We start from the raw sequence: 72,089 nt of genomic DNA on the forward strand, positions 1-72,089 counted from the left end.
AGAGATCCATCTAATCCATTGTTTATTAAGTACAGGGTACTTAAATTTCGTGATTTGGTCGATTTGAAAATATTACAAACAATGTACCAAGCAAATAAAAATACTTTACCAACAAACATTCAAAATATGTTTGAGAAAAGAGTAAGTAGTTATAAACTGAAAGGAATAGAAGTCTTTAGAAAACCAAGATACAGAACCAGAGTAAAAGAACGGAGTATTGCAGTAAATGGTGTAAAATTATGGAACAATCTCAACAAAGAAATTAAAGAATTAAGGTTGCTTAAATTATTTAAAAAACGTATTAAACTAGATGTATTAAGTAAGTATGAAACTATAAAATAAGTTAGTGGGCTGTAAGGAAGTTAAAAAAAAATGTAATTTGTTAATAATGTATAAAATGTTTTAAGTTTAAAAATGTAACCTGTCAGAGATGTAATCTATTTAATAATGGTCATAATTATGAAATAAGTCAGTGGTATGTGACAAGTTAAAGAAATACAATCTGTTAAATAATGTTGAAAATGACGCTGGATATTGAAAGATTGTATTGTAAAAAGGGGCAGAAAATATAAGACTTGTTCTTCTCTCTGCTCCTTTTCATTCTGGTAATGGAGATGCTTTATTTCTGCTTTTCTGTTTTTTGTTTTTTCTTTTAAATGAATGAAAAAAAAACTAAGAAAATGATAAGAAAACATCAAGAAATAAAAATCAAGAACAAAAGCAAAATGAAATACGGATGAATTGAGGTTATCGGCGGTATTCATTCAAATTTTTCATCAGTTTAAAAGTTCTGATGAAACACCAGCTGCAGGAACGAAGGTGGATGAAGGTTAAATGATGCATCCGAAATCAATGAAAGTCCAGATTTCTTGTTTCATTTGGGCTTTGTTGTCCTTTGTTAGTGCCCTGTGACCGGGGCTTTGCAGTCAGTAACTTGAGGTATACCTCACTAGTATTGAGTTGGACCAACTTTTGTCTTAATGATGGCCTTAAATTCCATAATTCTTCATGGCATTAATTCAACAAAGTGCTGGAAACTTTAATAATCGGTTTTAGTTCATAATGACATACATCAGGCAGTTGCCACATCACAACACCACTGCCACAGGTCTGAATTGTTGCTAGGTAGGATAGATCCATGCCTCCATATTATTTACATCAAATTCTGACCTTACCAATGTGTATCTCAAAGCACAAATCAGGGCTCATCAGACCAGGAAGCATTTTTTTTTTTTCATATGTGGCTATAACACAGTCTCACTCCAAGTCATCACATCTTTACACTTGGTCCATGACCCTTTCCATCAGGCTGGGTTGCATCATTTAGTAATGGATGGGGAGATGTGTTTGTTTGCTTGTTTTTGACAGCTGCATAATTTCTCTCTGACAGCGCATGGAACTATCTGCTTCACTTCCTCTTCATCAGGGAATGTTCATCGGTGATTTGGTTAGGGTTGTGGTCAAGGTTGGGTAGGATTACTTTGAAAGAATACATGTGGATTACATGTATGTATGTACATATATTTGGATTACTTGTAATCTGATTACTTTTGGATTACATTTCAAAGTAATCCTACCCAACCTTGGTCGTGGTTAAGGGTAAGGTTCTGGTTAGCGTTTCTCACACATCACACAGCGACACAGCAGGTGTACCCGACTCATCACATATTGATGTTCGGGCAAAAAAGAGCCATTTGTGTCAAAATGTGATGACTTGGGTGAGACTGGTTTGTGGCAACAGGTACGATGGTTGTATATCAAGTGTTGGTGGCTACAGGTAGAAGAATTTTCCACATAGCAGCATGACAACACTCTAAACTGTGACAGAACTCGATGTATTCTCATGAAGTGGTTCATATAGTATCATATGAAAAGTTAAGCACAGTATTTTGTACTTAACTTTACAAATATGCATGTACAAAAAGCATTTCTCATCCAGTTAGAAGGGCAGATATGTCAAAGTTATCGCTACAATGGTGCACCAAATATTATCAGACGTTGTTTGGTATATAACAAAAAATAGCTATCATACCATGCTCAATTTTCCTCCATGTGGATAATAAAGATGGCCATGTCATTTCAGAATATCTTCAAAATGCTTTGCATTTATTACTATATGCCATACAGACACAAACCGTGTGTTGTTTTCAATATTTCCTTTTATGCTGAATCCATTCCAACCACAATTACATAGATTTTTTTTAAAGAGAAGAAAAAGAGGGAAAAAAAATGATATGATATGACATGATATATAACATTTTTAATGATATATCAAAAATTGTGTGTGCAAAATTTGGTGTTTTTACCATAAAACACACAATCATTTTACACATCAACCACACAAAGTGTTCAGGGTTAGGTTTAAAATAACAATAAGAATATAAGTTTATTTGTTTGTTTTCCATTCACAACATCTGCTATCAGTTTTCCAGCTAATGATTATGTGGGTAAAACTATTTTTGTATTACCTTTTGCACATTTACCTACAAACACTTCATGAGAATAAACTGGATTGACAATGTATTACAGTTCTGCTACTTTATGAGTGGTATTGTTAAAAAATCTAAAATAATGTAAAATTCTTCATCTCTTTGTGGAACTTTAATCTCAGTTTTGAATGTTGGTGGGAATCCTATGAAACCTTGTGTTGAGGAACCGTAGAAGGTAAAAATACAATACAAATACTCACCACTCACTCAGCTTTGCCTTATTGAATGGAACATTACATCTTTCAACTCATGGAAATATTCTTACCATTGCACGATTGAAAAACATTCATTATTTGTTTTATATGAGGCCTAAATAGATCATATGTATAGTAAAAATCCATGTGCTATAGCCTCCTCGTACCGTGGATGCATTTTTCCAAAAAGCTTGCGGAGTCGTTCAGTGGAGCAAAACCTATGTAAACAAAATGAATCGTAAATGGAACCAAATTGCATGAAATATGATGTAAAGTATATATTTTTTTATACAATGGGACAAATTATCAAGCCATAGACATACAATCCACCAATCAATTGACAAGGATTTATTTAGGTGTTACATGAACATTGTTAATACAACTGAGTTCTTACGTAGCCGCTCACAGTGTTGGACCACCACTGTGGTGAAATGCGCCTGTAGTCACCACAGATCCTCCATTTTTCAGTTTTCCTCAACCCATGCCCTCTGCAGCCTCAGTTCCCTGTTCTTAGCTCACAGCAGGCATATCTTCTATTGATGTAGTTCATCTGCTTCAAGGTTCAATGTGCTGTACATTTAGAGATGCTCTTTGGTATATTTTTGTCATCAATAAGGATATTTTTCCCCTACAGAACAGCTCACTGGATATTTCTTTGTTGTTTTTTTTTTCTCTGGAGACTTCAGGTTGGGTTGTGTATGAAAGTCCCAGTGGATCAGTGCTTTCTGAAATTCAAACCAGCCACAGGGACCAACCACAAAAACATATTAAAGTAACCTAGATCGCTTCTCTTCTCCATACTGTTGATTGGTTTGAACTTCAGCAGTTTCTTTTGACCATGTCTACATACTTGAATGTGTTGGGTTTCTGACATGTGGTTGGCTGATTAGATATTGGCTTTAATGAACAGAATAGGTGTACCCAATAAAGTGCTGTGAGTGTCCTTTGTCAGGAATAATTCCTGTTTAGTTGCTTTCCCAGTTACTACTATGTGCTCTCTATAAAGCAGATGCAAGACTATACTGGACATAGTGGTGTTGTTATTGGCGGTGCAGGGGGCTGGAGCCTGGAGCCTATCCAGCATTCATGGGGTGAGAGGCGGGGTAGACCCTGGGCAGGACGCTGCCTATCACACAGCCACATATACGTAGACAGACAAACTTGTTCATACACCTACTGTCAATTTAAAGATGCCAGTTCACCTGACCTGCAGGTCTTCAGAAAGGGGAGGAAGCCGGAGCACCTGGAGGGAATCTATGGGAACATGGACAGAAGGTACAAACTCAAGGGACTAGGTGGGAAGCGAACGCAGGTCCTTCTTGCTGTGAGGTGAGTGTTAACCACGAAGCCACCCATTTTCTTTTTTAATTTTGAAAATAATACAACTGAAAAAGTAAGTAAAGTGCATAAAGACAGTAAAAGAAATATGATATAATGATTTTTGTCATATGAACATATAAATGGAGTAATTTTCTTTTGTTCAAAATTTCTTAAAACAGTTAAATACTTGTCATTTCTCTCTGGTTAAGTGAGAAGACCATATAATATCAGTTTTGAATGATTAATTAAGGTGATTTATTTGTTGTTATAGTTTAAATGCTGTCCTTTAATCAAGTGTTGTGTCAATCAAGTGTCAATGAAAAGTGTTGTGTGACAAGCACAAATAAATTAAAGTTAACTTTGCTTCAGTGACTTTAAAAAGCTGCATGAACACAAAGGGATCGAATCACATGAATTTCCAGCTACATTTTGTTATTGATCACTATGTAATGACTATGCCTTTTCTACAATTAAATCTGGTAACTGACCTTTGGATCAATAATGGAGCTTAATGGAGTAGACTGTCATAATATCACACTGATATCAAAACAATCATTATATAAAGAGATCAACTGTTGTGCTCTTGACAGAGATGTGTGTGTTTTTCTGTTCTTTTTTTTAAGATGTGTGGATGTATGGATTGAAGTTTACTAGTCGAGGGATGTGATATTATTCCTTGGTTTTCTCCTATGAATAGGACATGCTTGCAATATTGATAAATGTGTCAGATCTAATGGTAGACATCAGCTGTCATGTTGTCACACTGATGCTGCAGCAGCATTCATGTCACAGACTTACAAAATAAACAACCCCGGCAAAATAAGTCACTTTTCTATTGTTATTATAATTTCAGTCGAATTAAACTCTTCACTAAATTGCTTTTGCTTGGCAGTAGATAGTATGAAGGACTGATACATGAAAGAGAGATGGGATTCTGTCAGTTCACCTTCAGCATCAAATAGTCTGATGTTTCATGGAGAAAAAACAGATTTCACAACAGAGGAGAAGCAGGACTTGTACTCACAGAGGAATATTCCAGAGCTAAGGACTATGACATCACGTCTGAGCACATTACAGTGGCAATGTTGTCATCTCCATTAGCCAGGGTTTTTAAACCATCTATCAAGGAGTTTGAATCCTATCATCTCAGCCAGGAAGAATCTGCTTTCAGTCTTTGGCACAATGGCTCTATTAAGACACATGACACAACAGCAAGAAACGCTTGATATACAGTTTAACAATTACTAGGCAATAGTACCCATGGGTATAAAGGCATCAAGGCCTGTGACAGTTATTCAGCGAAACCATCTTGTGAGAAATGTGGCATTTAACCCCAGTCACCTTCACCTTGACCTTAACCCAAATGATTTGCCTGAAGTTTCTTTCTTTCCCTTGATCTCAAGATCCATGTCCTTTGCCTGAAAGAACAATTTCAGGATCAATCTTCAAATTTGATAGAAGTCAACTAAACAACCTGGGAGGAGCAGGCCAGCAAACTGACAGACATCAACCTGACTCTAATGATGGACATTTGGCAAATTTTGCTCCCAAATTCACAAAGTTTGGTGCAACGTGGTGTGAAAATCAATACATTGCACCAAAGACTGTGATCTTTGCCAAAACAAACCCATTTATGGCCCAGTCACACAGCACATGACGATTCCTGAATGAAGGGAAAAAAGTAACAAAAAAATCACAATTTGTTGAGAAAAGGTGGACGAAAGAGCTTTATCACCGAATAGCCTGCGAAGCAAGAGCGCAAAAGGGACTAAAGAGGAACTAAACAAAACCGAAGCTAACAGTCTCAATGCTTTAAACAAAATGCGCCTGGAGCCATAGTTGGAGCAGTGTGTGTCTGCATCTCTTGAGTTCCAGGACTCGGCGCTGGGATGGAGCTCATAGTGCCTGAGTCCTGGAGAACTGCAAACAGAAGCTGTGGAGATCTGTGCGCACGTTGGTGGACCCACCTGCTCTGGTTCCTTGTCCAGAACAGAAGAGGGATTATCTCCGTCATCAGAATCCTCACTGTCTGATGACACTCTGCGCACTCCATCTTGCTCAAATTAAAAAAAAAAAAACTCTGGTGTGCCGTGGTCACTGCTGTATCACTGTATTACATTACTAAGCTATATATATATATTGATTTATAACAGAAAACTGTCAAAACAAGGAATAAATATAAGTGTAAAGATGATTGAATATATCAGAGCAGTAAACTGATCAGTCCGTTTGAACATCGCTCATTGACTCCACATATGCGGTTATTTCCACCAGCTGCAGCTGATCCACAACAATTCTGCCTTCCAGAACAGCTCTTTATATAATCATTTGAATTATCTACCTCTTGCCACATGTACAGAAGGGCTGAATTGTCAACAGCACTCACAAACTGGCTTCTGCACTGTGTGAAAACATTCAGCTGGTCGAATGAAGGCAAACTAAACACTAACGTTACAAAAACTAAACAAACGATTAAAAAACATCAATAAAGAACAGCAAAACAAAACAAGGACGAATTGAGGTTTTTGTTGCCCTTTGTTCAAATTTTTCAACAAATTAAAAATCCTGACGAAGCACCAGGTGCAGGAACGAAGCTGAGTGAAGGTTAAACTTTTTTTACTTTTTAGGTTGTTAACCAACTCTCAGCATCAAACTATTTTTTTAAATCTGTAGACATGCTCCTTTTAGAAAGTCAGGTCATCCCATAAAAGCTGAAATTCATTTCAATGAGACAACTCACACTGGATCATCTTTATTGGGCAGCAGCACAGTAAAGGTGTCTAGGCTCAGACCTCATCATGCACTATGGCTTACTACTTGTAATATTGGGGAGTGATGATTAGATATGCAAATTCTTCCCCCATTGGGTCCCACGTTGGGGTGAAGGCGGTGCTGGGAAACTGAGTCTTAAATAGCCCTCCCAATTTGCAGGAAGTGTTTGGGGTGGATGATGAGGAGGGTGAGGTGTGACAAGTGAATGTAGTGCAAGGCCTTTGGAGTTGTCTGCCAGAACTAGCTCACAGGTTTGTCCCATTTTATATGAGCCAAAATGGACTTATTCTTGGACAATAAACTCCACCTAACAAGTATTTATCTTTTTCTCTTTCTCTTCATTAATCACACTCTGCAAACATGGTTTAAGTGCGTTCAATGCACAAATGCCCTCAAATCCTGCTTTCACCCTCTGCTCACATGGTAATGTCCTGCAGTTACAGCTTCTACAGATTAATGAATCATTATGTTTTCATTTGTTTCTTCTCTTGCTCCAAAGGCTTATTGCAGTAATTTGTATTCAGGAGAAACAAATAAACCACTGCAATGTCTGATGCTTTTCATTACTCTATATTATGATCTAGCTTTTGACTTCTATTTATGGTTGTATGCTCTGGGCAGTGATTCAGACCTTTAACTTCATGTTTTCATATAAAAAGGATATAAGTTAGCCCTGCAGTCAAAAGACTACTGTAACCCCTTATCCAACAAGTCAAGCAAACACATATTCATAAATAACTATTCAAAAAGTTGCAACCAAACTCCATTTCTTTAAGGCATTAAATAGAAATACATTCCTTCAATAACCTCTGCCTGAGTGCGGCTCTACGTTTACCTGCAGAGTGAAAACTGTTAACAGGATGGTTTTCGTGCTTTAACATCCACCGCCTCTTTGTTTGCATTGGAAGTGCAAATCAATCTCTGGTTTCATTATAAAAAATAATTGCAGCAACATCATGCTTTTAGACATTTATGCAAAAGAAATGCACATGGGCCATGTTTAGTTATAAAAAATGTCTAAAGTATCAGAAGGTGGTAATAAATGTTGTTATTTCTGATCTTGCAAGTGGTATGGAAATAAGATCTGGAGATTACAAACCTTCTCTCTGACTAAATCCTAATTTTCAAACAGGTGCAGGTCCTATTTTCTTGGAATTGAGCTGATGTTCCAGTGTCTGCAGCCGAATGATAAATTACTGAAGAATAAGACATCAGATGGCTCACAGATCCTCTCTGCACATTGAGATATAAGTTTATATAGTGGAATATAAATAATTGTTGTCATGCAGTGAGCTTCGATGGACCACACCTCATCGAGTGAGGTGTTTTTGTTGTTGCTGTTTCACTGATATCTTTATGTCGTCATCATGAACTCCCTAATATCTATTGATCACAAATGCTTGTTGATGCATATGCGCTTTTGATCAAATATCTAGTCACATTGGTAGTGGGGATATTATAGTAAATATCCTTTTTGTTTTGTTTTGTTTGACCATGATCTTGACCATGTCCAATCTGATCCAAAAAGTTAATCATCTGGAGACAATAACCCAATAATCCCACCCAATTTTGAGAAAATCTGTCCAGCTAGTTATTTTTTCAGTGATTTTGTTCACACGCAGGCACACATACATCAGAACAATTACAATATCCTGCTGGTGCAGTGGCAGTCGTGATAAAAATAATGTGACAAAAAAATAATTTAAGCAATGTTCAATGAATTGGATTCCTTGGTTGTGCACTTAGAGATTCTGAGGCTTTTCTTTCTGTGGTGGTAAGGAGCTATTTTTTGTCTGAATATACGAGTAACTACATGAATGCACCCTGAGAATCAACAGATCAGTTTAACTTGCACTGTAATGTCCTATGAGACAAACTAAAAATCTATCTGGAGCTGTCAAAAAATGTTATTGAACAGAGGTGTTTGGTGATGATGATATACTGTATTTGAAGAATTTATTGTCCTGGTGCTTCTTTACTGTATGATTGTGTCAGTGTGAGACATGGGATGAAAACCACTGACTGAAGGTGACAATTTTTTTAATTTCACTTGGTTCTTACTGTAATAGCAGTGTTAGGCACAGCTAACCAAAAAGTTAGCTTTGATAACCATTAATCAGATAACTGAAAAGTTATCTTTTATGACGACAAACTGATAAACTGCTAAAAATTTATCTTTATTACAGATAACAGATAACCGATAACTTACTGATTCAGACGTGGCCACATCAGATTACACTGATGATGATGATAAACTGATAAACCAGTTTCACTTTAAGCGCCGCAGGGGCTGCTGGGTAAATTCAAGGATCACAAACACAAAAAGAATGCACAAAAAACGAATGAATAAAAAATATAACCTTAAACACTGTCATCTTTCAAAAGCAGTAAAAAACAGTATTAGATATTATTATTATTAGATATTAGATACACCACGGTATTAGATACACCGCCATTTATGAGCTAAAACCTGATGCTTTTTTCACACACTTTCAACCCTGTGGCTTAAAAAAACGAAATACATCCATTAATGCATTGATTGGCAGAGTAAAATACACGTAGTAAATATAAATTCTTACCTGTTAGTTTCAGTGGGGTTCATCTGAAAAAAATAACCATCCTGAGATTATCCAAAATGGTCTAAACTGTGAATAAACGTCCCAGTCTGTACACAGCTGTGCCCTGACACCTCCTCTCTCCCACCGAGTCTTGGCGATACTGTCAGCCACAAAGAAATAAAATAAAATAATATTAAAATTAGTCCAGTTTGTTTTTGTGTCGAGTGGACGATAACGCTTCTTCTTCTTCTTCTTCTTCTTCTTCTTCTTCTTCTTCTTCTTCTTCTTCTTCTTCTTCTTCTTCTTCTTCTTCTTCTTCTTCTTCTTCTTCTTCTCTTCTTCTTCTTCTTCTTCTTCTCTTCTTCTTCTTCTTCTTCTTCTTCTTCTTCTTCTTCTTCTTCTTCTTCTTCTTCTTCTTCTCTTCTTCTTCTTTCTTCTTCCTTCTTCTCTTCTTCTTCTTCTTCTTCTTCTTCTTCTTCCTTCTTCTTTTCTTCTTCTTCTTCTTCTCTTCTTCTTCTTCTTCTTCTTCTTCTTCTTCTCTTCTTCTTCTTCTTCTCTTCTTCTTCTTTTCTTTTCTTCTTCTTCTTCTTCTTCTTCTTCTTCTTCTTCTTCTTCTTCTTCTTCTTCTTCTTCTTCTTCTTCTTCTTCTTCTTCTCTTCTTCTTCTTTTCTTCTTCTTCTTCTTCTTCTTCTTCTCTTCTTCTCTCTTCTTCTTCTTCTTCTTCTTCTTCTTATTCTTCTTCTTATTCTTCTTCTTCTTCTTCTTCTTCTTCTTATTCTTCTTATTCTTCTTCTTATTCTTCTTCTTCTTCTTCTTCTTCTTCTTCTTCTTCTTCTTTTTCTTCTTCTTCTTCTTCTTCTTCTTCTTCTTCTTCTTCTTCTTCTCTTCTTCTTCTTCTCTTCTTCTTCTTCTTCTTCTTCTCTCTTCTTCTTCTTCTTCTTCTTCTTCTTCTTCTTCTTCTTCTTCTTCTTCTTCTTCTTCTTTCTTCTTCTTCTTCTTCTTCTTCTTCTTCTTCTTCTTCTTCTTCTTCTTCTTCTTCTTCTTCTTCTTCTTCTTCTTCTTCTTCTTCTTCTTCTTCTTCTTCTTCTTCCAGATCCAATCATGGACAGCACCAGCTTAAGGTGCATTTACCGCCACCTACCGGGCTGGTGAGTGATCGCTGAGATTTTACAAAACCTTAACTCCTGGCAGCCATAGTCATTTGTTTAGATGCGATGATGTAATCCAGTGTCCATTAGATATTTAAATAATTGTTTTTGCACAATGTGTGATGGGTTTTGCAGCAGATTTCCAAGGTTCAAGGGACAGAAACACTGTAAACATCCAAAGTGAACCTGAACTACACTACCCACAATGTTCCCTGTATCGACCGGCCAATCACTTTTTGCGCTTAATGATGATGTCATCAGCAAGCGGCAGCCAGTCTTCCATAAATAAACACACAACAGACAGACTAAAATGTTTGATTTTAGGGTTTACAAGCATTTTTGACCGTTAAACATTGTTCACTTTACCAGCAAAAAAAAAAAAGTTATCGGACTAAAAGTTCTTGGAACTAAATTTATCGGAACATAATTGGTCCGATGATGGTTTTAAAACTTATCTGAAAAGCTAATCCACTAGCAAAAACAGTAGCTTCAATAATTATCTGCTATGGGATTAGCTGAACTGTGCCCACCACTGAGTAATACTGTCCCTTATAAAGTACAAAGTCAAACTATTTCTCAGTTAAAATTTATTCAAAGTCACAGTGAAAAACAGGCCCTTTGCCCATATCCACGAAGCAGCCTAAGGCTAAAAATAGAAAAGAAAAATCTAAAGACTCGAATTCTTAAACATTTCTTAGAATTTTTTCTTGGTAAGATGAAAGTTGTCTGCAAAACACCTTAGGCCTTAAGAGAGCTCCTAAGGTGCCAAACCTAACTAGGGACAAAGACTTTTAAGAAGCCTAAGAGTGTCTTAAGCAGAGAAGATGGCAGAAATGATGGAGGAAGGAGAGATATTCTTCATATGTAGGATGACAGTGAGTCAGTAACACGCTACCCGCCTGATCTACATAATTACTTTATGTTAATTTACTGTCTTAATGTATTTATAAATTGTTTAGGCTCTCTCTTGTTATCATATACACACTATTAATATTATCATTATTATTATTAATATTATTAATATGGTTATTTTCTTTTATTATTACATCTATTTTGACATTTGATTTTAAATGGACCACAATGGAAATAAGTATTTTCATTTTCTTGTATGAGGCATGTATTTCTAATGTATTTACAATTATATTATGTACTCATAATGAACGTACTAAATAAACTCAGACACATGCATGCTTTTAATATAAGGTTTTCGGCATGTGAATGACGTACGTTCAAACATTTTCAAGCTGTGTAACAATTCATTTAATTTTGCTGAATTTCATCATCATAAAAATGTATCCTCACGATTACACATCTTAATGCAGTTCAGCTTATATGATCGGTTGATTTCACTGTCCATTCATGACGAGAAGGGTGGAGTAAATTTGTTTTTTTTTATTTCGCCTCTTCTTTAATTACAAAATTAATATTGAATCGGTGTGTAACTTTGCAAAAACAATGTTAGACTCTGTACTTTTCTCTGGGTCCCTCCCCAATCGGACCGGGAGTGACATGTTTAGCCGCATGTTCTCTCTGAATTGCTGGCTGTCTGAGTGGTGTCCAAAAAATGAGGTGGGCTTCATAGATAATTGGCAAAGCTTCTGGGGAAAACCTGGTCTTGTTAGGAGAGACAGCATCCATCCCACTTTGGATGGAGCAGCTCTCATTTCTAGAAATCTGGCCAATTATTAAACCCTCCAAACCGTGACTATACAGGGTTGGAACCAGGAAGCAGAGTTGTAGTCTTACACACCTCTCTGCAGCTTCTCTCCCCCTGCTATCCCCCCAATACCCCATCCCCGTAGAGACGGTGCCTGCTCCCAGACCACCAATAACCAGCAAACACCTATTTAAGTATTTAAATGTGGTCTATTAAACATTAGATCTCTCTCTTCTAAGTCTCTCTTCTAAGTCCCTGTTAGTAAATGATATAATAATTGATCAACATATTGATTCATTCTGCCTTACAGAAACCTGGTTACAGCAGGATGAATATGTTAGTTTAAATGAATCAACACCCCCGAGTCACACTAACTGCCAGAACGCTCGTAGCACGGGCCGAGGGGGAGGATTAGCAGCAATCTTCCACTCCAGCTTATTAATTAATCAAAAACCCGGACAGAGCTTTAATTCATTTGAAAGCTTGACTCTTAGTCTTGTCCATACAAATTGGAAGTCCCAAAAAACAGTTTTATTTGTTGTTATCTATCATCCACCTGGTCATTACTGTGAGTTTCTCTGTGATTTTTCAGACCTTTTGTCTGACTTAGTGCTTAGCTCAGATAAGATAATTATAGTGGACGATTTTAACATCCACACAGATGCTGAGAATGACAGCCTCAACACTGCATTTAATCTATTGTTAGACTCGATTGGCTTTGCTCAAAATGTAAATGAGTCCACCCAGCACTTTAATCATACCTTAGACCTTGTTCTGACTTATGGTATGGAAATTGAAGACTTAACAGTATTCCCTGAAAACCCCCTTCTGTCTGATCATTTCTTAATAACATTTACATTTACTCTGATGGACTACCCAGCAGTGGGGAATAAGTTTCATTACAGTAGAAGTCTTTCAGAAAGCGCTGTAACTAGGTTTAAGGATATGATTCCTTCTTTGTGTTCTCCAATGCCATATACCAACACTGGGCAGAGTAGCTACCTAAATGAGTGAGATAGATTATCTCCTTAGTAGTTTTATATCCTCATTGTGGACAACTTTGGATGCTGTAGCTCCTCTGAAAAAGGGAGCCTTAAATCAGAAGTGCCTTGTTGTATGGCTGGGGGGCCTGGCTGCCTTTTGTTTCTGTCTTCTGTGCTGTCTTTTGTTTTTCCTTCCAGGTGGTACGCGTTTAGGACTGAGTGGCTGTGTGGCTGAGTTTTCAGGACCTCACCCTGATCACCTGAGGCTGATCAAGTGCAGCTCGTCAGGACTCACAGCTGTGGTGCATCTACACGGATTGGAGCATGGTGGCATTTAAGTCTGGAGTACACAGTGTGTATTTGCCAGAGACTCGACCTTGTGACCAGACGGGTGAGATCGTCGTCTCGAGAGCCATCTCATCATCAGTGGATGCAGAGACTGTACCAGGTTTGACACCATGGTCTGTGAAAGAGGAGGGGGTGGGGTCTCACGCTCGTCAGCACACTTCCTGAGGTACGTTAGGTTTTGTGACTAACATTTGTACAGTCAGTATATGTGGTGTCCCTCACACCTTATTGTATTGAGCTGTTATGTTAGTCGTTTAATCACCTTCCACTGCAGTTTGAGTATGTGAACAGGGTGTTCCATGCCTGCAGGGTGGGAAGCTGATTAGTAATTAAGCCAGGAAGTGTTTGCTGTTTATGTACACCTTTGAGTGGTCTCTCTGTGTGTGGAGTGTGGACTCACATGATGGTTTCTTCTTTCACAGACTCGGTTTGTCGCGGCCACCTGGGGGGTGTCGGCGGGGTCCTTGGGTCCGAACTGTTTCTGGCTCCGGACCGTTTGTGCTGCTAGGAGCGCACCGCAAATCCACCACGCCAGATCGCGCACTTATTTGTTTGTACTTTCTTCACATCACTGTTATGTCATTAAATTTTGTTATCCTTTGTACCGTGCTCTGCTTATTTTATACTGGGTCCTTCAAACGCTGGTTGGTTCTCCGTCCTGCGTCCGACACATATCAGTAGTCTCTGGCCAAACATCACGGACCCAGCGGTAGCAGAGACGGTAACGCGCCGGGAAGGCGGCAGCAGACGTTCAGAAGTTATCCGGATCAGTTGTGGGTGCTCTCCACCCGGATGGTGCGTGTTTGAGAACCCATTACTGAATACTGATTTGAGCGCTCTTGCAGCCGTGTTCCTGTGTTGTGCCTTATCCGAGGGTCGTGGTGGAGTGTGACTGGCGACGGCTTCGCGTCACACTTCGACCGGATAAGAGGTTTAAACGGGAGCTGCATGAGTGTGTCTGTAATGGGTGAACGCGCACGGCGGAGCTCTGTGGCACGGGTCGCTGAGCTTCCTGTGTTACAGTTGTAACCCCATTTCCCCGGGTGAAGATAACTACTGCGTCTGTTGTGTCAGCTCCGGCGTTATTTAGTTGAGGCACTTTTTGGTTGTGTGTTTGCACACAGCTGCGCACAGAAAAGCAGCATGAGTTGGTTTCTCTGTTACCAAAGGGGTTTTTTCATTTTTAGCACTCTGGCTCCCTCTGTTGGTGACTGAGTCACAGTACCGTTAATGCTCTTAAGATGGAACAGGTGTGTTCCATTTGTTTGAGCTTAATGGTATGAATCACTATTTAGTTTTGTGTTGGTTCATTTTTTGTGGGTGTTTTTTGAGTTGGTTTTTGTGTGTGGGATTTTTTACACTATTGGTGTCTGGGGTCATGACCCTGCAGTCTGTCTGGAGCATAGAAAAGGACCCAAGTCACTTTATGTTAGTCTGTTAGTCTTTCTTTTTATTTCTTTTGGTTTCACCTCCCAGGGTTTGATGGGACGGTCCTCTGGGGGGTGATGGGGGGGTAATTGGGTTGTTTTTTCTTTTTTTGTTTTTGTTATGCCCTCTCTTCTCCTCTGGCTCCAGCCGTGTGAGCCGTAGGTTGTCGGCGTTGCTGGAGTGGTGCAGTTTGGTTATGCTGGGCGTTTCCCAGGTAACCTCTGCACCTGGGAGGGGGGGGGGGGGGTTCGGGGTGTTGTTTTTTTTTTGTTGATTCCCTGTTCCACCTCCGGCTTCAGCGCGCCTTTGAGCCATCTGCCATTGGCGTGGCTGAGGTTTGTGGCAGTGGAATATACCCGCAGCTGGTGGCTGGTTTGGAAGTCGGAGGGGTGGCGCCGTTTTGTGCCGTCTGCCATAACCGCTGTTCCACTCCTCCCGGTTGACTTCTGGGGTATAGTCATGGTTGGTGACGCTGGACGTGCTTCCAGTTTCCACTGCGCCGAGGGGGTGGGGTTGGGGTTGTTTTGTTTGTTTGTTTGTTTTTCTCCTTTTGTTTTTCCCCCCAGTTTCCGCCCTCAGGGTGTGACTGTGGTGTCCTCTGGGGGGGAAAGGGCTGTGGATCCATCTAGCCATAGATGGCCGGGGCTGGGTCCGTTGGTCATGAGGGGGGGGGGCGTCTCCTGGGGTTGATGGAACGGTCCTCTGGGAGGTGCTGGGAGTCCCCGTGGGTGACTTTGGATCCCAGAGGGACCTCGGCTGTGGTTATTACTCCTGGAGCTGGCAGGATGTCCTCTGGGGGGTGTTGGTCCCTACATGTCGTTGGGGGGGGGGGGGTGTTAGCGTTTTTATTTGCAAGCTTAAGTTTGGGTTGTTTTTCTTTTCTCCTCTTCCCGGGGTTTGATGGGACGGTCCTCTGGGGGGGGGGGGGGGGGGGGGGGTTTGGTTGTTTGTGTTTGTCTTTTTTGTTTTATGACTAATCAGACTGTAAACATGGTTGGACAAAGGCTGACCGCACAGGTTCAAGAACTCCTGGCCACACCTGTGCTAACTGACTGACAGAAACAAAGGCAAAGATGCAGCCAGAGGAGAAGACATCAACCGTTCTGTTAGATGAAGATTCTGTTGAAAGATGAATGCAGATACGGTTTCCAGCCATGGTCCCTGGAGGGGGGTGTTTCTCCTGGGTCAGGTTTGTGTGGTCGCCGGGAGGCTTCCCGTGAGGGTGGGGTGCTGTTGTATGGCTGGGGGGGCCTGGCTGCCTTTTGTTTCTGTCTTCTGTGCTGTCTTTTGTTTTTCCTTCCAGGTGGTACGCGTTTAGGACTGAGTGGCTGTGTGGCTGAGTTTTCAGGACCTCACCCTGATCACCTGAGGCTGATCAAGTGCAGCTCGTCAGGACTCACAGCTGTGGTGCATCTACACGGATTGGAGCATGGTGGTATTTAAGTCTGGAGTACACAGTGTGTATTTGCCAGAGACTCGACCTTGTGACCAGACGGGTGAGATCGTCGTCTCGAGAGCCATCTCATCATCAGTGGATGCAGAGACTGTACCAGGTTTGACACCATGGTCTGTGAAAGAGGAGGGGGTGAGGTCTCACGCTCGTCAGCACACTTCCTGAGGTACATTAGGTTTTGTGACTAACATTTGTACAGTCAGTATATGTGGTGTCCCTCACACCTTATTGTATTGAGCTGTTATGTTAGTCGTTTAATCACCTTCCACTGCAGTTTGAGTATGTGAACAGGGTGTTCCATGCCTGCAGGGTGGGAAGCTGATTAGTAATTAAGCCAGGAAGTGTTTGCTGTTTATGTACACCTTTGAGTGGTCTCTCTGTGTATGGAGTGTGGACTCACATGATGGTTTCTTCTTTCACAGACTCGGTTTGTCGCGGCCACCTGGGGGGTGTCGGCGGGGTCCTTGGGTCCGAACTGTTTCTGGCTCCGGACCGTTTGTGCTGCTAGGAGCGCACCGCAAATCCACCACGCCAGACCGCGCACTTATTTGTTTGTACTTTCTTCACATCACTGTTATGTCATTAAATTTTGTTATCCTTTGTACCGTGCTCTGCTTATTTTATACTAGGTCCTTCAAACGCTGGTCGGTTCTCCGTCCTGCGTCCGACACATAACATGCCTGACTCCGTGGTATAACTCACAAACTCACAGCTTAAAGCAGATAACCCGTAAGTTGGAGAGGAAATGGCATCTCACGAATTTAGAAGATCTTCACTTAGCCTGGAAAAAGAGTTTGTTGCTCTATAAAAAAAGCCCTCCATAAAGCTAGGACATCTTACTACTCATCACTAATTGAAGAAAATAAGAACAACCCCAGGTTTCTTTTCAGCACTGTAGCCAGGCTGACTAAGAGTCAGAGCTCTATTGAGCCGAGTATTCCTTTAACTTTAACTAGTAATGACTTCATGACATTCTTTGCTAATAAAATTTTAACTATTAGAGAAAAAATTACTCATAACCATCCCAAACACATATCATTCTCTTTGGCTGCTTTCAGTGATGCCGGTATTTGGTTTGACTCTTTCGCTCTGATTGTTCTGTCTGAGTTATTTTCATTAGTTACTTCCTCCAAACCATCAACATGTCTATTAGAACCCATTCCTACCAGGCTGCTCAAGGAAGCCCTACCATTAATTAATGCTTCGATCTTAAATATGATCAATCTATCTTTATTAGTTGGCTATGTACCACAGGCTTTTAAGGTGGCAGTAATTAAACCATTACTTAAAAAGCCATCACTTGACCCAGCTATCTTAGCTAATTATAGGCCAATCTCCAACCTTCCTTTTCTCTCAAAAATTCTTGACAGCTAACCAATCATCTGCAGAGGAATGGTCTATTTGAAGAGTTTCAGTCAGGGTTTAGAATTCATCATAGTACAGAAACAGCATTAGTGAAGGTTACAAATGATCTTCTTATGGCCTCAGACAGTGGACTCATCTCTGTGCTTGTTCTGTTAGACCTCAGTGCTGCTTTTGATACTGTTGACCATAAAATTGTATTACAGAGATTAGAGCATGCCATAGGTATTAAAGGCACTGCGCTGCGGTGGTTTGAATCATATTTATCTAATAGATTACAATTTGTTCATGTAAATGGGGAATCTTCTTCACAGACTAAGGTTAATTATGGAGTTCCACAAGGTTCTGTGCTAGGACCAATTTTATTCACTTTATACATGCTTCCCTTAGGCAGTATTATTAGACGGCATTGCTTAAATTTTCATTGTTACGCAGATGATACCCAGCTTTATCTATCCATGAAGCCAGAGGACACACACCAATTAGCTAAACTGCAGGATTGTCTTACAGCCATAAAGACATGGATGACTTCTAATTTCCTGCTTTTAAACTCAGATAAAACTGAAGTTATTGTACTTGGCCCCACAAATCTTAGAAACATGGTGTCTAACCAGATCCTTATTCTGGATGGCATTACCCTGACCTCTAGTAATACTGTGAGAAATCTTGGAGTCATTTTTGATCAGGATATGTCATTCAATGCGCATATTAAACAAATATGTAGGACTGCTTTTTTGCATTTGCGCAATATCTTTAAAATTAGAAAGGTCTTGTCTCAGAGTGATGCTGAAAAACTAATGCATGCATTTATTTCCTCTAGGCTGGACTATTGTAATTCATTATTATCAGGTTGTCCTAAAAGTTCCCTGAAAAGCCTTCAGTTAATTCAAAATGCTGCAGCTAGAGTACTGACAGGGACTAGAAGGAGAGAGCATATCTCACCCATATTGGCCTCTCTTCATTGGCTTCCTGTTAATTCTAGAATTCTTACTTATAAGGTTTTGAATAATCAGGTCCCATCTTATCTTAGGGACCTCATAGTACCATATCACCCCAATAGAGCGCTTCGCTCTCAGACTGCAGGCTTACTTGTAGTTCCTAGGGTTTGTAAGAGTAGAATGGGAGGCAGAGCCTTCAGCTTTCAGGCTCCTCTCCTCTGGAACCAGCTCCCAATTCGGATCAGGGAGACAGACACCCTCTCTACTTTTAAGATTAGGCTTAAAACTTTCCTTTTTGCTAAAGCTTATAGTTATGGCTGGATCAGGTGACCCTGAACCATCCCTTAGTTATGCTGCTATAGACTTAGACTGCTGGGGGGGTTCCCATGATGCACTGAGTGTTTCTTTCTCTTTTTGCTCTGTATGCACCACTCTGCATTTAATCATTAGTGATTGATCTCTGCTCCCCTCCACAGCATGTCTTTTTCCTGGTTCTTTCCCTCAGCCCCAACCAGTCCCAGCAGAAGACTGCCCCTCCCTGAGCCTGGTTCTGCTGGAGGTTTCTTCCTGTTATAAGGGAGTTTTCCTTCCCACTGTCGCCAAGTGCTTGCTCACAGGGGGTCGTTTTGACCGTTGGGGTTTTTCCGTAATTATTGTATGGCTTTGCCTTACAATGTAAAGCGCCTTGGGGTGACTGTTTGTTGTGATTTGGCGCTATATAAATAAAATTAATTTGATTTGATTTGATTCTTTCCATGACAACCAATCACAGCTTTTAGAGGACTGCGTCATACCAAGCAATGGGATCAACCACGCGGACCCGGCGCCACGAGGCGGTGTTTGGGGTGACGCCCCCTCACTTCATCAACCCCGCTCCCTCAGATGTGACAGTTCTCAAAAAATAAAATAAAAAAGAAAGAAAAAGAAATACTGGAAAATATAGCAAAATATTAGTCAATATTATTATCACTTTACCGGGGCGTTGCTGGGCCCGTAACGTAGATTTACGTCAACGGTACCTGGCTATACCCGCCCGCTATGCGTAAACAAATGATGTCATAGCACGTGCGCAGCCCAAGAACTGTCCGCAGAGGGGGGAAAAAACTGTCCGCAGAGGAAAAGATGAAAATGCAAGAAGTGTGTTTTGGTCCCAATATGGATATTCCGGATGATTTTCTCATGGATAGTACGACAATGAAGAGCAGCTAAAGCAGCCAGGTTGATGAGGACGCACTGGCTAAATTGGAGAGCAGCATGCGCCAGCTCGCCGACACGACAAAAGTTAAGTGAGTCAACTTTTTATGTACGCGTTACGTGTTGTGTATCTCAGTATAAAGTGATAATAATGCAAATAACATAACTGTTGTCGTGCGGCATGCATTTTCTTAGTCCCTCCGTTCACGGCCAGTCGCCTGCAATGACAGATATTAAAGTTATGTGTTGTTGTAAATATATCTACATGAAAGGTTTATCTTTGACCCGTTGTGTGACTGTCATGCCCAATTGTGCTGTGTTTGCGCTTGTGATGGAGGGCTGTATGTGGGGTTAATCTACTGTCTCGTGTCGTTTCTCAGATCAGTTGTTGGTTTGGTTTTGTGGTATGCAGGAGATCACTTGACCGAGGGTCTATATGTTCAAATAATAATTTTAATAATACTGTCATCACTCTTTACTCTTACTCAGTCAGTCTCTTACAACGGTGTAGCCTAAATACACCAGCTTTCCAGGAGAGCACCCAGTTCATTACGCACGCTCAGAGGCACGTCCCCTCCTCACAAAGATAGGAGTTTCTGTCCCCTCCTTGCTCTGAGTTGCTCTCAGACACCTGCTGGCTCACTCTTAGGTTAAGATTCCTTGCCAGGACGTTTTAGGCTAAGTTAGGAGCTCTTTGAGAGGAATTTGAGTTGCATCGCGGATACGGGCTCTGGATGCTGAAGAACTTCTCTCTTGCAGGAGATCCACCCATTCAAAACCTTCAACAAAGGGCTAAAACAGTTTTTACACAACACAACATGGGCATGACAAAGGCGGACCTTATTTCGCAAAATCCTTCACTTATTGGTCCCCGTGGGCATTAAAGGGAGCTCGGTCCAGACACCTGCCCATAACCCGCGTGATAACAGGACATATTATAATTTATATTGTAAATTCAATCTCTTTGTTGTAGTAAAACCGGTTCAATCCAGTTCAACATGCACACACTTAGACAAATTACAGACTAAAAGTATATCAAAGTAAGAATATAACCATTTAAGCAACGTAATTACCAAAACAAATAGCAAAGAAAACAAAATAAAATAATATATAAACACACAGATATATCTAACAACTTGATGTCTTTCATACCAGGCCTCTTTGGAAGATCCTTGACTTTGTGTCAAACGAATGGCTACTTTAGAGAGACTCAGATGATAAGTATCACGAGTGGCGATTGAGAAGTTTTGAGACTGACCCAGAAAAACCAGTGTGTGGTTCTCCATCTTTTGCATTCTGATAAATCAACATTTCTCGAGAATCTGTGAAGTTTTGACTCACTGGGTGCAATGTTGAGAAATGCTGGTTTCTCAGAAAGCAAAAGATGGAGATCTGTTATCATCACCAGTTATACAGCTTCATGGTAGAGTGGCACAGAGAAGGATTTTCTTAAAAAGATGATGTGAAATTTCAGCTACAGTTTGCCAGAAGGTGCATGAGAGATGTTTTTTGTTGTTTGAAATTCCTTCTCTGGGGCTGTGAGTGGTGGTGCAACAGACAAAAGTTGCACTATGCATAATTTATCCAATCACAACCACTATCACTTCTTCAAAATTGTCTTAGGTGTGTTGGTGGCTTTCCTCATCTCATCTTATCTTGTCTCCTTCTTGTACGGTCAGTCAGTTTTTGAGAACTGACTCCTCCAGACAGATTTACCATACAGTACAGTACCAGTTTGTATTTCTTAAAGACAGGTCTAAATGAATTCCAAGACATATACAGAGACTTGAAAATGTTCATGTATCCATCCCCTCACTTGTCTAAAGAGAACTGGCTGTAAAAGTGATGATTTACTGGAAATTCATCAAAGGGTCACAATAATTGTGTCCAGCATACATTTTATGTCTGGGTTTTTTGTTTCACTTTGTGAAAACATTTTTGTTTTGTTCTTTTTGCCAAATTGCATTCACTGGATTAAAAAAAAAAAAAAAAACAGACCCCTGATCTCATAATTACTGTTGGGAAAGTGTAGGAACACGGACCCACAACAGGGGGCGCAAATGAACGGACAATGGAGTAAGTCAAAATAACAACGCTTTACTGTTGTGAATGTGCACAACGAATACAACCAATCACAGCAATGGACAACAGTCAATTCACAAAAGTGTTGTGTGGGCAGGCTCGAAGATAGGAGACGCCTCTCCAAGGTAAGACCGGAACCACACGGCTTCCTCCGCCACAGGACCCCGGGAATACTGGAGCCGCCAAGTCCCGAACTCCCAGGTGGCCACTGCCTCCGCGTGTCGGACCTGGTACTGCTGGCGAGGAGCAAAGAACAGTTAGATGGGGGCGCGTATGCACCCAGGACTCCGAACAGCAGGAAAGGTACCTCCACCTCTCGTTGGAACAGTAATCCAAAAAAACTAGCTCAATCCAAAAGATGCACTCTATTTGCTTTGATACGTTACCTCTCTGGTAGAAACGATATCTCGGCAAATGAGGTGGAGATGCCGTCCTGCTGATATACCTCCGTAGTGATTGGGATCAGCTGTCTCCGGTGATGGGTGACAGCTGTCATCCTGGCTGCTCCTGTAAGGCGGCAGCGCCCTCCGGTGCCTGGAGCCCGCACTCCAGGCAGGGCGCCCTCTAGTGGTGGTGGGCCAGCAGTACCTCCTCTTCAGCGGCCCACACAACAGGACCCCCCCCTCAACGGGCGCCTCCTGGCGCACGACCGGGTTTGTCAGGGTGGCGACGGTAGAAGTCGGCCAGGAGGGCCGGGTCCAGGATGAAGCCCTTCTTCACCCAGGAGCGTTCTTCGGGGCCGTACCCCTCCCAGTCCACCAGATACTGAAAACCCCGGCCCATTCGTCGGACGTCGAGGAGCCGGCGCACGGTCCAAGCCGGCTCTCCGTCGATGATCCGGGCAGGAGGTGGCGCCGGACCCGGAGTGCAGAGGGGTGAGGTGTGATGGGGTTTAATCCTTGACACATGGAATACCCGGTGAATCCGCAGTGAGGCCGGAAGCCGGAGCCTCACTGCGGTGGGATTGATGACCTTGAGTATTTTGTAGGGGCCGATGTATCGTTCTTGCAGTTTCGGGGAGTCCACTTGAAGGGGAATGTCTTTGGTGGACAACCAGACCTCCTGCCCTGGACGATGCATGGGAGCCGGGGCCCGCCGCCGGTCTGCATGGTTCTTCGCCCTCGTCCGGGCCTTCAACAAAGCAGAACGGGCGGCACGCCACACCCGACGGCACTTCCGTAGGTGGGCCTGGACCGAGGGCACACCGACCTCCCCCTCAACCACCGGAAACAACGGGGGTTGATACCCCAAACACACCTCAAAGGGGGAGAGGCCGGTGGCGGACGACACTTGACTGTTGTGCGCGTACTCGATCCAGGCCAGGTGGGTACTCCAGGCCGTCGGGTGCGCGGCTGTCACACAGCGCAAGGTTTGCTCCATCTCCTGGTTTGCCCGTTCTGCTTGTCCGTTGGTCTGGGGGTGGCCCCCAGTTCCCGGCAAAAGCTCCTCCAAACCTGCGAGGAGAACTGGGGACCGCGATCGGAGACGATGTCTGATGGTATCCCATGCAGACGGACGACATGGTGGACTAGGAGGTCCGCTGTCTTCTGGGCCGTTGGGAGCTTCGGGAGGGCCACGAAGTGGGCCGCCTTGGAGAATCGGTCCACTATCGTGAGGACGACGGTGTTTCCCTGGGACGGCGGGAGACCCGTGACAAAATCCAGGCCGATGTGGGACCAGGGGCGATGAAGCACGGGCAGCGGCTGTAGCAATCCCGGTGTCTTACGGTGATCCGCCTTGCCCCTGGCACAGGTGGTACAGGCCTGGATGTAACCCCGGACGTCGGCCTCCAGGGACGCCCACCAGAAGCGCTGCCGGACGACTGCCACGGTTCTTCGCACCCCAGGGTGACAGGAGAGCTTAGAACCGTGACAGAAGTCCAGAACTGCAGCCCTGGCTTCTGGTGGGACGTAGAGTTTGTTCTTCGGTCCGGTTCCGGGGTCCGGGTCTCGTGTCAGGGCCTCCCGGACGGTTTTCTCCACGTCCCAGGTGAGGGCGGCCACGATAGCGGACTCCGGGATGATGGGTTCCGGGGGATCCGACGGCTCCGTTTTGACCTCATCTTCGTGTACCCGGGACAAGGCATCCGATCTTTGGTTTTTGGTCCCGGGACGGTAGGTGATCCGGAAGTCAAAACGGCCGAAGAACAGTGACCAGCGGGCTTGCCTGGGGTTCAGTCGCTTGGCGGTCCTGATATACTCCAGGTTCCGGTGGTCAGTGAAAACCGTGAATGGCACGGACGTTCCCTCCAACAGATGTCTCCACTCCTCAAGAGCCTCTTTCACTGCAAGGAGCTCTCGATTGCCGACGTCATCGTTCCGTTCGGCTGGGGTCAACCTGTGGGAAAAATAGGCACACGGATGAAGGACCTTATCGGTCTTCCCGCTCTGGGACAGCACGGCTCCTATCCCTGAGTCCGAGGCGTCCACTTCAACCACTAACTGGCGACTAGGATCGGGCTGCACCAGAACGGGTGCAGACGAGAAGCGCCGTTTCAACTCCTTAAACGCGGCATCGCACCGATCCGACCAGGTGAAGGGAACTTTTGGTGAGGTCAGGGCTGTCAGGGGGCTAACTACCTGACTGTAGCCCTTAATGAACCTCCTGTAGAAATTAGCAAAGCCTAGGAACTGTTGCAACTTCCTACGGCTTGTTGGTTGGGGCCAGTCTCTCACCGCCGCAACCTTGGCCGGATCAGGAGCGACGGAGTTGGAGGAGATGATGAACCCCAGGAAGGACAAAGAAGTGCGGTGGAACTCACACTTCTCGCCCTTCACAAACAGCCGGTTCTCTAACAACCACTGCAGGACCTGACGTACATGCCGGACATGAGTCTCAGGATCCGGAGAAAAGATGAGTATATCGTCTAGATATACGAAGACGAACCGGTGCAGGAAGTCCCGCAATACGTCGTTAACCAAGGCTTGGAACGTCGCGGGGGCGTTTGTGAGGCCGAACGGCATGACCAGGTACTCAAAGTGACCTAAGGGGGTGTTGAATGCCGTCTTCCACTCGTCTCCCTTCCGGATCCGAACCAGATTGTTGGGTATTTTCTCCTCCAAACATTTTTAAAACCTTTAACAAGACAAACAGAGTCAAGAAACACCAGTGAGACAGAAAGTCAAATATTACGCGCGGAGTGCGGCCAGGCTGTACACCAAGGCTACACTAAAGTCTGGCCTGCTTTTCCGCTCTTTTTATTAAGAGACGCCCTCATCACATAAACAAGAAACTTGTCCTAAGGGTGGGGGTAATGACGCAAGACAAGTTTCTTCCCATAACATAAACGCATACGTCAAGTGCAGCTGTAAGGAAGAACACTTCAGGTCAGCACATCTCGTTCGTCTGTTGCAGTTATCAGCTGTTTTGCATCTGCCTGGAACACTAAGCATCACAATCAGTCAAAATTCAACCTTCAGTTCTTTTACTCCCAGTCGTTAGCGGCTACGAAAACAAAGTTATGTTATAACAATAAGTACATCCAGTCCTTCATTCCCAGTTCAGATTGACCCCAGAGTGCTAAAACAAAATTGAATTCTCAGGATTGCATTAAGACAGGTGCAAAACAGCACATCTCCGTTCTCATGAGAAAGAAGACAAAGCTAAAACAAGGTTGAATAACACGTACGTTCTCAGGGTGAAGTGCAAAACAGCACAACACCGTTCTCATGAGAAAGAAGACAAAGCTACAAATGTTTAACAGTGATAACATATATATATATATATATATATAAAATCCTTAACATTTCCCACCTGTTTATCACCTGTTAAACGTATAGCAGGCATCACCCAGCTTAGTTAGTTAGTTTATTAACTTAGTTTATTCTGTCCACGTTTTTATTAATTGAACACCACCAACAGATGGAAGATTTGAATCCAGCTGCTATTTGATCAACCAGTTTATACTCGTCAGGCACTCCTCTGGGGACTCCTATTGCGTCAATATATGTTGGATTTCCTACTCCTTTCCAATCTCTTTTTACTCTATGTCTGGCTATGCCTTTCTGCCAATCCTCAGGAATAAGAGGCTGCATATGTCGTAACGTCTTCAGGGGTCATGGGTAACAATAATGATATTAATGCACAATAACCTGACACATTTCGTGGCAGTCTATCAAAGATTCTGTTATCACCACACCACCACCATACATCACTCCTACCGACTGGTATAAATGAACCGTTTTTCTGTATTATTCGACTACACCACTTGTCTTATTACTTTTTCAGCTAAAGCTTCATAGGCTAAGAGTGTGTTAACTCATCACGTCAACAGTTCAAGCTTGAACTGGAGTTGTGAGCTTTTCAATATCATCATAATTCTCAGTACAGTCATTACAGTTTTCTCCACTAAGGTCTGACTGTTTCAATGCTTGATATTTTGGCATAGTTTGTTGGAAGGCCAGATTACGCTGTACAAATGTATTTGACACCATTTTCAATAGTAACTGCCAACATGGTCCTGAAGTCAACCAGGACCAGGGATTCCACCGGTTCACGGCTAGGGTGTCTTTATGCATTGCATCACGAAGTTCATTCAGCTCCTCCAATGCGTCCTGCATATCCACTGAATGAATGGAGTCTGGGATGAAAGTACAGCATGTTGTGTTCAGCAGAACACAAACTCCTCCCTGTGAACCAGTAAGCAAGTCTAAAACCATGCGATTTTGCATCACCATGGTACGTAAAGCATCTATTTCAGTGTTTTGAGCTGCTACTATTTTTTTTGTTACATTCATGAACAGACCCAATCAATAATTCAGAGTTTCAATCATTAATGAATTTTTTCCCACTCCTATCCAGGGGAACAATGAATGTGCTATTTTATCTCCTACAGACCACAATTTTTTGGTCCTTTAGTACATCCGAGCCCCACATGTGATTATGTGGTAACACATCTGGGTATATCAATCTCCTCCGTCTGGTGCTGCCATTCTTCTCTGTGGAGGTCTTACCACATATGTATGGTCAGTCACCTGGGTAGGTGCACACACACCACCCCAATTTGGTGGGAGACTCATGTACAGTCTGGAACCATAAAGCCAATAGATGTCATCATACACCGGAGTACCATTTACAGGTGGTAGCAAAACTTACTAACATAAGCACATGATTCATCCGTTCCCCATGGACAGGAGCCTGTATAATTACATCCCCGTCCAATGTGATGAAGATAAGTACCATCCACATATTATGTTTTGGTTAGGCTTAAATTATTTGATAAAACATACGTTTGGGTACACAGACGTTTCTTAATTTTACCTACATTTTTATTCCCTGTCCCGTAAAAGCAAATTGGGAATGGCCGTTGTGATGACAATTTAACGTGATGATATTTTTGCGTTTCCCTTCAGTCTAGTCAATGGAGCAGCACTTGGGCACGCTTGTACGTCCTCTGTTGAAATCCCTATCATATAAGTGGTTGCACTGAGGCAAGTGGTGTTACATCTTATCAGATTTGCTGAGAACTGCTGCCCCCGAAATACAGTTTGATTATGCATCCGTATGATAAGACATTCTGTCACCCTAGCAGGGTACGGTTTAGCCGTCAGAGCTGGGTGTGTTGAGGATATAGGTATTTGCGAACAAACATAATAATTAGTAACGTAATTCCATAGCCAATAAATGAACATATCTGTACCACATATTAGTATGGTATATATGAGGGTGTCCATCTGTCTCGTTCACATTATGAATAAACCTCTTCTGATGTTGCTTGCGTTGTTCTCTGGCTCGGTCCACAGTGAGCTGCAATTCTTGGGTCAACCACCAGGCCAGGAATCCGAGGAGCACGAAACACACTAAGATCACAACACAACCGGCTGCCCTACCAACAGTCCGGCAGCGGCGGCGCTGAGCACGCCGCTCCGGGGTCTGCTGTAGTTCAGTCATGATTGCTAGGATACAGTGTTGTTAACCACCTCACCTAATAGTGCAAGGATCTCCCTGCTTCACTGGCATTGAGACAATCTATTGCTAATTAAATAGACTCCCTTTGTAGCCAGACTTCCCCTTACACTGTGGAGGCCGCCAACACACGCTGTATCTTACAGTGATGTATCCACGTTGATCTCTCCGCTATCTTTACTGCAGTTGGTGTTGTTAACAGCACTCGGTATAGACCTTCCCAACGAGGACTGGACCAGTTCTTCCTCTTAATCACTCTGATGAACACCCAGTCTCCTGGCTAGACTACTGGAAGGCCGTCCTGTGGAAGATCAAAATTATTCGGCAGTAAATGTGTTTAAGTTATCTCTTTCTGTGTTAATGTCTTTTTCATAAAATTTGCTAATGTTTGTTCCTCATCTGCTGTTTTAGTATCCATGTCAAAATTGGTAGACGATATGGTCGTCCATAAAGTATCTCAAATTGTGTTAACCCTGATGGTGTTGGTGTTATTCTCATATACAATTTTACTAGGTCCAACATTCAATCCAGGTTCGTTTTGTCTCTTCTATACATTTCCTTAATCTTATTTTTATTGTGCCCTTTGTCCTTTCCACTAATCCGGCACTGTGTGGATGATAAGCGCAATGAGTTTTGAGATTGACCTGTAGCGCTTCTCCTACGTATTGCACTATTGTATTAACAAAATGCGCTCCATTATCTGAATAGACTGTTTCTGGTATTCCAAATCATGGAATGATGTCTTTGCACAATGCCTTAGCCACTGTAAGTGCATCTGCATGTTTTGTAGGGAACAATTCTACCCATTTTGAGAAGGCATCAATTATGACTAAACAAAATTCCTTCCCTTCATGTTTACTCAGCTGTATATAATCCATATGAATCACTTGAAAGGGATATTGTGGTGTTGGAAATTTACCTCTTTGGGGTCTCAAATTGCCTTGTGAGTTGTGTTTTGCACATGTCATGCATGCTCTACAATGCTGTTTTGCATATGCATCGAACCCATAAAGACAAAAAATAGATTGCAATTGCGATATCATACCCCCTGATGAGACATGCGTCACGCCATGGCTCATAATAGCTGCCCATTTAAACATATTTTTTTTTGGCAATATGGGTTTCTTTTGTGGTCATATCCGGAGGGGTGTCATATAGGAGAAAAATAGAAAGAGCTGTTGCCGCCTTTGCGGTTTTGTCAGCAACGTCATTTCCTTTTGAAACACTGTCAGAGCCTTTGGTGTGAGCCGCACATTTGCATATAGCAATTTGGTTAGGCAATTTCACAGCGTACTGAAAGCGTACTGGCTGTCTGTATAAATTGATACAGCCGTACCTTTAAACAGATAGCAAGCTGCAGTTAAAGCAACTAATTCAGCTGCTTGTGCTGAAAATGAGGATGGCAATGAAGCAGAATCCAATACTTCTGAATTTGTGACAACAGCATATCCAGATTGTGTTTGTCCATAAGCGTTTTTAGTGGAAGAACCATCCACATACACAATTGTACTGTTTGGGATGGGTGTGTCCTGGAGGTCTGGACGTGCTTTCGTACAGACCGTAGCTACATCAAGACAATTGTGCGGCTCACCATCCTCAGGTAAGGGTATCAATGTGGATGGATTCAATGTTGTACATCGCTCTACCGTAAGATGTGGTTGTGATAATAGCAAGGACATACACGAAAGATGTCTTGCTGGGGACAAAAGGCTCATGTTTGTCTGCAACAGAAGTGCAGAGACTGCATGTGGAACTTTCAGTGTCAACTGATGGAATAGAACAACATTACTGCTACTTTGAACAGCCATAGAGGCTGCAACAACAGCCTGTACACATGGTGGTAGAGCACTTGCTACTGCATCCAATTTAGATGAGTAGTAGGCAACTGGCCTCAATTTTGAGCCATACACTTGAACCAAAACACTAGTCATGAACTTATTCTTACAATCAACTGTTTGAATGAATGGTTTACTATAATCTGGTAGTGCCAAAACTGTGGATGACACTGTTTGTTTTACTTTTACAAAAGCTTCCTCAGCATCTTTGTTCCATTCCAACACGGTTGACATTGAAATATCATCCTTGTACATCAAATCAGAAAGTGGACTAGTCAATTCTGCATAGCAGGGAATCCATGCCCTGCAGTAATTAGTCAGTCCAAAAAATGACATCATCTGCTTTTTGGTTTGTGGTTTTGGAGCGTGCAAAATTGCTTCCTTCCTGTCAGACAGGATTGTGCGCCCTGTGGCTGATAATTCATGTCCTAAATATTTTACTTTATCCCTACACAACTGAACTTTGTTTTTACTCACTTTGTGGCCATTATCAAATAAGAAACATAATAATGCTACTGTGTCAGTTATGCAGTTTTCTCGTGTGTCAGAGGCAATCAAATGTCATCAACATACACTAATAGTTGGCTATCTGCCGGTGGAACGAAATTAGCTAAACATGCTGACATGACTTGAGAATAAATAGTTGGGCTCTCTGCGTAACCCTGCGGTAATCTGGTGAATGTATATCGTTGTCCTTTAAAGGTAAAAGCAAACCAGAATTGACTATCTGGGTGTACTGGTACGGAAAAAAAAAAAAATGCATTACTGATATCTATTACAGAAAAACAACTAGAATTTAATCTCAATGAGCTTAACAGTGTGTGCGGATCTGGTACACATGGAGCTCTTTTTACTACAGCAGCATTTACTGCCTGCAGATCTTGAATCATTCTCCATCCCACTGAGGGCGGAGCCTTTTTTTACAGGAAATATGGGTGTGTTACATGGTGAATCTGGACATGGCACTATTACTCCTGCTGTTAATAAATTCTCTATTACTGGCCTGATTCCTTCAATTGCATCAGGTTTCAATGGATACTGTCTTACACATGGTCTGTATTCTGTTTTTGGTCTTATAACTACAGGTTGTGCATTTTTTTTATCAGTCCTACGTCTGAAGGACCTGTTGTCCACAATCCTGATGGTACAGAAGAGAGAAGATCGTCCTCTTCAGGACTCAACTGAAACACTCAGGATTGTGAAGTGGACACATCAATCTGTGTTCCAGCTGTCAGCACCAATGAGACATTAACTGGCACTTTATACAATTTAGTTGATGGACTGAACTCCGTTCGTGGTCCAACTCTGCTCCAATCAGTGGCTGACAAAGCTGTTATGACTGTCAGTCCCAATTCTTGCCATTCTGTCAAATATGGTTTACAAAGTGACACATGTAATGGCATACCTGTGAATCTCAATTTTAAAACATCTTCAGTGGCACCTGTTACTGTTATGACAGCTGTTGAGTTGCCATCATGAATCAAATCGGTCATTATCAGCTTCACAGGTGAAATATTTTTCAATTTGTTTTCATACACTGGTGTTCCTGGCAATATGCCACTATGGACTCTAAATACACTCAAATCTGCATCTAAACTCTATCCATGGTTCTCCTTCTTTCTGAGTTGTCCTGGTAATTTCAGTATAATTTATCTTTGGTCCTAACACTCCTTTTGCACGTGTAATCGTAGCTTCCACTCTCAAGACTAGATCATCATGTGTCAGTGGTACGCCTTGTTGATCTGCAGGATTCCAGTCTCCACGTACCTGACTCCATTTAGGGCCACATGCTTTCATCCACACCTGTTGGACTTCAGGTCCATTAAGGTGGTAAGATGTTCTAATGTTTTCTATATCCTGCATAAATCCCTCAATGTCGACATGTGGCGATGGTATCATGTCGACTGCTGCTTTGATATCATCAGCATTCCATGTCCGATAAACGAGCATGGTTGGTAGCTGTCCTGCTGTTTCTGCACGAGGATTTGGTACTTCTATCATAGGATAGGCACCTCCCTGATCACTATGTTCCACCATGGGAGGGGCTGTAGGCACTTTTGCTTGACTGCGTGTTTGTGGTTTTTCTGGTTTTTCTCTTTTTACCTTAGGTTTTACTGCCAAATCATACTGTGGTGGCAATACATCGTCATCCTCTGGTAGAGGAGATAAAGGTCTCTTTGCCACCGACGGTCCAGCCGGCGGTGGTTGTTGAGGCTGTTCTGGTTCTCTGTGCTGAATTATCACATCTTCTTCTGCCTTACCTACAGCTTTCTTTTTTCTTGCTTTCTCTAATCGTCGCTTCTCTGCTCCCTTCTGTCTGTTCTCTGCTTCTTCCTCCCAAAATGCCACTAAATCTGCCCCTACTTTCTGCATCTTTTTCTCATCACCTTTATGTTGCTGTTCTAACTCCTTCTTCAGCTTCTGTATACTGATCAGGTTCAGTCGTCCGTCAAAGTCATGTTTATTAATCCAGGTCTCCAATTTTTTGTTGTTTTTGGATTTTTTGCTTCCATAAATTTCCAGTCGTCAGTTGATAAATTTTCCTTATTTATAGACGTCTTACCCCCCATTTTTATTATCCCTTGTTATAATTTGGACTTCAGACGGGGGCACACCTAGGGTGTTCTAAATCTGAAGTTTTCACACTTTCTTTGGACGTGACAATTAATTTGCCGTCGTGTGGTTGATTCCTTTCACCTCCCCGTAGGAAGCGGAATCACTTGCCTGCTGCTTCCACATGCACGGTTGTCACTAACGTTGTCCAAAGTATTACACACACACAGTTTTCACACAGTTATTTACACTTGCGCAAAACACTATTTACACATAGAAACACTCCTAATAATCGTACGCGCATTCTTATGTCAGGGGAGCTCGCCCTCTCGTGAAATTTAACTAATGTCCTGCATTAGGGGACTCCGCCGTCCCTGCCAAATTTAACTGCTTTTTTACAGTGCACATATTTCTACCCGGGATTTCCTTTACGTATTAAAACAGAGGAGTCCGTATCCTCCTTCCGGAATTTAACTACTTGCGTCCCTCGCAACCGTAGAGGAGTCCGCCCTCCTCGCGGAGTTTAACTGCTTTGCATTAACAGACGATTCCACGCCATCGCTTACGGAGTTTAACTGTTTTATGTGATCACTTTTATCCCCTACCGGTACGCGTATATAAACAGAGGAGTCCGCACCCTCCTTACAGAGTTTAACTGCTTTGCATTAACAGACGATTCTGTATCATCGCTTGCGGAATTTAACTGTTTATGTGATCTGATCACCACTCACTCAGTACTATTTACAAAGAAATTCTACTCACTGACTCGACTTCCTGTCTGTCTTCTTCGGGAAAATCTCGTCAACCAGACGATGCCAACGGTGGTCGACAATTGCAGACACGATCAATCGATCGGACCTTGGCCAAGGATTTACGTCTGGACTTGACGACCTCCGCTGGACACCTCCGGTATTGTTGAGCTCCCGGACGAGCCCCCAGTCAATGTTGGGTATTTTCTCCTCCAAACATTTTTAAAACCTTTAACAAGACAAACAGAGTCAAGAAACACCAGTGAGACAGAAAGTCAAATATTACGCGCGGAGTGCGGCCAGGCTGTACACCAAGGCTACACTAAAGTCTGGCCTGCTTTTCCGCTCTTTTTATTAAGAGACGCCCTCATCACATAAACAAGAAACTTGTCCTAAGGGTGGGGGTAATGACGCAAGACAAGTTTCTTCCCATAACATAAACGCATACGTCAAGTGCAGCTGTAAGGAAGAACACTTCAGGTCAGCACATCTCGTTCGTCTGTTGCAGTTATCAGCTGTTTTGCATCTGCCTGGAACACTAAGCATCACAATCAGTCAAAATTCAACCTTCAGTTCTTTTACTCCCAGTCGTTAGCGGCTACGAAAACAAAGTTATGTTATAACAATAAGTACATCCAGTCCTTCATTCCCAGTTCAGATTGACCCCAGAGTGCTAAAACAAAATTGAATTCTCAGGATTGCATTAAGACAGGTGCAAAACAGCACATCTCCGTTCTCATGAGAAAGAAGACAAAGCTAAAACAAGGTTGAATAACACGTACGTTCTCAGGGTGAAGTGCAAAACAGCACAACACCGTTCTCATGAGAAAGAAGACAAAGCTACAAATGTTTAACAGTGATAACATATATATATATATATATATAAAATCCTTAACACAGATGATACGCGTTTCTAAGATCAAGCTTGGTAAAAATCTTGGCTCCATGCAGGGGCGTGAACACCGAATCCAACAGGGGTAACGGGTATCGGTTGCGAACCGTGATTTCGTTCAGCCCCCTATAATCGATGCATGGACGAAGTCCGCCATCTTTTTTACCCACGAAAAAGAAACCTGCGCCCATCGGGGAGGTGGAATTTCGGATCAACCCGGCAGCTAACGAGTCCCGGATGTAGGTCTCCATTGATTCGCGCTCAGGCCGTGAGAGGTTGTACAGTCTACTGGACGGGAACCCACTGCCTGGAACCAAATCGATGGCACAATCGTACGGACGGTGGGGGGGGAGTGTGAGCGCCAGATCCTTGCTGAACACGTCGACAAGGTCGTGGTACTCCACCGGCACCGTCCCCAGATTGGGCGGGACTCTGACCTCCTCCTTAAACAAGCTCCATGGGCCCGTCTCCTCTGTGCAGCTGGTGCCCTAAATGTTGCCCTACTCGTGTCCATAGATTCGTCAGTAGGGGGAGCTGTGGCCCCACGGAGCGCAGGGGCCGTGGAGCGTGGGGAAGGCGGAGCGCGGTCGGAACCGGAAGGGAGAGGGACGGCGCGTGCCCGGCCACGCCCTTCGTCTTGTTCCCGCCGACGTTCTTCTAACCGGTTGTCCAACCGTATGACAAGATCGATAAGCCCGTCTAAATCCCGCGGTTCGTCCTTAGCCACCAGGTGCTCCTTGAGAACCAAAGACAGTCCGTTTACAAAGGCAGCGCGGAGGGCAGCGTTATCCCAGCCGGATCTCGCAGCCGCGATGCGGAAGTCGACTGCATAAACAGCTGCGCTCCGGCGCCCCTGTCTCATTGACAGTAGCACGGTTGAAGCGGTTTCTCCTCTATTAGGGTGATCGAACACGGTTCTGAGCCCCCTCACAAACCCATCGTATGTCAGAAGGAGCCGTGAATTCTGCTCCCAGAGCGCTGTAGCCCAAGCGCGTGCCTCACTGCGAAGCAGGTTTATGACATAAGCTACTTTACTAGCATCGGTCGCGTACATAACGGGACGCTGTGCGAAGACGAGCGAACACTGCATCAGAAAATCCGCGCACGTCTCCACACAGCCTCCGTACGGCTCTGGAGGGCTTATGTATGCTTCCGGGGAAGGAGGGAGAGGTCGTTGAACAACCAGTGGAACGTCAACGTTACGCACAGGATCTACGGGAGGGAGAGCCGCAGCGGCGCCCGGAGGGCGCGCTTCCACCTGCGCGGCGAGAACCTCCACCCTGCGGTTCAGGAGGACGTTCTGCTCGGTCATGAAATCCAACCGAGTCGTGAAAGCGGTGAGGATCCGCTGCAACTCACCGATTACCCCTCCCGCGGACGCCTGCGCGTCCTGTTCTTCCATTGGCCGTTCAACAGCCGGTTGACGCCCCTCGGGATCCATGACGCTGGCCGAGATATCCTGTTGGGAAAGTGTAGGAACACGGACCCACAACAGGGGGCGCAAATGAACGGACAATGGAGTAAGTCAAAATAACAACGCTTTACTGTTGTGAATGTGCACAACGAATACAACCAATCACAGCAATGGACAACAGTCAATTCACAAAAGTGTCGTGTGGGCAGGCTCGAAGATAGGAGACGCCTCTCCAAGGTAAGACCGGAACCACACGGCTTCCTCTGCCACAGGACCCCGGGAATACTGGAGCCGCCAAGTCCCGAACTCCCAGGTGGCCACTGCCTCCGCGTGTCGGACCTGGTACTGCTGGCGAGGAGCAAAGAACAGTTAGATGGGGGCGCGTATGCACCCAGGACTCCGAACAGCAGGAAAGGTACCTCCACCTCTCGTTGGAACAGTAATCCAAAAAAACTAGCTCAATCCAAAAGATGCACTCTATTTGCTTTGATACGTTACCTCTCTGGTAGAAACGATATCTCGGCAAATGAGGTGGAGATGCCGTCCTGCTGATATACCTCCGTAGTGATTGGGATCAGCTGTCTCCGGTGATGGGTGACAGCTGTCATCCTGGCTGCTCCTGTAAGGCGGCAGCGCCCTCCGGTGCCTGTAGCCCGCACTCCAGGCAGGGCGCCCTCTAGTGGTGGTGGGCCAGCAGTACCTCCTCTTCAGCGGCCCACACAACAATTACGAGATCTTTTCTTGTGATCTTTTCACCGTAATTATGGTGTCTATTTTTTTTAAAATCCAGCTTCCATACAATGCGCTTCCATACTTCCAATCCCTCAGTAAAGACAAGTGTGAGAATTCCTAAGTTATAATCAAAAATCATTTGATTTGTAACCGGTGGTGGTGCTTTGTGATTACAAAAGGGTGGTTTCCTGGATTAATGAAATTCCTCCAGGTAGGGGCACAGGGCACCCAAACTGATATGCAACTGGCCAGGAGTTAACCCCTCGTTCTCCCTGGTTATGGTTATGACAGGTGCCACACTGACCAGTGCCTTGCACAGAACCATGTACTATCATTATCCACAAAGAAAACATCTTTATGCAACTGATAAATTAAATTCCTACAGGAAGGTGCACGGGGCATCTCACCAAAATCAGACGTCCTCCCTTCTTTGTGAATTACATTGATCTTGATGTGCTGCCGGTGTGAAACAGGGGTTTAGGGACCGTCAACAAATGACCATGGCGAAAGGAAATGCTTTTATTAAAAACTCAATAACATCACATTTATGGTTTGTAGCGCCACCAAACTCACATCACATCCTGGTTGTAGATTGGAAAAATGTACTATTATATAATTTTGAAGATTTTTATTGGAATAAATTTGAAGAAACCTTTTATTCATAGCTTGTACTGCCACCAAACTCGCATCACACATCAATGAACTCCCTCTGGTTTGTACTACAGCTCTCAGTTTGGAAAAAGGTCACTGTGAAAAATTTTGAAGAATTTTTCAATATTCAATAGCCTCATTGTTATAAGGTATAGTGACACAAAATTCACTGCACACATGAATAGTCTCCTGCTGGCTATACTACAGCACTCAGCTTGGAAAAAGGTCATAAAAATTATGCTACTGAAAATTTAAATAATGAAAAATTCTCCAAATTTTTTCACAATGACAGTTTTACACACAGAGTACTGTAGTGCAGCCAGACAGTTCACTGATGTGTGATGTGATGTGATTGTTACGCTAACCTAAATTATGAGATCTTTTCTCATAATTACGAGAGCAGGGGTCCAATTTTTTTTTTTAATCCAGTGAATATAATGTGCTTCCATACCAAATATCTTTGGACATTTAAAAAAAATTCCATCCATCCATCCATTTTCTTCCGCTTTATCCGGAGTCGGGTCGCGGGGGCAGCAGCTCAAGCAAAGCCGCCCAGACCTCCTGATCCACACACACCTCCCCCATCTCCTCCGGGGGAACCCCAAGGCATTCCCAAGCCAGCCGAGAGATGTAGTCCCTCCAGTGTGTCCTGGGTCTTCCCTGGGGCCTCCTCCCAATGGGACGTGCCCGGAACACCTCTCCAGCGAGGCATCCAGGGGGCATCCGGAAAAGATGCCCGAGCCACCTCAACTGACTCCTTTCGATGTGGAGGAGCAGCGGCTCGACTCTGAGCTCCTCCCGAGTGACCGAGCTCCTCACCCTATCTCTAAGGGAGCGCCCAGCCACCCTGCGGAGGAAACTCATCTCAGCCGCTTGTACTCGCGATCTCGTTCTTTCGGTCATGAGCCAAATCTCATGACCATAGGTGAGGATCGGAACGTAGATCGATCGGTAAATCGAGAGCTTTGCCCCCCTACTCAGCTGTCTCTTTACCACGACGGTCCGATACAGCGACCGCATCACTGCAGATGCTGCACCGATCCGTCTATCGATCTCACGCTCCATCCGTCCCTCACTCGTGAACAAGACCCCTGAGATACTTAAACTCCTCCACTTGAGGCAAGAACACTCCACCGACCTGAAGAGGGAAAAGCACCTTTTTCCGGTTGAGAACCATGGCCTCGGATTTGGAGGTGCTGATTCTCATCCCGGACGCTTCACACTCGGCTGCAAACCGCCCCAGTGCACGCTGAAGGTCCTGATTTGATGAAGCCAACAGAACCACATTGTCCGCAAACAGCAGAGACGAGATTCTGTGGTTCCCAAACCAGACCCCCTCTACACCCTGGCTGCGCCTAGAAATTCTGTCCATAAAAATAATGAACAGAACCGGTGACAAAGGGCAGCCCTGGCGGAGGCCAACGTGTACTGGAAACAGGTTTGACTTACTACCGGCAATGCGAACCAAGCTCCTGCTGCGGTCGTACAGGGACCGGATAGCCCTTAGCAAAGGACCCTGGACCCCGTACTCCCGGAGCACCCCCCACAGAAAAAAAAAAAAATTAAAAACCCCTTAAAAAAATTTTTGATTCAATAAAATTGCTTTCTTTGTATTTATTACTGACCATATATTAAAATGTAGGGTACCAATAATTTTGTCCATGTGTGAATTCACTCACTGCATTTGTGTGTTTGGAGCAGTTTTCATTATAAAAGGTTAAACATGTCTGATATTACCTTTGCTTCACAAAACACAAATTGGGTGGTACCCATATTTGATTGATCTGCAGCTGTCGACTTTAATTATTCTGGAGGAGACTGACGGAGTATCTAGAAGGCCAGACAGATTTGTTTTCTGGAAAAATTAGCTCACTTAAAAGACAAGACTTGACCTAATGGGAAGCAAGGACAGAACCAAGTCCCATAAGGGACGGGCATTGAGGAAGAGGATAGCCTTGAGTGGAAGACTCACTAAAAAAGAGAAGAAATCAATACAATGGAAGCCTTTCCGCAGTACAGGACTGCTAAAAGCCTACTTTTTTTATTGCTCAGCAGTCACTTCTCTTCCCAACAGCATGAAATCTAAATGTTTCTGACTCCGTTCTGGTACTTATCACCCAATTAAGTAAATAATTGTAAGTGACAAGAGTTTCTGTGGGTCATTTAGGTGATTTTCGGCACTCTGGGGATTTAACCAGATTGCCAGCCTAAGGGGTTTTGCAGAATGAGATTTGTATGGCAATTAATTTATTTAGGACATCTATTTAAAATTCAGTCACCACGATGTCTTGGTCTGTATTTGCCATTGTTGGTATAACATTATTATGAAATGAGTCACTTAAACATCTGAGCTGACCTTGGCTGGCAATTCTATGAGAACCAAAGCAAAGGCAAGTTACAAACTCAAAATCGGGGCTCTTATTTAAATAATAATAATAATAATAATAATAATAATAATACAAATTTATATTGGAAATGTTGTGAGTGTCTTATGTGATGATCTTTCTCCACAGTGCTGATTTAGGGTTGCTTCAGACTGAGTTTTGCTTTTTCAGGAACATTAAACTTTTTTTAGTGATGCACCATTTACCCCTGTCACAGCAGTTTGAGTCCTTACTTACATTTTTTACCACATCTCTTTAAGCTGTACAAAATCCTCCAAACCATTACCAGCTGCCTCCCTGCCCACGAGGCTGCAAGTGTGGTTACAAAGAACAGAGAAACTCCAAAAATAAAAATAAAAACAAATTGGGAAAAAAAAAGATGACTATCTTGTGATTTAACATAACTCATTTAAACAGGCTTGGTGGAGAACAGATCACATACAACAAGATCAGCATACACACAGTTGTGGTCACCATTAACCTAAAAGCTAGCTTCGCTAACCGCTAATCTATGTTTACTGTGATCACACTACACCAGTAAACCACTGAAACACTTAGCTGAAGCTACCCATAAATGCTAACTCTAACATTTATTATATGATTTTAGCATTGGCTTGATTTTTTTGAGCTATAAAACCCAGAAAAACAGACCTAAAGAGCTACTATTTTAATATGTTGTAGCATAAACATGGCAGTTCTTACAAAGCTTCAGCGTGCCAGGATCAGATGACAGAGAGAACATAGCGAGGGCCGACTTCCTATATGCTGCATTGTAATTGGCTGAGCGCCGGTCGGCATTTTGAATGTGTGTAACTGGGTGTTGCTATAGACGCACAATGGCAGTCTTTGTGTCACTCTAGAGTCGTATTAGAGACAAAAGTTTCTGTTTATGTGCATTTTTCATGACCATGGATCATAACTATCATACCAGCAACATCAGAAAAACATCAAGATCTAAAGGAACCGAGTGTTCGGCTATCAATTGCACCAAGTACACTAAAACAAACAAGGAAGTGGCATTCTACTCCTTTCCAAAGGGTATCGTTTGCGACATCAGTAACCTTTTTGCTTAACGATTCTCTTATCAGTCCTTCAGAGTGGCCATTGTTTTGGGGGGTGTTGGTCAGGAATATTTCTCTACATTGATTACAGACCCCGCAACGGGTCTGTAATCAACTTTTCTGCAGCGCAGCTTTGCTTTGAACCTTGAACCAATCAAAGCAGTGATTTGCAGATTGAAGCAGTGCTTTGATCTAATGCTTCTTTGATTCATTGTTTTATTTCGCTTTATCTTAATTTTCCCCCGATAAAACCCTAAAGAGCATATGTCTGTGAGTGATATTTCCTTTTTTATGTTAAACCGACCTGTTATGGTCTTCTGAAACAGTTGATAGATGTATTTTATAACTTAAAAACGGGACCGATGCTAATGCGTTAGCATGTCTATGACATTTTCAATGTTAAAGTTAGCATTAAGCTGTTGCAGCTGTCAGCACGTTTGTGTGCATTTGTTTTCTGTATAATAATGACTCAGCGTTTGTTGTCGTAAAAGAGTCAAATGTATTACAAATTGTAATATTTTGAAATTTATTTTTGTTTGTATATTAATAATAATAATAGCAACAACAACAATAGTAATAACTAATAATGCTACAATACAATTTTAGAGAAAGAGACAAAAAGAACCTGATTAAAAACACAACAGAAAATATAAAACTAAATGTAAAATGTAAAACTAAAAATATAATACATCAGGCTGCCTAAGTTATAATATACTTACAGTGCCTTATTTTCCACTCTATACACTCCACAATCATAACAGCTGTTTAAATAAATGTTTGTAATAGTAGTTCCTTGTGTTCTAAAGTCAAATAGTGCATTACAGTAGCTTGTAGTGCACTAATGAGAAGTTTTGTTTACAAAACGTCACTCCACTGCAGCAGCCAAGCTGCCCCAGTTACACACAATCAAAATGGCGTCCAGATTACATCATTTTGTGGGGGTCAGCCCTCTCTCTATGTTTTCTTTTTATTTAATGGAGTCCTTCAGGGACCCATAATGCAGTGCAGTTTTGGAACAATGATGGTATTGCTGTTGGCTGTTAACTGGAGTTAACATTAAAATGAGCAATCTTTTAACATAAAATTTATGTGTAGAAACCAGTACTTGAAACAACAATTAAAAAAAGTCACCAGCAGATTTGTGGATGTCAACAAACTTTATGAACAAAATATAACTGAGTCCAGCTTACTCCTTATATAATTCCTTAACTATACTTGTCTTTTCCGCACTGATTACTGCACACAGCAAAAAATCAGAATGCTTGTTTTGCTTTGGAATGCTTTAAAAGACTGATTTTCACACATCTGTTCACAGCTAAGTGAATGCAGGCTGAGACCGGAACCATTCCCAGTGTCCATGGAATTATGGGTCCCTGAAAGAATCCATAATGTAATGAATGCGTTAACTGTGACTTCCTGATCCCCCATCATCTCAAGGTGATACTTGTTGCCTTTGTGCAATGTGTTGATTTGGCTTATACGCCTGTTTCCTATTTCCCACTTCCGGTAGTGGTCAAAGGGTCAAACGGAGTTCACATTCTCGACTCATCATTTTCACTATAGGAAAAAGCTTTCATTTTTGCTCTTTCGCAGGCATTTATTGCCAACTATTTCTTCATAATTAGCCAAATTTCCCAATCCACAGATATAAATGTACAATTTGATGTATATTTTGTTGGTTTAAACTATGAAACTTCCCAAAGTATTCGTTTGGTAAAATCATGGATAACACCAAAATTTCCAGTAACTCAGGTTTTGTAATTGAGATTGACTTGTTTGAAAATGGAAATATATTATGAGGCAATGTATATGAAATTTCACAAAATCACCCCATTTTCCCAGATTTTCATAAATTCATGAAATTTCCTGTAAAGTAGCATTTCAGCAAAATGATACCAAATTGAGGACCATAAATCTTCCTTTTTAAATCTCTTTGCCAGACAACAAAAATTAAATTTCTGAACAGAGATTAGCTAGGGATAAGAATTATTTATTTTCTTATTTATTACTAGCTGAGTTACCTGTTCTATGCATGGGTAGAATTTTAGCCATGTCATTGTGTATTTCATGTCACTTTAGTTAAGGTGTAGTAAGTTGCATTGCATTGTGTGTATGTTGTCATTCATTTTCATAGAGCAATTTGTGACATTCATGAGAGTCAAGTAGATGATGATAAAAAGGTGATAGCATGTTATATCACTGTACTGCTCTGGCTTGTTGTACACAGCAGGTACATTTTAATTGAAAAAAAAATGTGTGTTTTAACTCGCACACAATGCGAGCTGGCCTGTTGGGATTGTAATTAAAGTGCACCCTAGCCAGCCACTACTATGTAGTAAGTAAAGTGTAATACTTGCTACCTCACCTGAGTACCACGTCAACTGCGAAAATAAGGGCTCCAGTGAGCGGATTGTGATATGTGTGTGTGTGTGTGTGTGTGTGTGTGTGTGTGTGTGTGTGTGTGTGTGTGTGTGTGTGTGTGTGTGTGTGTGTGTGTGTGTGTGTGTGTACACTTTCAACCTGAGATCCCTAGTGACCTCCCCCTTGGAGCCCCTAGTCACCATAGCAAGTTTGGTCTTGATTGCTTAATTACTGTGGCTGTGCATAGCAAACACACACACAGACACACACGCACGGTCAGCTTTATATGTTAGATTAGTATTTATTTTTAATTTACAGCATTGGATATTTTTACCTTATTACCAAGTGATCCATTAAATAAAAGCAGATTAACATTCTAGGAGTCATTTGGTTATCTGGGAAATTTGATCTCAGATTATTTGCATAGTTTTATCAGAGATTATGCATAGAGTCTATAAGTCATATTATCGCTCAAGTACAATTGATCTCATTCACAACTTAATTCAAGTCCATGCAGCTCTATTTTAATCGTATTTCATGTTCAGGAGTCGAGCCTGTGTGTGGAGGCAAGGCCCACCAGAAATAACATCGCACTCCACTTCATTGCCACACAATGTCACATGCAACACACTACAGAACCACTCAGGTCATAGGTGGTAACTATCTTGACACACGAGCCATCAGCCAAGGCCAGTACCCACTTGGCCTGGGACAATGCAGATGAAGTATGCTTTTCAAGGATGCAAACAGGTAACCTGAGCATACCTGGAATTGAACACTTATCTATAAATCGGGAGCCCAACTCCTGTGCCACAGAGCCACTTGCAGTGTTCTTTTGGATACTGATTGCCCAACATGGTGCCCCTTTCCCACTTCCCATAGTGTTATCGCCTGGTCCTTTTATGCTGACACCTGTCACAGTGACACTATGCTGCCTTGGAGAGCTGAGAGCTTCTTCCAGAAATGATTCCGGCACATCTTTCTTGGCAGTGGTTTTGGGATTAATGCTTTACACAGCAAAAGATAGATGTTGAGTGAGAACCTTTCCAGATAGTTTGTTGTCAGTAGTGACTTCTGATTCTGTGAAGACATGTTTATAGTGTGCTGAGGACATTAAAAAGAGATTTATAATTAGCATTTTGGGTAGTGGTTGAGCTATTGACAACAGAAATAAAATAACCTCAGACAGCTTTAAGCCATTTTTTCTTGTGTTGTTAAATGTTCAGCATTTCAAACAACTTGTAAATCAGAAACTGTTACACAGCTGAATGCAGTACCTTGAAGCTATACCTTCTGACATTGGACACCCACCATATGTAAGAAAGGATTTTCACTGCCATACTGTGAAAGCACAGGCAGAATGAAAACGCGCCACTCAGTCTATCTTATTGGACCAGTCTTATCTGGAATGGTCCATGACATCTCACTTTAGCCTGGAAACACCATAAACATTTATTATGTTTGTCTTAGTAAAACAACAGTATCAGTCTCATTTCAGACACAATACTTTCCTAAAGTTGATATGAAGCACAAGCTGTAAAAACACTATTTGTGATCGTTTTCCCCATGATGTACAGCACCATAACACTTCACATTTTCATCATTTGTTTTATCATTTTCAAGAAAATGTAATGCTTATAAAAGCTACAGCTTTGTCATTTTGAATTGGAACATTTTTAAATAAAAAAGGTAAAGATTGAGTTCTTAATGCTGGAAAAGGAGCATCAGAGGAAGCAAGACTATTATTCAACCAAAAGCTGACAGCTGGGGACTCCTGAGGAGAGAACATGTGACTACTCATGACCTGTACACATGAACTTTGTACTTACATACAAAGTTCTTTATCAATGCCCAGTGACAGGCAAAAAAAGATAATCGGTCCAGGTAATATCAAAATCCATGAGGGGAAAAACTCTATGAACAGTAGGTAAAACAGGCAGGAGGTAAAAGCACAGGAATGCCAGGCACCGTAGTCCAAGGAAGCAGGCTAAAAGGCAAAGCCTTAGTCAAGTAGCAAAACTCAACAACGGGAAGACAAGAAAACACTGGAGTAATGGAAAAGCATGGCATGACACAAATAGATATTGCAAGGTTGAGAAATATTTTTTGAGCCTACTGGTCACAACCAATAGCATTAATTTTGGTACTGATCCCCCGGTCCAAGTTAGTGGCCCCAGGTATTTGGAAGCTCATAGCCTCCAACGGCAAGCCGGTGAGACTCAGAGTAGCATTAATCATCACATCATGCCCATGTACTTCTGGCCTTGTACTTGTCTTATGCAGCCCAAACAGCTGTGTAAGCTCTATATCTCTGATTTTTTGGGGCAAAAATTATATTTATTGCTTCTCAGATGAGTATGATCAAAATTTTATGATTGTTGAACAAAATCATGTTAAAATTTCACATCACATTCAGATTTTGTAGCAAAATACAACAGTTGATCTCGGTTGACTTTTTATGTGTGCCATATATGGGCATGCAGTGTTGCAATGGTAACTCTCGCTGAGTCTGTCTGGACCACGCTCTGCTCTGCTACTCTTTCTGTGCACTGTTCCTGTTAAAGACATTCTATTTAAGACTAACGTAGCTTGCAGACACCGCATATTTTTACAGGATTCTCTTTTGCTGACTGAGCTTCATTCATGAAGTCAGTGGTGTGACTGAGTGGCACAGTGCGGGTCATTGTGATCTGCATGCAATGACTCAGGATTGCCTCTGTAAAGCGCCACCAGTGATGTTAAAATTAAACAATCTATAAATATTTTTATTAAAGTAACTGAATTAATGCTGAAATTTAGCATTTCAACCATTTTTGAATGTGTAATTCTGACTGCACTGTGGTGGCATACAGAACCAAAATTTTTATTTATTTATTATTTATTTTTATTGTGTCACTGTCCAAATACTTATGTGTTTCTCAATTTGTGAATGTGAAATTTCCCAAATTGGACCAGACCACACTAGAATTGTTCTACTGTGCTAAATTCCCACAAGTGCGCAAAGGTCTCCTATGAAAGCAGATATATGGTTAAAATTAAACCCTAACCCTTATCATAATTCATTATATATATATATATATATGTGTGTGTGTGTGTGTGTGTGTGTGTGTGTGTGTGTGTGTGTGTGTGTGTGTGTGTGTGTGTGTGTGTGTGTGTGTGTGTGTGTGTGTGTGTGTGAAACTAACACGGTTGCTTGGTAGGTGAGACAACAAACAATAAATAACTAAAAGTTAAAAGATTTTTTTTTCTTCCTTTGTTAAAAGACGTTAACAGACCTTTCCATGTGAATAAAAACATGATCATTTTGTTGGTTTACACCCCAACAGAGGATCTGAACTCAAAAGACAGACCAAATTGATCCCAATTAAGTTTTAAATAGTAAACAAGTCATGAGGTGTTTATTGTGCTTACTACTTACCACTCTTGTAAAATATGAAAGGATTATTAACCGAGCAAGCGAGATTAATAATTCGTTTATTATATGGCTGTTATATGCAAACTTACAGTGTGTTGGGCTCGTTCTCTTTCAACTTGCTAATAAATGATTCTCTTACCTGGTAAGCTTTCAATCTGTGTGTTTTTCCGAAGCTGACCTAGATATTTATGGAGTACGTTCAAGTTCGTTTTTCTAATCGTGCCTTTTAGCTGCTGTGTGACGTCATGCGCGTTGTCATGGACAACTGTCATGGTAACCAGTAATCAGCCAATCAGAGCGCGCGTCGCATACATGTCACTTTCGGCGAAAGCGGACCTGAAATGAACCATTGTACATTAAATTGACTTGAAAAGTGATCAAATATATGTATTTGTATTTAAACTCGGTGATGTTGTCATCGGCCAATAATGGCCACCAGAGGGCGCTCGGTCTAAAGTCCAGCCCCAACCCATATTTGCTCTTTGAATATGTGTGATTTTGCACAGATAATAGGACACAATTAACTTGATAACATTTTAGAGCAGTTTTATCAAATAAACATCCAAGCAGCTGCAACAAATAAGCTAACACGTTTGCCATGCTGTCATCAACTGATATGAAAGTGTTACCTGTTGTTGGTGCGTCTCCAACCTGGAACACCCAGTGTGAAACTCGTTTAAAAAGCGTTTCTACCCATAAATAATGGTTTCGAGTGGGTTATTTTCCGAATTTATCGCTACCCAGTTGAGCAAAGTCTGGGCGTTTTAAATTTCCCTCGTCTGTGAAGCTCTCACTGTAAACTAAACAAACCAGTGTATATATATATATATATATATATATATATATATATATATATATATATATATATACCTAGTTGATATTGATGATAAGAAGTGAAGTGCCTTTGATGTCCAGCATAATTTGAAAAAGTGGAATGAGTCACGTCTTTTGGTTGAGACCTGATTGATTTGATTGTCGTTGGTTTGTAGGTTGATTTTGTTGAACAAATTATCATAGCTGGACTGGAGGGTGTTTTTGGTTGGTGAAGAATACAGCAGAGGGTGTTGGTTATGATGGATATTTTCATTTTCCACTAAATATAGAAAATACTTTTTTTTTTTCTCCAATGTGAATATTGACAGTCTTCTCTGTGGCTATATTGTACAAATGACTAATTTAAAAAGGTAGTTGTAACGTGCGGGTTTTGTTCAATTTCTCCCACCTCACTGTTGCCGTTTAAAGGCCGCAGTTGTAAATTTTGTCCTTTTTTTTTTATTATAAGATGTGACAGATGAACGTGCAAGTAGAGGAAAGGCAAAAAAAAAAAAAATAATGGGCTTGATTCGGTGTGGGGGTGTGCTGAGTATTTCAGACATTGGCGTTAATTAAGAATGTTGTGCTTGCAGTGTGAATTAGCAACTGGACATGAAGTTGAGCAGCTCTGGCCATGTTGAAACTTGTCAAATGCTGTAGTTAGCTTCCTGCTAACTGTTTCATTTTGTGTGTGTGTTCCTCCTGTGTATATATTTCTCTCTGGTCTTTTTGATTAATTTGTTAGATTTGAACTTGAAAATCCTGAATGAATCATGTTTTTTTTTTTTTTTTTCATTTTGTGTGTAGCTTTCAGTGTTAGCTTCTCCCTCCATTGCATACTGGATGCTTGGGGTGATTATTTGGTGTTTCATATATTCATAAGCTTTAGATGCATTTTAAACCACTTTGTCTTTTGTCACTCTGCCATATTCTAGTATATAAGAATGCCTTGAAACATTGTGCATTAAACCAAAGTCGTCTGTTTTGGTGTGAAATTGAGCATTGCACTGATGAGCTTTTGTAATTTGGTCTGTTTTCCATGATTCAGGAAAAAATGCTTGTAGAAAAACTAAATGATAATGATTGATGGCTAAACATGTTTTATTTATATGTCCACCAATTGGAATGGTGAAACTTTTGTTGTGTGTGTTGGGGGGGGGGGGGGGGGGGGGGTTGTCTTTGGATTGCACATGTTCTGTTGCTTACCATTCACAAGCTTTTTTTTTTTTTTTTAAAGAAATAAATCAGTCACTTGGTGGCATCAGGCTACAGCCCAAAGACCTAACTACAGAGAACAGACTCCAGTTTTGCTCAAGCTGCACCCCCATTTGTTCATTCTCTGCATGTGAAGGCCCCTTCATCCAGTCATGGAGAGATATAATCCAATTCTCTTCATTTGCCACATAAGCTGCATTCCCTAATAGTATGGCATCATATGTTGGCATGCTGGTGTGTCATAACACCACCGGTATCCATAGACACTGATAGATGTTCATTGTCCTGCCTTTCTGCAGTGTATCCGACAAGTTAGTCCCTGTACCTCTTTAAGAAAAGTGCCTTATTCAGTTGATATCCAAATATAGTTACGGTTTGTAAAATTGTATGCCACACCTGTTTTAATATCGAAGGAACTCGGCACTTTTAGACACCTGTGAAGGGATTATCTGTGTTGGTCTGTTTAAATGTCTGTTTTCTCACTATCAGCCTTAACTTCTTAATTAAACCCATTGAGGACTCTTTGAAACCAGTTACCCAGACAATTATCAGGCTACCTTTTGTTTGAATGGCTTTTCAACAGTATTCGTATGCTTATCACAGTGTAACTGTTGACACTTTGAACAGCTGATTAACTGTTGCTGACGAGCTTGTCATCCAAATGAAGCCTGCTTCTTGTCTACGCTTTTCAGCAACATTTCAAACCCTGGTTGCTTTTACCACAGCTACATTTTTCTGGTATGCCCCCCTTAAAAAAAAAAGTACTGTAACAACAAGACTAACGCGACTGTTTTTGCTAAAACATTTGGGTTTCTGATCAAAAGTTGGACACGCAAAGAATGTCCAGCATTTCAGCTTTTATTTCCTTGTATGTGCAGCTAGATACATTAAACAGAAGTTGGACTACCCAGTTTTTGGTCAAGTAGGACAGCTTGATATGGGGGTGGTCATGTCATGGTTTTGCATGGCTTCTTCTGGAAAGTTAGAATTCTAAACTCTCACCTCTGCTTTGAGCTCAAATGCAAAGTCTTTTATTTATTGCAAAAATAATATAAGTGGTTTTACTATTCCATTTCGTTCAGAGAGAACTGATCAGGTTGCCTCATAACTTGGTTTCTGGATAGGATGTTATTTTCCAGAAATTAATGGAATCCAGGTTTGGAGCATAATGGACATTGCTATACTGCCATTGTGTATGTGGGCCACCCTGATCTCCCCCACATTACAGATTGTCAGTACTCGAATGTATCATGTTGATTGGTATAAATAGTAAGTTCCAAACCTGGTAATGCTCATTAAACTATTATAATGGGGTTCCCCCCCCCCCCCCCCACAACTTCAGTTCCAAGGTACATATTTCTTGGAGATGTCACCAGTTTTCAGTCTGACTGTTCACTTCCAAGACTAAGTTAAAAACAAATTATGATTTCTTCTTTTGCCTTCTATGTGCAAATACCACAGTGCCGTAATTTGAAACCCTCCATCATGTCAATGGGATTCTTTGACTTTGTTCATATCCTGCTCCAGCAGTTGCCACAGTACCAACCACACCCAACACATTTCATTGTGCAGGGAACGTGTTCCTATGTGCATATGACAATAAACTCCTTTTGAATCCTTTAATCCTATCAACAATATTCATAGTTTGTCCAGTTACTTTGTCCAGTAACTGTAAATAAATGGCTGTTTTTTTTAAATGCTACAATTTTGTCAAACCCTTTGAATTAAAGCTCAACATCACTCCCAACGACAGTCTTCCTCTTTCAGATAGGTTCTTTTCTGAGTCCCTTTGAGACGTCGGTGTCTCTTCGTCTGCGGGGTGACGATGACGGGTGTTGGAGTTGGAGGCCTGATCATTGCTGCCTCATCTGTGTGCCGAATGTCCGTGGTCAACCTCTGAACCTGTGGATGCACAAAATACCACAATCATCAGACTCCAGCCTCCTACCTCTATCCATCCCATCCATACCAATAAAAGAAGCTTGAATACTGTCGTCTTAACATCAATTAAAAAAAGTTTCTCTTCACTGCTGCTTTCTGTTGTTGGCATCTCTTCCCCTAGTCCCGCCTCCTCCCACATACTTCACATGTTAGTATCAGTTTCTGAGATTTACAAAATCATTTCACATACCGCCTGCTGGTGTTGGCGGACTTGAATGATTTGTGCAGCCTTCTCTTCGATCCGTGCATCCACATTTTCCAGCAACCTCTGCAGGTCCAGCCTGTGCTCCGGTTGTTTGGCTGCATCTAATCTCTGCATCAAGTCCATTTGCTCACTGACACACACACATACACACACACACACAACAAAAGATTAAAGTGATTCTTCACTATTTTTGTTTATGTTTGGCAAAAATTAACATATATGTAGCTTTAATTAGAGGGAACTGGAGTGGCGCAGTGGTGAGCACTGCTGCCTTACAGTGAGAAGGTCATGGGATTGATTCCCATCTGTTGCCTTTCTGGGTAATGTTTGCATGTTCTCCCCGTGTTTGTGTGCGGGTGCTCCGGTTTCCTCCCACATCCAAAGACGTGCAGGTTAAGTGGATTGGAAACTTTAAATTGTCTGTAGGTCTGGGTGTGCATGTGTTTGTTTGTCTATATGTGGCCCTGCGACAGACTGGCGTCCTGTCCAGACTGTACCCCGCCTCACACCCCATGACTGGTGGGATAGGCTTCAACCCCACACAACCTGATCTTGGATAAATGGTTGAAGATGAGTGTGTGTTGTAGCAGTAGCTGCTAATCTATTTGAGCAAAACTGACAACTGGCTCCAAAACAACAGGAGAATACAAACCGTATGTGGCATGTTTTGATAAGCACATTTATAATCGCCAATGTGAAGAAAATGTCAAAATCAGGCTCATCATTTTTTAAAACAATTAAGAAATTAGTTGTAGTGAGTTAAAAAACAAAAACGGTCAATCTGGTTGGGGGAGGGGGGTTAAATACAGGCATTTGTGTGACTATTTACTCACAAGCTCATGATCCCAAGCTCATCCTGCAGAAGCAGGAGCAGGTCTGAAATCATGCTCAGGTACTCAGCTGGTAGCTCAGACCTGCTGTCGGGTGAGAAGCTCTTTTTCATGCTTCTCTTGGCCCCAGAGCCGGCCCTTTGCTGCTCACGCTTTTGGTTGCACAGCTGGGGATGGTGATGCTTCATCATGTGCAGCACCCTTTGTAGGTTGGCATATACTGAATAACTGGGGCCTGTTGACTGTGACAGAAAGGAGACAATGTCAGCCATGAAGGGAAACCATTCTATCAGTGATATAATGTGTTCAAGGTGACGAAGCATGAGAGGGGACTTACTGTTCCTAAAACAAAAGGAATTTTTTTGCACAGAAGCTCCTTCAGTGGTGCCAACTGCTGAGGTTTTGATGTTTCCTGCAGGAAACAAAAGATTATCACCACTATAGCAAAAAACACATCTAATTAATTAACTACAGGCAGGAAATAGATTACTGTGCAATATTTAGAAAATCCTGTTTATCCTGTTACTGAAATGTACCAAGGGGTCATTGGCTGCCATACAGTAATAAAGACGATGAATGCAAAATATGTTTTGCTGTGATAATGCAAACAGCTTCAATCTGAAAAATCCTGGTCTTAAGTTTGAACTATTTGACAGAATTTAGGGTACCTGTTCTTTAAACACAACGTGTCTCCCCTTCTTTACACTTTCAATCATCTTGTTCACGCTGTCAAGATGCTTCTTAAGACGGTGACATCGATCTTCTGCCGACTGCAGCTTCACCTGGAGCTCTATCGTTAGACGCACATACAAACATGCTGAAAACATTTACACACCACAACTTTGACTTTTTTCACTCTCAAACAATATTTAAAGAGCAGATTTGTGCTGTAACAGAATTTGACGGTTCCTGCAGCCATATAAAGTATGAAACAAGAAACAAGAGATCTCTAAACATACCTTGGCTGTCGATGTCTGGTTTGTTCTGAAAGCTGAGACTGCTGCTTGTGCCTACATTCATGTATGTCCTGGTTTGTGTAGGTCCAGGAACCTCCGGCTTCTTTAGCACTGGTGGTACAATGTCTGGAGGCTGGTAATACCTTCCAGTAACACTAACCAAGGTTGAGTCTGACATCTGCAATCAGAAGGCAAGAACAAACTTAGTTAATCAACCTGAAAACATTGGTACAGCAATACACATATTTTATGATATCTACAGTCTGGCATATGTTTTGCACTGAGGTAATTATTTGTGTGTAACAATCTTTTTGTTTCTTCTTTTGCACATTTTTGGACCCTATATTAATTTAATGTTTTTGTTCTCATATGTAAACAGAACATGCATACGCAGGCACGGGTTTCTGCAATATTTTGGTTTGATTACATATATTGCTGTTGCTAATCGTATTAAATTACTCAATCTGTCAGCTATTTATATGATTTACAATGAAGCAGGGCAAACATTCACCTCATATTTGTGAAGCTACAACATGTCAAACTTTGTGCTTATATATATATATATATATATATATATATATATATATATATATATATATATATATATACACGAGGTCTGTCAATAAAGTATAGGTCCTTTTTATTTTTTTAAAAACTATATGGATTTCATTCATATGTTTTTACGTCAGACATGCTTGAACCCTCGTGCGCATGCATGAGTTTTTCCACGCCTGTCGGTGACGTCATTCGCCTGTGAGCACTCCTTGTAGGAGGAGTCGTCCAGCTCCTCGTCGGAATTCCTTTGTCTGAGAAGTTGCTGAGAGACTGGCGCTTTGTTTGATCAAACTTTTTTCTAAACCTGTGAGGCACATCGAAGTGGACACGGTTCAAAAAATTAAGCTGGTTTTCGGTGAAAATTTTAACGGCTGATGAGAGATTTTGAGGTGATACTGTCGCTTTAAGGACTTCCAACACAGCGGGACGTCACGCAGCGCTCCCAGGCGCCGTCGTCAGCCTGTTTCAAGCTGAAAACCTCCACATTTCAGGCTCTATTCATCCAGGACGTCGTGAGAGAACAGAGAAGTTTCAGAAGAAGTCTGTTTCAGCATTTTATCCGGATATTCCACTGTTAAAGGAGATTTTTTTAATGAAAGACGTGCGGACGGATTGCAGCGTCGGCTCGCAGCTGCCGCGATGCTCCGCCACAGGAAAAACACCTCTGTTGGAAGCCTTAAGGACAAGTTGGAACATGTCCAGCTGGTAAACAATTTCTCATATACTCACTCCACTGAAAGCCATCAAAAGCCGCCTGGATTTTATAAATGGTTATCAACATGGAGGTGTTTTTCCTGAGCCACCGCACCGCGCCGGCCGTGTCCTGATGCGCGGACCCGTCCGCACGTCTTTTATTAAAAAAATCTCCTTTAACAGTGGAATATCCAGATAAAATGCTGAAACTGACTTCTTCTGAAACTTCTCTGTTCTCTCACGACGTCCTGAATCAATAGAGCCTGAAATGTGGAGGTTTTCAGCTTGAAACAGGCTGACGACGGCGCCTGGGACCACTGCGCGACGTCCCGCTGTGTTGGAAGTCCTTAAAGCGACAGTATCACCTCAAAATCTCTCATCAGCCGTTAAAATTTTCACCAAAAACCAGCTTAATTTTTCGAACCGTGTCCACTTCGATGTGCCTCACAGGTTTAGAAAAAATTTTGATCAAACAAAGCGCCAGTCTCTCAGCAACTTCTCAGACAAAGGAATTCCGACGAGGGGCTGGACGACTCCTCCCACAAGGAGTGCTCACAGGCGAATGACGTCACCGACAGGCGTGGAAAAACTCACGCATGCGCACGAGGGTTCAAGCATGTCTGACGTAAAAACATATGAATGAAATCCATATAGTTTTTGAAAAAAATAAAAAGGACCTATACATTATTGACAGCCCTCGTATATATATATATATATATATATATATAAGTATATATAAGTATATAAGTGAACAAGAACAAAAGTGGATGGATAACAAAAGTCATGATGGATAATGTACCTCTGGTTTCCTTGGCACTGGTGGTCTCTCCTCTGGAGGCTGGAAATAGCTTCCAACAAAACTTAATTCTGAAGCTGAGTCTGACATCTGCAATCAGAATGCAAAAACAAACTTACAAGCTGTGCCAAGGTACATATTAACTATATAACTAATTGGCTTACTATTGAAGAACGAATTAATGAATAAATAAATCAACTCCCAACTATTAATAGTCAGGCACACCAGTAACATAATTTTTTTAATTTTGCCTCTGTAAGGCACCACCAGTGATGTTAAAATGGAAGAAAAAAAAAAAAATCAATAAATATTTGGATTGAAGCAATTGAATTAATGCTGAAATTTAGCATTTCAACCATTTTTGAACGTGTAATTCCGACTGCTCTGTGGTGGCATACAGAACCAAAATTATATACGAGTATATATATATATATATATATATATATATATAAAATGAACAGAAGTGAACAGGAACAAAAGTGGATGGATAACAAAAGTCATGATAGATAATGTACCTCTGGCTTCCTTGGCACTGGTGGTCTCACCTCTGGAGGCTGGAAATAGCTTCCAACAAAACTTAATGCCGAGGTTGAGTCTGACATCTGCAATCAGAAGGCAAGAACAAACTTACAAGCTGTGCCAAGGTACATTACAGCCAAAACTATGTAACTAATTGGCTTACTATTGAAGAAACAATTAATGAATAAATAAATAAACTCCCAACTATTAATAGTCAGGCACACCAGTAACACAAATTTTAGAATTTTGCCTCTGTAAAGTGCTAAGTGATATTAAAATGAAAAAAAAAAAACAAAAAAAAAAAACAATCAATAAATATTTGGATTGAAGTAATTGAATTAATGTTGAAATACCTCTGGCTTCCTTGGCACTGGTGGTCTCTCCTCTGGAGGCTGGAAATAGCTTCCAACAAAACTTAATACTGAAGTTGAGTCTGACATCTGCAATCAGAAGGCAAAAACAAACTTACAAGCTGTGCCAAGGTACATATTAACTATGTAACTAATTGGCTTACTATTGAAGAACGAATTAATGAAAAATAAATAAACTCTATGAATAAATTAATATATATATATATATATATATATATATATATATATATATATATATATGAATGAATAAATAAATAAACAAAATAAATTTTGCCTCTGTAAAGCACCACCAGTGATGTTAAAATTAAACAGTCTATAAATATTTTTATTAAAGTAACTGAATTAATGCTGAAATTTAGCATTTCAACCATTTTTGAATGTGTAATTTTGACTGCACTGTGGTGGCATACAGAACCAAAATTTTTATTTATTTATTATTTAATTTTATTGTGTCACTGTCCAAATACGTATGTGTTTCTCAATTTGTGAATGTGAAATTTCCCAAATTGGACCAGACCACACTAGAATTGTTCTACTGTGCTAAATTCCCACAAGTGCGCAAAGGTCTCCTATGAAAGCAGATATATGGTTAAAATTAAACCCTAACCCTTATCATAATTCATTATATATATATATATATATATATATATATATACGTACATATGTGTGTGTGTGTGTGTGTGTGTGTGTGTGTGTGTGTGTGTGTGTGTGTGTGTGTGTGTGTGTGTGTGAAACTAACACGGTTGCTTGGTAGGTGAGACAACAAACAATAAATAACTAAAAGTTAAAAGATTTTTTTTTCTTCCTTTGTTAAAAGACGTTAACAGACCTTTCCATGTGAATAAAAACATGATCATTTTGTTGGTTTACACCCCAACAGAGGATCTGAACTCAAAAGACAGACCAAATTGATCCCAATTAAGTTTTAAATAGTAAACAAGTCATGAGGTGTTTATTGTGCTTACTACTTACCACTCTTGTAAAATATGAAAGGATTATTAACCGAGCAAGCGAGATTAATAATTCGTTTATTATATGGCTGTTATATGCAAACTTACAGTGTGTTGGGCTCGTTCTCTTTCAACTTGCTAATAAATGATTCTCTTACCTGGTAAGCTTTCAATCTGTGTGTTTTTCCGAAGCTGACCTAGATATTTATGGAGTACGTTCAAGTTCGTTTTTCTAATCGTGCCTTTTAGCTGCTGTGTGACGTCATGCGCGTTGTCATGGACAACTGTCATGGTAACCAGTAATCAGCCAATCAGAGCGCGCGTCGCATACATGTCACTTTCGGCGAAAGCGGACCTGAAATGAACCATTGTACATTAAATTGACTTGAAAAGTGATCAAATATATGTATTTGTATTTAAACTCGGTGATGTTGTCATCGGCCAATAATGGCCACCAGAGGGCGCTCGGTCTAAAGTCCAGCCCCAACCCATATTTGCTCTTTGAATATGTGTGATTTTGCACAGATAATAGGACACAATTAACTTGATAACATTTTAGAGCAGTTTTATCAAATAAACATCCAAGCAGCTGCAACAAATAAGCTAACACGTTTGCCATGCTGTCATCAACTGATATGAAAGTGTTACCTGTTGTTGGTGCGTCTCCAACCTGGAACACCCAGTGTGAAACTCGTTTAAAAAGCGTTTCTACCCATAAATAATGGTTTCGAGTGGGTTATTTTCCGAATTTATCGCTACTCAGTTGAGCAAAGTCTGGGCGTTTTAAATTTCCCTCGTCTGTGACGCTCTCACTGTAAACTAAACAAACCAGTGTATATATATATATATATATATATATATATATATATATATATATATATATATATATATATATATATATATATATATATATATATATATATATATATATATTGGGCGCGACGAGCGTTATGAGAAAGGAGTCTGCAGGCAGGTCTGTTCAGTTTACAGTAGTTTATATATATATATTTAAATATATATACATCAGATCACATCTTTATTTGATGAAGTATATGGATGAGCTGTAAACACAGTACACTATAGCTCTCCTTTATCCACCGGGAAAGTCAGTTTAAGTAACCTTCCTGTGACAAACTGGACATTTGACACCAGAGAAAAGGACATTTTATATGTGACGTGAGCCTTTATTTTGACATGTCAGAGCGCAGAGAGCGTGGCTTACGTAAACTTTATATAACTTATATAAACTTTCTAAACTATATATATATATATATATATATATATATATATATATATATATATATATATATATATATATATATATATATATATATATATATATATATGCGCCGTGCCAAGGTACATTACAGCCAAAACTATGTAACTAATTACTAATTACTAATTAAAATTACTACTAAATTAATTAAACTAAACTAAATTAAACTAAAGTAATTACTAAAATACTAATTACTAATTAAACTATGTAACTATATATATATATATATATATATATATATATATATATATACGTACATATATGTGTGTGTGTGTGTGTGTGTGTGTGTGTGTGTGTGTGTGTGTGTGTGTGTGTGTGTGTGTGTGTGTGTGAAACTAACACGGTTGCTTGGTAGGTGAGACAACAAACAATAAATAACTAAAAGTTAAAAGATTTTTTTTTTCTTCCTTTGTTAAAAGACGTTAACAGACCTTTCCATGTGAATAAAAACATGATCATTTTGTTGGTTTACACCCCAACAGAGGATCTGAACTCAAAAGACAGACCAAATTGATCCCAATTAAGTTTTAAATAGTAAACAAGTCATGAGGTGTTTATTGTGCTTACTACTTACCACTCTTGTAAAATATGAAAGGATTATTAACCGAGCAAGCGAGATTAATAATTCGTTTATTATATGGCTGTTATATGCAAACTTACAGTGTGTTGGGCTCGTTCTCTTTCAACTTGCTAATAAATGATTCTCTTACCTGGTAAGCTTTCAATCTGTGTGTTTTTCCGAAGCTGACCTAGATATTTATGGAGTACGTTCAAGTTCGTTTTTCTAATCGTGCCTTTTAGCTGCTGTGTGACGTCATGCGCGTTGTCATGGACAACTGTCATGGTAACCAGTGATCAGCCAATCAGAGCGCGCGTCGCATACATGTCACTTTCGGCGAAAGCGGACCTGAAATGAACCATTGTACATTAAATTGACTTGAAAAGTGATCAAATATATGTATTTGTATTTAAACTCGGTGATGTTTTCATCGGCCAATAATGGCCACCAGAGGGCGCTCGGTCTAAAGTCCAGCCCCAACCCTTATTTGCTCTTTGAATATGTGTGATTTTGCACAGATAATAGGACACAATTAACTTGATAACATTTTAGAGCAGTTTTATCAAATAAACATCCAAGCAGCTGCAACAAATAAGCTAACACGTTTGCCACGCTGTCATCAACTGATATGAAAGTGTTACCTGTTGTTGGTGCGTCTCCAACCTGGAACACCCAGTGTGAAACTCGTTTAAAAAGCGTTTCTACCCATAAATAATGGTTTCGAGGGGCCCCTGTCAATCATGGGCACCTAGAATCCCTCTCCTTATTCTCCCCTTTTCAGCACCCCTGATTGAGTTGCATAGACTACCACCACATGGCCCAATTTGGATGATGTTGGTGTCCAAAAGTAGGCATTGACTACATCGAAGTAAGTCCATTATAGGCTCTGAAGTCCATCAGGCCAGTACGTATCCCCATATATCATGGCATGAAGTAGTTGAGAGTCTACAACTTCCTCTGAATGGGACACCAGTCCATCACAGGTTGCTTCCCCAGGCTGATACCCATTTATAGCTGCTTAGACTGCAATGATGTACATGAAGTGTCAAAGTCTAAGATAAAGTGTTTTGTCCAAGGACAAAGATAGGTAGCGTGACTGTTGTACCCCTGAATATGGGATAATGTGATGCAGTACCTCTGAAAATATGAGGAAATAATCACAAGAATTATTTCGGGTTGTTTCTCTCATGCAGAGGTTTATTGCAATCCAATATGACCAATCGTTATTTCCCCTTATCTTTTTTTAACATAAAATGGCAGACTCAAGCTAAGTTCACATGCAGAAAAACGTATTTTAAACTCAAAATATGCACTTCACTGTAACATGCAATATAAACAGAAAAATAGCTTAACAATGCATATAATGCATTTTTATAACACTGGGAAACGTTTACCTGAAAATATGAGGAAATAATCACAAGAGTTATTTCGGGTTGTTTCTCTCACGCAGAGGGTTATTGCAATGAGGAGAAATCGGAGTTGTCAATTTGGAATTTACATAGTCAAAATGGTATGATTTGATACAAGGATCCTCAATAATGAGCAAGTCTGTGAATATTTCTGGACCAAACATGGTGGCCATCTTGGAAAATTTGAGTGACTTATGGGCATTTTCAAAAGAGTAATGTCTGTGTATTTATTTATTTATTTTATTTTTTTGACCAAATTTGGTGCTTGTACCATCATTTGAATGTTTTTTGCTATGTTGAAATTTTCTGTTATGTGATATACTTGTAACCTTTTTGCATGGTACAAAAATCAACCTAATCCAGCAACATGAAAGTGTGTCTAATTACGAGTGTTCATAGCTGTGCAGAGGCTAATTGGCGCTCGCTTGATGGGATTCACGCTAAATGGCAAGTTTGCTTCTTCAGCTCACCAGATATTATGCCACGTTCCTTCCTCCTGTCGGAAGAAAGTAAACACTGGGTTTTATTGTGTCTGCATGATAAGGCCATAAAACAATCTGCAATTGTACAATCTGGCTTCATCCTGATGAGAATAAACCTTCTCTGTGATTCTGCATAATAATTTTTCCTCCCTGAAAAAGCACCAAAGAGATAAGCAGCATGAGCGATCTGGAATAAATATGATGTTTAATGCATGGGGTGCTATCTGGAAATGCCAACAGCGCTAACCACAGATGATGGGAAGACAACTACCAGGAAAAAGGTAATATTACTGAGACCAGTGCTGCCCTGTGAGAAAATGGGCCGGACTAATCCAAAGATATTGATTCTGATTACAACCATAGTTTTTATGGGAAATGCATTAACACATTAAAATACAGCCTATGTGGAGTCACTGTAGTCATGGAATTACCAGTACACGCTTCCCATTAATTGTCTTCATCTTTTACTCCAAGAGTACATCATTATTTGTAAATCAGAGCGATTTCCTCATACGGGAGAAAAACAAATTCATGCAGTGATTCCAAACATCCCAGGAACATCATCAATCTTCTCCTTTCTGCAGCAATTGGAAAGCAAGTTATGCTGAAATGATGGATGAAACAAAAGAAACATTGGAGACTGTAGTTTTGTGTGATTCCCCAAATGTGGCAAATATTTAGCAATGACTAGACTTCTGGGGAAGACTGTATTTTCTTAGCATTCAGTGTTGTTAACAACAAGAGGAGAACCAGTGATTGAAAAACTCACATTTTACTAAAGCACAGTACTACACCACTGTCAAAATATTTTGCCACAAGTAAAAGTCCTGCGATGAAAATGTTACTAAAACATGGAGTATCTTTTGATTTTTCACAAAATTTGCAACATTTACTTTGTGCTGAAATCTAGTTATTCATTCCTTCAGCCATATTCTGAACTCACACATTCCAATTAAGGGTCACAGAGGTGTTGGAGCCTATCCCAGCAGTCACTGGGCATAAGGGGGAACACAGTCTGGACAGGCTGCAAGTCTATCACAGGGCCACATACAGTAGTGTTCAGAATAATAGTAGTGCTATGTGACTAAAAAGATTAATCCTGGTTTTGAGTATATTTCTTATTATTACATGGGAAACAAGGTACCAGTAGATTCTCACAAATCCAACAAGACCAAGCATTCATGATATGCACACTCTTAAGGCTATGAAATTGGGCTATTAGTAAAAAAAAAAGTAGAACATTGGGTGTTCACAATAATAGTAGCATCTGCTGTTGATGCTACAAACTCAAAACTATTATGTTCAAACTGCTTTTTTTTAGCAATCCTGTGAATCACTAAACTAGTATTTAGTTGTATGACCACAGTTTTTCATGATTTCTTCACATCTGCGAGGCATTAATTTTGTTGGTTTGGAACCAAGATTTTGCTCATTTACTTGTGTGCTTGGGGTCATTGTCTTGTTGAAACACCCATTTCAAGGGCATGTCCTCTTCAGCATAAGGCAACATGACCTCTTCAAGTATTTTGACATATCCAAACTGATCCATGATACCTGGTATGCAATATATAGGCCCAACACCATAGTAGGAGAAACATGCCCATATCATATGATGCTTGCACCACCATGTTTCACTGTCTTCACTGTGAACTGTGGATTGAATTCAGAGTTTGGGGGTCGTCTCACAAACTGTCTGCGGCCCTTGGACCCAAAAAAAACAATTTTACTCTCATCAGTCCACAAAATATTCCTCCATTTCTTTTTAGGCCAGTTGATGTGTTCTTTGGCAAATTGTAACCTCTTCTGCACATGTCTTTTATTTAACAGAGGGACTTTGTGGGGGATTCTTACAAATAAATTAGCTTCACACAGGCATCTTCTAACTGTCACAGCACTTACAGGTAACTCCAGACTGTCTTTGATCATCCTCGAGCTGATCAATGGGTGAGCCTTTGCCATTCTGGTTATTCTTCTATCCATTTTGATGGTTGTTTTCATTTTCTTCCACGCGTCTGTTTTTTTTGTCCATTTTAAAGCATCGGAGATCATTGTAGATGAACAGCCTATAAATTTTTGCACCTGTGTATGTTTTCCCCTCTCCAATCAACTTTTTAATCAAACTACGCTGTTCTTCTGAACAATGTCTTGAACGTCCTATTTTCCTCAGGCTTTCAAAGAGAAAAGCATGTTCAACAGGTGCTTGCTTCATCCTTAAACAGGGGACATCTGATTCACACCTGTTTGTTCCACAAAATTGACGAACTCACTGACTGAGTGCCACACTACTATTATTGTGAACACCCCCTTTTCTACTTTTTTTTTTTTTACTAATATCCCAATTTCATAGCCTTAAGAGTGTGCATATCATGAATGCTTGGTCTTGTTGGATTTGTGAGAATCTACTGAATCTACTGGTACCTTGTTTCCCATGTAACAATAAGAAATATACTCAAAACCTGGATTAATCTTTTTAGTCACATAGCCCTACTATTATTCTGAACACTACTGTATAGATAGACAAACACATTCACACCTACGGCCAATTTAAAGTCAACAAATTCACCTAAGATGTATATCTTTGGAAGTGAGAGGAAGCAGAAACACTTGGACGGAACCCACACAAACATGAGAACATGCAAACTCTACACAGATAGGACCAGGTGGGAAGCAAACCTAGGACCTTCTCACTGTGCAGCAGTGGAAGAAATCTTCAACCTGGTGTTGGAAGAAATCTTCAACCTGGTGTTGTAGTGATACATCCTGCATTATAAGACAGCCCTCTTTGGCAAACTGCTGCTTGGTGGTGCCAGAGATGGCAGTAACACTAGTAGCCCCTGAAACTGTGTAAGTATCTGCAGTTGGCGGATGATGAAAGGGGTGTCCAGCAGCCTTTGCTGTATATATCTCTCTGTATAAATAAAATTCAATTAAATTTTAAAACCCTGTTGCTAGTACTGTTGTCCCATTTAAGGCCTCCATCTTTGTTGTGCCACAATACAGGATTATAGAAACCCACTGGTCCGAGGACATGGACCAAGTCAAGTTCATTCCTGACGATATTACTTACTTTCTTTTTTAACATTTATTTAACCACGAAAATCCCATTGAGATTAAGAACCTGTTTTTCAAGGGAGACCTGTCCAAGATAGCAGCAAATACAAAGCACAGTTACACAATTACACAACACAAACAAAAGACAAATAAAAAGATTTCTAAAAAATTAAAATTACAAGCATATTATAAAATATAAGGCAATGATAAAATACCCTCGGCTGTATGAGTGTTTGTGTTCTTTATAATTTGCAGTTGTTTAATTAATTATTAAGATCCTATTGTCTCACATACAATTTGTACATGTTCAATAAACCGCCTCTATCAATCAATCAATCAAAACAATATTTACATTTTAACCACGTCTGCATGAGGCCTTGTGCTTTTGACAAGAGCGGAAGTTGTGCAAATCAAAAAATATTTGTAGATCACCCTCTGTGCATTTGCTGGTATTAATGAGACAAATTTAACTCCAGAGTGACTTTTCTTGTGAACAGCTGAGCCTTTTGGGGATGCTCGTTTTTTTACCCAATCATGGAACTCACAATTAGTGTCCTCAGTTCCCAAATGCTTATTGAGTGTTGTTAGAAGGAAAGGTGATGTAACACAGTGGTAAACATACCACTGTTCCAGCTTTTTTGAAACGTGCTGCAGGCATACATTTCAAAATGAGCAAATATTTACACAAAAACAATAAAGTTTATCAGTTTGAACATTAAATATCTTGTCTTTGTGGTGTATTCAATTGAATATAGGTTGAAGAGGATTTGCAAATCATTGTATTCTGTTTTTATTTACATTTTACTCAACGTCCCAACTTCATTGGAATTGGGGTTGTACAAAAACCTGTATATTCACTCCTGTAATGGCTCGTGAACAATAATTTTATTTTCCTGACACTATTTTCTAAACTTGGACCCACTGTAGGTGTCAACAGTCTCTCAACTCTGTGAACTTCACATGTAAATATCACTGCAACAATGTCTTGTTCGGTGTCTGAGGAAGATTGTTTTAAGAGATTCTGACCCCACTGTGGCTCTTTTGGGAATGACAATCTGCTCCATGAGGATGCTAAGGCAGACGAGGGGGGTTCCTCCAGACACAAATTGCACGACGCAGGGATCGACTTGAAAACATTGTTGGCAGAATGCGATCCTGCTTCATAAATGATGTGTTCTCTCTCCTCTGATGAGCTTGAGCTGTGACGTGGGAGCCACAGGGACACCCGTTCCAAGGGAGTCTGCACACACACACACACACACACACACACACACACACACACACACACACACACACACACACACACACACACACACACACACACACACACACACACACACACACACAACCATATCAGCATTAACACCAAATAGAGGAAATATTAATGATAATGAGGCTACTGTAGTTTCTCTTTAACAGTACAGTTCGCGTCTCAGTAACCAGATGAGAGCATTATAGTGGCGACTCTAATTTTGTTCCTTAGTGACATGAAAAAATGGGCCGTTTGGAGACTTTGCATAATTTCAAAAGATGATCAGCTGTGCACTGTAGAATACAGTTAGATTTTGCATCAAGTGTAACAATTTCATATGATTGTGTTTGTGTGTGTTTGTGTATGTATGCATATGTTTTGTTTTTGTTTTTTTCAGAAAACACACAGACCTGATTGACTCCACCCTTAGGTGTGGGTCAAAGGTGAAAATGTTGTGTAATTGAATTAACTGCTGCTGGAGATTTTTTTTTTTCCTCATGACCTCATTTTAGAAGCATGTTGTTTAATTTCTGTTGTTTAATTAATGTGTGCAGTGCATACACACAGATCATGATGACAGAATTTTAATATCTCTGCACTGCGTGAAATGTTTGAATATGAACAAGAAAACAAGGTTAAGACAAAAGAGTTTTTTTAATGACTTCCATTTAAATTTTGCATGTAAACGTCATTTAAGATTTTTTTATTGTCTTTCACAGTTTTTGTTTTGTTTTTGTTTTTTATGCTTTTATGTCACCAGCCCTATGGTGTCTGTTGAAAGTTGGCAAGACATTGTCTTTTTACTGCAACTGGAAAAGGTGCTGAAATACAAAATTACACACACGCTCATACACACACTCATCTTCAACCGCTTAGTCCAATTAAGGGTCGCGGGGGGCTGGAGCCTATCCCAGCAGTCATAGAGCGTAAGGTGGATACACCCAGGACAGGATGCCAGTCTGTCGCAGGGCCACATATAGACAAACAAACACAGACACACCTACGGACAATTTAAAGATTCCAGTCCACCTAACCCGCATGTCTTTGGATGTGGGAGGAACCGGAGCACCCGGAGGAAACCCACACAAACACGGGGAGAACATGCAAACTCCACACAGAAAGGCCACAGGTGGGAATTGACCTCATGACCTTCTCGCTGTGAGGCAACAGTGGTAACCACTAAGCCACCGTGCTGCCCTACAATTAAAATATTTTGGATTTTACATTATTAATAAACAATTAAAATATTGTTGTGATCACTTTGTCCTTTGACCCTTGGAAGCTCAGAAAAATGAGACATAAAAAAATTCCCTACTTCGGGAAAAAGTGTGTTTGTGAGTCCAGAGTTTCACTGACCTTTTCTGCACTGGCTCTCTTCTCACCCTGGGTGTGTATTGAGGGAGCAGATAGACGAGATTGTGATCAGAGCATCCCAGTGGGGGGAGGGGGGGATTCCAATGACCAAGTGATAAGTAATAATCCACCGGCCCTGCAAGTTGGACGGAAGTGGAATGCTGGTGGTATGGTGAAAGAAGTTGAGGCCGTAGCACGTCAACGTGAGTTTGTTGGAGTGGTGCGTGAAAAGGGAGCTTGCCTTGGCGTAAGAAGAAGGCAATGATTTTGGTCAAAGGTCGGAGCTGGGGAACGAAGAAAGATCAGAGAGCAGGAGACTCGTCGGTTGGTAGAGGCTGAAAGGGTGCCGAGAGCAGCACAGCAGGGCCAGCAAGGTCGATGGATGACGTGGGATGTAGAGGAGAGAAAGGTGACTTGGAAGGACATTTGGGGAAGAAGTTTTGGGAGTCTGAAGCGGCTACTCCAGATGACGTACGATGTGTTTCCATCACCAGCGAACCTGTGAAGATGGGGTACTGGCAAGAGTGCGAACTGTCATCTGTGTGGAAAGTATGCTACTCTTCACCATATTCTGTCAGCGTGTCATGTTGCTTTGAGTAGAGGATGGTATACATTTAGGCACAATTTAGTTCTGAAGGTGGCTGTGAAGGCAGTAAATGATGCATTTGTCCCAGTGAAAAAAAGCCAACCAGTTAAGTTTGTGAGAGCTGGTGAACAGGTGAGAAGCCGGAAGCAGAAGAGGATGGGCACTGGTCCAAAAAGGAAGTGGACTGTGTTAGAAGACAAGACTTTGCCAGTAGATGTGGTGGTGTCTGATTTGCGGCCGGATGTTACGCTGATTGATAGGGAGGAAAGGAGAGTAATACTTGGAGAGCTGACAGTCTCATGGGAGGAGGGTATTGATGGAGCTCGACAGAGGAAGCTCAACCGTTATGAAGATTTGAGGGTGGAGATAGGGGAGCGAGGCTGGAAGGTGGAGGTCATTCCTTTTGAGGTGGGATGCCGGGGTTTCCCTGCAGCATCGGTGGGTCGTTTTCTGAGGGCAGCTGGTGTTGATGGATGTCGTATGGTGGTAAAGGAAATGGGAGAAAGAGCAGAAGATGGCAGCACCTGGATTTTATGGGCCTGGGCGCAACAGGAAACAGCTGTTGCGGACCCACTATCATGAGGGATACTGAGCTTAATGGGTCGAAATCCCAAGGAGTGATAGCGCTCAGCTGACGACCCAGGCCCTGGGAAATAGCGCTTTTTGGTGTACTTTTCTCTATATATACCAACTACCCGTCCATGCGGCAGGTTGTACTTGGTTACAGTGTTACCAGTAGCAGGATCATTGCTGACCCTGACCCGACCTTTACAGTGTGAAAACACCAAGTGTCACACTGCATGAAATTTGTTTCAAGTCTCCAGCAGTTGCAAATATTTCCATTTTAATGGGAAGTTCTGTGAAATTGCTGACCACATGTTACAAAAAGGAAAACACAGTTGACTTTCAGTGAGGTGTCATCAAGTGACGACATCAGCCAGAAAAAAAAAAGTTTGAGGCCCTTATGTGCAACCGAACTGTTGCATTTTTGTTTTCTTTCAGGAAATGGCAGTTTTCCAAATTAATTTGACAAATAAAACTCAACCGACCCCCCAACACACACACAAACACACAAAACTTAGTCACAATGTTCATTTATTGACAGTTCAACAGAAGAATATACTTTTTTTTTGGTGACATCAGGTGCCGTTTGATGCAGCTGGCAGCACAGTTGTCGAATCGTTGGTCCTCCATGGTCATGGCCGACATTAACATATATATATATATATATATATATATATATATATATATATATATATATATATATATATATATATATATATATATATATATATATATATATATATATACGAGGTCTGTCCAAAAAGTATCAGACCTTTTTATTTTTTTCAAAAACCTTATGGATTTGAATCACGTGTGCTTGCATGAGCCAACCTTGAACCTTCGTGTGCATGCGTGAGTTTTTTCACGCCTGTCGGTTGCGTCATTCGCCTGTGAGTAGGCTTTGAGTGAGTACTGGTCCACCCCCCTCGTTGGATTTTCATTGCGAGGTGGAACGATTTGGAGCTTTGCTGCATCAAATTTTTCCAGAAACTGTGAGAGACAGCCAGGTGGAAACCATTCGGAAGATTCAAACGGCTTTCGGTGGCTTTTCAGTCGAGTGAGTATCCGAGGAATTGTGTAAGAGCTGGACATGTCACAACATGTCTTGTGAGACTTCCAACTTCCACACGTCTTTCATTACAAAATATCCTGTAACAGTGGAATGTGCCGAAAAAGTGCTGATGTCCACCTCTTCTGCAATTTCTCTGGTAGTCAGACGACGTCCCGGATCAACACAGTGTTCACTTTGGAAATGATCTGGTTGTTTCAGCCTGTCGATGGCCACTCGGAGCGCGGCGCACCCTCCGCCATTGTGTGCCATCTTTAAACCGGTTGTAACACTCCTTAATATGTGTGATGCCCATAGGATCATCACCGAAAGCCGTCTGAATCTTCCGAATGGTTTCCACCTGGCTGTCTCTCACAGTTTCTGGAAAAATTTGATGCAGCAAAGCTCCAAATCGTTCCACCTCACAATGAAAATCCAACGAGAGGGGAGGACCAGTGCTCACTCAAAGCCTGCTCACAGGCGAATGACGCAACCGACAGGCGTGAAAAAACTCACACATGCACACGAAGGTTCAAGGTTGGCTCATGCAAGCACACATGATTCAAATCCATATGGTTTTTGAAAAAAATAAAAAAGGACTGATACTTTTTGGACAGACCTTGTGTGTATATATATATATATATATATATATATATATATATATATATATATATATATATATATATATATATATACATTCATACACACACAGACACATTTATATATTTATATATTTATTTATATTTACTTTTACACCTTCGCACTACAGAAGTTCTCTTTTAATTGTTTTACGTTGTGTATAATGACAATAAAAAGCATTCTATCCTCTCTCTCTATATACTCGTATACATATGCAAACATATATATATATATATATATATATTTTATTTTATTTATTTTTTTGACCTTTGGGTTTTTTACGTAATTATTGTATGGCCTTGCCTTACAATATAAAGCGCCTGTTTGTTGTGATTTGGCGCTATATAAATAAAATTGAATTGAATTGAATTGAATATATATATATATATATACATATATATATATATATATATACGTATATATATATATATATATACATATATATATATATATACATATATATATATATATACATATATATATATATATATATACATATATATATATATGTAGCTGTTATGCGAACTCCAGGTTCCGATGGTCAGTGAAAACCGTGAACGGCACAGACGCTCCCTCCAACAGGTGTCTCCACTCCTCAAGAGCCTCTTTCACCGCAAGGAGTTCTCGATTGCCGACGTCATAGTTCCGTTCAGCCGGGGTCAACCTGCGTGAAAAGTAGGCACACGGGTGAAGAACCTTATCCGTCTCTCCGCTCTGGGATAGCACAGCTCCTATCCCTGAGTCAGAGGCGTCCACTTCAACCACGAACTGGCGGCTAGGGTCGGGCTGCACCAAAACTGGAGCAGTAGAGAACCGTCGTTTCAACTCCTTGAACGTGGCTTCGCACCGATCCGACCAGGTGAAGGGGACTTTTGGAGAGGTCAGGGGTCTAACTACCTGACTGTAGCCCTTAATGAACCTCTTATAGAAATTAGCGAAGCCGAGGAACTGTTGCAGCTTCCTACGGCTTGTTGGTTGGGGCCAATCTCTCACCACCGCAACCTTGGCCGGATCAGGGGCGACGGAGTTAGAGGAGATGATAAACCCCAGGAAGGACAAAGACGTTCGGTGAAACTCGCACTTCTCTCCCTTCACAAACAGTCGGTTCTCTAACAACCGCTGCAGGACCTGACGTACATGCTGGACATGGGTCTCAGGATCCGGAGAAAAGATGAGAATATCGTCCAGATATACGAAGACGAATCGGTGTAGGAAGTCCCGCAAGACGTCGTTAACCAAGGCTTGGAACGTCGCGGGGGCGTTGGTGAGGCCGAACGGCATGACCAGGTACTCAAAGTGACCTAACGGGGTATTAAATGCCGTCTTGCATTCGTCTCCCTTCCGGATCCGAACCAGGTGATACGCATTTCTAAGATCCAGCTTAGTAAAGATTTTGGCTCCATGCAGGGGGGTGAACACAGAATCCAACAATGGCAACGGGTATCGGTTGTGAACCGTAATCTCATTCAGCCCCCTGTAATCAATGCATGGACGGAGTCCGCCATCTTTCTTGCCCACAAAAAAGAAACCTGCCCCCATCGGGGAGGTGGAGTTCCGGATCAGCCCGGCAGCTAATGAGTCCCGGATGTAGGTCTCCATTGATTCGCGCTCAGGTCGTGAGAGGTTGTACAGCCTGCTGGACGGGAACTCAGCGCCTGGAACCAAATCAATGGCACAATCGTACGGACGGTGCGGGGGAAGGGTGAGTGCCAGATCCTTGCTGAAGACGTCAGCAAGATCGTGGTACTCAACCGGCACTGCCGTCAGATTGGGAGGGACTTTGACCTCCTCCTTAGCCTGTAAACCGGGAGGAACCGAGGATCCTAAACACACACGATGGCAGGTTTCGCTCCACTGAACCACCACCCCAGACGGCCAATCAATCCGGGGATTGTGCTTCAACATCCATGGGAAGCCCAAAATCACGCGGGAGGTAGAAGGAGTTACAAAAAACTCAATCTCCTCCGATGGTTTCCAGACACCACCAGAGTTACTGGTTGTGTCTTATGTGTGATTAAAGGGAGGAGGGTGCCATCTAGTGCCCGCACCTGCAATGGCGAAGGAAGCGCCACCAGAGGGAGCCCCGTGTCCACCAGTGCTGGGGCTTGAAGGGTTAAATCCCCGCTCAGGATTGTAACTGGGAGTCGTGTGGCAATCTGTGTGTGTCCCACGTGAATGTTTTGACCCCCCCATAGCCCAGTCTCTGAGGGCGGTTGTTGTTGTGGCCGTTTGGGGCAGTTTTTCTGTGTGTGCTCCTTTGAGCTGCAGAGGAAAACACTCCCCGCGGACCAGCCTCCTCTTTTTGGCCCTGTGCGTTTCCCTAACAACGTTAGCAGGGGGAGCTGTTGCCCCACGGAGTGCTGCGGCTGTGGAGCGTGGGGAGGGCGGCCCCTTTTAGAACCCGGAAGGGAGAGGGGCGGCGCGTATCCGGCCACGTCCTTCGCCTCGCTCCCGACGGCGTTCCTCCAACCGATTGTCTAACCGTATAACGAGATCGATAAGCCCATCTAAATCCCGCGGTTCCTCCTTAGCTACCAGATGCCCCTTCAGGACTGATGACAGTCCGTTTATGAAGGCGGCGCGGAGTGCAACGTTATTCCAGCCGGACCTCGCAGCCGCGATGCGGAAGTCGACTGTATATTCGGCTGCGCACCGGCGCCCCTGTCGCATTGACAGCAGCATTGTTGAAGCTAACAGAGGAGAGACCTCCTCTGTTAGGGTGATCAAACACTGTTCTGAACTCCCCCACAAACCCAGTGTATGCTGATAACAACCGTGAGTTCTGTTCCCAGAGCGCTGTAGCCCAGGCGCGTGCCTTACCCCGAAGCAGAGCAATCACATAAGCTATTTTACTAGCATCTGACGCGTACATGACGGGACGTTGTGCGAAGACGAGCGAACACTGCATGAGAAAGTCTGCGCACGTCTCCACACAACCTCCGTACGGCTCAGGAGGGCTTATGTATGCTTCAGGGGATGGTGGTAGGGGTTGTTGAACCACCACTGGAACGTTCATATCCTGCACAGGGTCGGCAGGAGGAGGAGCTGCAGCAGCGCCCTGAGCGCTCGCCGCCACCTGCGCGGAGAGAGCCTCCACCCTGCGGTTCAGGAGGATGTTTTGCTCGGTCATTTGATCCAACCGAGCCGTAAAAGCGGTGAGAATGTGCTGCAGCTCAACAATCATGCCTTCTGCAGACGCCTGCGCTCCCTGCTCTCCCATTGGTCGTTCAACAGCCGGGTGACGCCCCTCAGAGTCCATGACGCTGGCCGAGATATCCTGTTGTGAAAGTGTAGTGACACGGACCCACAACAGGGGGCGCAAATGAACGGTCAATAGATGAGCCAAAAATTAACAATTTAATGTTGTGAAGGTGCACAACGACATACAGACAATCTCAGAATATGATTACAGTCAATCCACAAAGGTGACGTGTGGGCAGGCTTGAGGATAGAAGACGTCTGTCCTGAGAAGAGCCTGAACCACACGATTTCCGCCGCCACCGAACCTGGTGAATACCGGAGCCGCCAAGTCCCGAATTCCCAGGTGATCACCGTCCCCGACTGTCGGATCTGGTACTGCTGGCGAGAACAAAGACAGTCAAGTGTTGGTGTGTGTACACCCAGTAACAACAACGGTGGGAATGCCACCTCCACCTCTCACTCAATATGTTGCAGAGTACCGCAGTGATTCCTCAGGGGAAAAGAGTGCCGTCCTGCACTCACTCAGCCTCCACGGAAAGAGGGACCGGTACTCCTGCAAACACTCACAATATACAGATATGTTGTAACACAAATGGCTGAGAATATTACCTCCAACGAAGTACAATATCTCGGCAACGAGGTGGAGTTGACGTCTGGTCTTTATGGAGTGAGATGATGTTGAGTAGATGGGTGACAGCTGTCAAGAGATAATGAGTGACAGCTGTCACCCCCGGCTGTGTCCGTGGTGGCAGCGCCCTCTCATGCCTGAAGCCCGCACTTCAGGCAGGGCGCCCACTGGTTGTGGGCCAGCAGTACCTCCTCTTCTGGCGGCCCACACAATATATATATATATATATATATATATATCTATATATATATATATAGATATATATATATATATTATTTTATTTATTTTTTTAATTATCTAAAGAAAAGGTTTAGGACATT

The 72,089-nt window shown here is 41.8% G+C and overlaps 1 long non-coding RNA gene across 1 annotated transcript; it reads right to left on the reverse strand.

The window, feature by feature from the left end:
- Nucleotides 1-27,619: 27,619 nt before the first annotated feature.
- Nucleotides 27,620-47,829, reverse strand: LOC117523418. Its single transcript, XR_004564501.1, has 3 exons — nt 47,596-47,829; nt 30,128-30,137; nt 27,620-27,629 (listed from the first exon to the last, which is right to left on the reverse strand). It is a non-coding gene; the product is annotated as an uncharacterized LOC117523418 (long non-coding RNA).
- Nucleotides 47,830-72,089: the final 24,260 nt, after the last annotated feature.

The sequence above is a fragment of the Thalassophryne amazonica genome, chromosome 13 (genome assembly GCF_902500255.1).
Source record: "Thalassophryne amazonica chromosome 13, fThaAma1.1, whole genome shotgun sequence".
Taxonomy (NCBI): Eukaryota; Metazoa; Chordata; class Actinopteri; order Batrachoidiformes; family Batrachoididae; genus Thalassophryne; species Thalassophryne amazonica.